Source organism: Oncorhynchus gorbuscha, linkage group LG16 (assembly GCF_021184085.1).
Source record: "Oncorhynchus gorbuscha isolate QuinsamMale2020 ecotype Even-year linkage group LG16, OgorEven_v1.0, whole genome shotgun sequence".
NCBI classification, from domain to species: Eukaryota; Metazoa; Chordata; class Actinopteri; order Salmoniformes; family Salmonidae; genus Oncorhynchus; species Oncorhynchus gorbuscha.
In genome coordinates, this window is record NC_060188.1 from 87,881,812 (window position 1) to 87,950,192 (window position 68,381).

Consider the following 68,381-nt stretch of genomic DNA (forward strand, 5'->3'; position numbering starts at 1 on the left):
AGAGGGAAATCTAAACCACCAACTGTCCTGAGACAAGGCCGAGTATAGCCCACAAAGATCTCATAACCCAAAGGGGGAAACCCAGACAGGCCGACCACAACAGTGAATCAACCCAGACGCACCCCCCCAGGGACGGCACGAGAGAGCCCCAGCAAGCCAGTGACTCAGCCCCGTAACAGGGTTAGAGGCAGAGAATCCCAGTGGAAAAAGGGGAACCGGCCAGGCAGAGACAGCAAGGGCGGTTCCCAGAGCCTTTCCGTTCACCTTCCCACTCCTGGGCCAGACTACACTCAATCATATGACCCACTGAAGAGATGAGTCTTCAGTAAAGACTTAAAGGTTGAGACCGATTTTGACATGGGTAGGCAGACCGTTCCATAAAAATGGAGCTCTATAGGAGAAAGCCCTGCCTCCAGCTGTTTGCTTAGAAATTCTAGGGACAATTAGGAGGCCTGCGTCTTGTGACCGTTTTTCAGAGAGGTAGGTAGGAGCAAGCCCATGTAATGCTTTGTAGGTTAGCAGTAAAACCTTCAGCCCTTGCTTTGACAGGAAGCCAGTGTAGAGAGGCTAGCACTGGAGTAATATGATCAAATTTTTGGTTCTAGTCAGTTCTAGCAGCCGTATTTAGCACTAACTGAAGTTTATTTAGTGCTTTATCCGGGTAGCCGGAAAATAGAGCATTGCAGTAGTCTAACCTAGAAGTGACAAAAGCATGGATTAATTTTTCTGCATCATTTTTGGACAGAAAGTTTCTGATTTTTGCAATGTTACGTAGATGGAAAAAAGCTGTCCTCGAAATGGTCTTGATATGTTCTTCAAAAGAGAGATCAGGGTCCAGAGTTCCTTCACAGTTTTATTTGAGACCTGTACAACCATTAAGATTAATTGTCAGATTCAACAGAAGATCTCTTTGTTTCTTGGGACCTAGAACAAGCATCTCTGTTTTGTCCGAGTTTAATAGTTTTGCAGCCATCCACTTTGTCTGAAACACATGCTTCTAGCGACAATTTTGGTGCTTCACCGTGTTTCATTGAAATGTACAGCTGTGTGTCATCCGCATAGCAGTGAAAGTTTACATTATGTTTTCGAATAACATCCCCAAGAGGTAAAATATATAGTGAAAACAATAGTGGTCCTAAAACAGAACCTGAGGAACACCGAAATGTACAGTTGATTTGTCAGAGGACAAACCATTCACAGAGACAAACTGATATCTTTCCGACAGATAAGACCTAAACCAGGCCAGAACATGTCCGTGTAGACCAATTTGGGTTTCCAATCTCTCCAAAAGAATGTGGTGATCGATGGTATCAAAAGCAGCACTAAGGTCTAGGAGCACGAGGACAGATGCAGAGCCTCGGTCCGATGCCATCAAAATGTCATTTACCACCTTCACAAGTGCCGTCTCAGTGCTATGATGGGGTCTAAAACCAGACTGAAGCATTTCGTATACATTGTTTGTCTTCAGGAAGGCAGTGAGTTGCTGCGCAACAGCCTTCTCTAAAATCTTTGAGAGGAATGGAAGATTTGATATAGGCCGATAGTTTTTTATATTTTCTGGGTCAAGGTTTGGCTTTTTCAAGAGAGGCTTTATTACTGCCACTTTTAGTGAGTTTGGTACACATCCAGTGGATAGAGAGCCGTTTATTATGTTCAACATAGGAGGGCCAAGCACAGGAAGCAGCTCTTTCAGTAGTTTAGTTGGAATAGGGTCCAGTATACAGCTTGAAGGTTTAGAGGCCATGATTATTTTCATCATTGTGTCAAGAGATATAGTACTAAAACACTTGAGCGTCTCTCTTGATCCTAGGTCCTGGCAGAGTTGTGCAGACTCAGGACAACTGAGGTTTGGAGGAATGCAGGTTTAAAGAGGAGTCCGTAATTTGCTTTCTAATAATCATAATCTTTTCCTCAAAGAAGTTCATGAATTTATCACTGCTAAAGTGCAAGTCATCCTCTCTTGGGGAATGCTGCTTTTTAGTTAGCTTTGCCACAGTATCAAAAAGGAATTTCGGATTGTTCTTATTTTCCTCAATTAAGTTAGAAAAATAGGACGATCGAGCAGCAGTAAGGGCTCTTCGGTACTGCAAATCCTTCCAAGCTAGTCGGAAGACTTCCAGTTTGGTGTGGCGCCATTTCCGTTCCAATTTTCTGGAAGCTTGCTTCAGAGCTCGGGTATTTTCTGTGTACCATGGAGCTAGTTTCTTATGAGACATTTTTTTAGTTTTTAGGGGTGCAACTGCATCTAGGGTATTGCGCAAGGTTAAATTGAGATCCTCAGTTAGGTGGTTAACGGATTTTTGTCCTCTGGCGTCCTTGGGTAGGCAGAGGGAGTCTGGAAGGGCATCAAGGAATCTTTGTGTTGTCTGTGAATTTATAGCACGACTTTTGATGTTCCTTGGTTGGGGTCTGAGCAGATTATTTATTATTAAATGAGATGAGTAATGTAGGGTATGTAAACATAAAAGTTGTTACGATAAATGAGTGAAGAGGTGTGGAGTCAGGCGCAGAGAGCAAAAGATGTGGGGAAAAAAAACGCTTTAATGTCCCGGAAACATAACATGAACAAAAGTGGAAAAACAAATGAACAGAAATATAAACGGACAGCGTGAAACCCAAATGCCAACAAAAATACACTCAAACAACAAAACAGACGAACAAGCCCGCACGAAACAGAAGCGGGCTGAACAGACTATATATAACCTACCCTAACAACCAAACAAGAAACATGTGCTACCAATTAGACAGAACTAAAGGAACACAGAACAACGGATCGGTGATAGCTAGTAGACCGGCGACGACGACCGCCGAGCGCCACCCGAACAAGAAGGGGAGTCACCTTCGGTAATATTCGTGACAAAAGTGGCATTGTTTAAAGTGGCAAGTGATACATGTATTACATAAAGATGGCAAGATGCAGTAGATGGTATAGGGTACAGTATACATTGCCTTGCGAAAGTATTCGGCCCCCCTTGAACTTTGCGACCTTTTGCCACATTTCAGGCTTCAAACATAAAGATATAAAACTGTATTTTTTGTGAAGAATCAACAACAAGTGGGACACAATCATGAAGTGGAACAACGTTTATTGGATATTTCAAACTTTTTTAACAAATCAAAAACTGAAAAATTGGGCGTGCAAAATTATTCAGCCCCTTTACTTTCAGTGCAGCAAACTCTCTCCAGAAGTTCAGTGAGGATCTCTGAATGATCCAATGTTGACCTAAAAGACTAATGATGATAAATACAATCCACCTGTGTGTAATCAAGTCTCCGTATAAATGCACCTGCACTGTGATAGTCTCAGAGGTCCGTTAAAAGCGCAGAGAGCATCATGAAGAACAAGGAACACACCAGGCAGGTCCGAGATACTGCTGTGAAGAAGTTTAAAGCCGGATTTGGATACAAAAAGATTTCCCAAGCTTTAAACATCCCAAGGAGCACTGTGCAAGCGATAATATTGAAATGGAAGGAGTATCAGACCACTGCAAATCTACCAAGACCTGGCCGTCCCTCTAAACTTTCAGCTCATACAAGGAGAAGACTGATCAGAGATGCAGCCAAGAGGCCCATGATCACTCTGGATGAACTGTAGAGATCTACAGCTGAGGTGGGACACTCTGTCCATAGGACAACAATCAGTCGTATATTGCACAAATCTGGCCTTTATGGAAGAGTGGCTAGAAGAAAGCCATTTCTTAAAGATATCCATAAAAAGTGTCATTTAAAGTTTGCCACAAGCCACCTGGGAGACACACCAAACATGTGGAAGAAGGTGCTCTGGTCAGATGAAACCAAAATGGAACATTTTGGCAACAATGCAAAACGTTATGTTTGGCGTAAAAGCAACACAGCTCATCACCCTGAACACACCATCCCCACTGTCAAACATGGTGGTGGCAGCATCATGGTTTGGGCCTGCTTTTCTTCAGCAGGGACAGGGAAGATGGTTAAAATTGATGGGAAGATGGATGGAGCCAAATACAGGACCATTCTGGAAGTAAACCTGATGGAGTCTGCAAAAGACCTGAGACTGGGACGGAGATTTGTCTTCCTACAAGACAATGATCCAAAACATAAAGCAAAATCTACAATGGAATGGTTCAAAAATAAACATATCCAGGTGTTAGAATGGCCAAGTCAAAGTCCAGACCTGAATCCAATCGAGAATCTGTGGAAAGAACTGAAAACACAAATGCTCTCCATCCAACCTCACTGAGCCCGAGCTGTTTTGCAAGGAGGAATGGGAAAAAAATTCAGTCTCTCGATATGCAAAACTGATAGAGACATACCCCAAGCGACTTACAGCTGTAATCGCAGCAAAAGGTGACGCTACAAAGTATTAACTTAAGGGGGCTGAATCATGTTGCACGCCCAATTTTTCAGTTTTTGATTTGTTAAAAAAGTTTGAAATATCCAATAAATGTCGTTCCACTTCATGATTATGTCCCACTTGTTGTTGATTCTTCACAAAAAAATACGGTTTTATATCTTTATGTTTGAAGCCTGAAATGTGGCAAAAGGTTGCAAAGTTCAAGGGGGCCGAATACTTTCGCAGGCACTGTATACATATGAGACGAGTAATGTAGGGTATGTAAACATTATATTATGTGGCATTGTTTAAAGTGGCTAGTGATACATTTTACATAGATTTTTCCAATATTAAAGTGGCTGGAGTTAGTCAGTATGTTGGCAGCAGCCACTCAGTGTTAGTGGTGGCTGTTTAACATTCTGATGGCCTTGAGATAGAAGCTGTTTTTCAGTCTCTCGGTCCCTGCTTTGATGCACCTGTACTGACCTCGCCTTCTGGATGATAGCGGGATGAACAGGCAGTGGCTCGGGTGGTTGTTGTCCTTGATGATCTTTATGGCCTTCCTGTGACATCGGGTGGTGTAGGTGTCCTGGAGGGCAGGTAGTTTTCCCCCGGTGATGCGTTGTGCAGACCTCACTACCCTCTGGAGAGCCTTACGGTTGTGGGTGGAGCAGTTGCCGTACCAGGCGGTGATACAGCCCGACAGGATGCTCTTGATTGTGCATCTGTAAAAGTTTGTGAGTGCTTTGTGATTAGCTGAATTTCTCCGGAGGTTGAAGAGGCGCTGCTGCGCCTTCCTCACCACGCTGTCTGTTTGGGTGGACCAATTCAGTTTGTCTGTGATGTGTACGCTGAGGAATTTAAAACTTACTACCCTCTCCACAACTGTCCCGTCGATGTGAATAGGGGGGTGCTCCCTCTGCTGTTTCCTGAAGTCCACGATCATCTCCTTTGTTTTGTTGACGTTGAGTGCGAGATTATTTTCCTGAGACCACACTCTGAGGAACCTCACCTCCTCCCTGCAGGCCGTCTCGTCGTTGTTGGTAATCAAGCCTACCGCTGTAGTGTCGTCTGCAAACTTGATGATTGAGTTGGAGGCGTGCATGGCCACACAGTCGTGGGTGAACAGGGAGTACAGGAGAGGGCTCAGAACGCACACTTATGGGGCCCCAGTGTTGACGATCAGCGGGGTGGAGATATTGCTACCTACCCTTACCACCCGGGAGCGGCCCGCCAGGAAGTCCAGTACCCAGTTGCACAGGGCGGGGTCAAGACCCAGGGTCTTGAGCTTGATGACGAGTTTGGAGGGTACTATGGTGTTAAATGCTGAGCTGTAGTCGACGAACAGCATTCTCACATAGGTATTCCTCTTGTCCAGATGGGTTAGGGCAGTGTGCAGTGTGGTTGCGATTGCGTCGTCTGTGGACCTATGACGCAAATTGGAGTAGGGTCTAGGGTGTCAGGTAGGGTGGAGGTGATATGGTCCTTGATGAGTCTCTCAAAGCACTTCACAATGACGGAGGTGAGTGCTACGGGGCGGTAGTCGTTTAGCTCAGTTACCTCAGCTTTCTTGGGAGCAGGAACAATGGTGGCCCTCTTGAAGCATGTGGGAACAGCAGACTGGGATAAAGATTGATTGAATATGTCCGTAAACACACTAGACAGTTGGTTTGCGCATGCTCTGAGGACGCGACTGGGGATGCCGTCTGGGCCTGCAGCCTTGCGAGGGTTAACACGTTTAAATGTTTTACTCACGTCGGCTGCAGTGACGGGGAGTCCGCAGGTTTTGGTAGCAGGCCATGTCAGTGGCACTGTATTGTCCTCAAAGCGAGCAAAGAAGTTGTTTAGTCTGTCTGGGAGCAAGACATCCTGGTCCGCGACGGGGCTGGTTTTCTTTTTGTAATCCGGGATTGACTGTAGACCCTGCCACATATCTCTTGTGTCTGAGCCGGAGAATTGCGACTCTACTTTGTCTCTATACTGACAATTAGCTTGTTTGATTGCCTTGCAGAGGGAATGGCTACAGTGTTTGTATTTGGTCATGCTTCCGGTCACCTTGCCCTAGTTAAAATCAGTGGTTCGTGCTTGTTTTAATTGTTGCTGTGGGTACGACATCGCCGATGCACTTACTAATAAACTCGCTCACCGAATCAGCGTATTCATCAAATGTTGTTGTTTGACGCAATGTGGAACATATCCCAATCCACGTAATCGAAGCAATCTTGAAGCGTGGAATCAGATTGGTTGGACCAGCATTGAACAGACCTGAGCGCAGGAGCTTCCTGTTTTAGTCTCTGTCTATGGGCAGGGAGCAACAAAATGTGGTTGTCGTCAGCTTTTAAGAAAGGAGGGCGGGATTGGGATATGTTCCTTATATGCGTCGCGGAAGTTAGAATAACAATGATCCAGGGTTTTACCAGCCCTGGTAGCACAATCGATATGCTGATACAATTTAGGGAGTCTTGTTTTCAGATTAGCCTTGTTAAAATCCCCATCTACAATGAATGCAGCCTCAGGATATGTGGTTTCCAGTTTACATAGTGTCAAATAAAGTTCGTTCAGGGCCATCGATGTGTCTGCTTGGGGGGGAATATATGTGGCTGTGATTATAATCAAAGAGAATTCTCTTGGTAGATAATGTGGTAGACATTTAGGCATCTAACCATCTAGCCACCTAACCTTCTAGTCATCTAACCATCTAACCATCTAGCCATCTAGCCATCTAACCATCTAGCCACCTAACCATCTAGCCATCTAACCTTCTAGCCATATAGCCATCTAACCATCTAACCATCTAGTTATCTAGTCATCTAGCCATTTTGCCATCTAGTCATCTAGCCATCTAGTCATCTAGCCATCTAACCATCTAGTGATCTAGCCATCTAACCATCTAGCCATCTAGTCATCTAGCCATCTAGTCATCTAGTCATCTAGCCATCTAGTCATCTAGCCATCTAGCCATCCAGTCATCTAACCAGGGACAGATTTGACAGTTTAGCACATATCTGTGCTGAGTGGGTTTATGTGGATTCACGTGGCTAAAACTGTCTCTATACACGTCACATAATTTTAGAAGTCCTACGGTCTTATTACCTGTTACATGTGACGTCCAACATGAACTTCCTACGATGTGACATATGAACATAACTTTTTATGTACACCTTTTTGTTTGAAAAAGGAGACCTGGCAACTGTACAGAGGATTTGGAGATCAGCATTTTCTCACTGTTTCGTGTACATTAGTGCTCGTGAGATCCAGTCAACAGCTCTTCAGGACCTCCACTCGCTGAGTCGCAGATTATATTTTCATTAAATATATTAGAGGTCAAATTTAGTCCATTTGACAAACATTTGTTTGTATTGTAAGAAACTAAATATATATTCCTGGACCACATGCAGTACCTCAGGTTGAGAACCACTGCAGTAGGCCTAACCTAACTGAACAGAACCCACAGGTTGAGAACCACTGCAGTAGGCGTAACTTAACTGAACAGAATCCACAGGATGAGAACCACTGCACTAGGCCTAACCTAACTGAACAGAACCCACAGGTTGAGAACATTTACATTTAACCACTGTACTAGGCCTAACCTAACTGAACAGAACCCACAGGATGAGAACCACTGCACTAGGCCTAACCTAACTGAACAGAACCCTCAGGCTGAGATACAGGACTAGGCCTATTTGTGACCGTAGGGTGTGTTCAGTTAGATTAAACAATTAAACATTATCATCAAGCCAATGTTTACTTTGTGGCCTGGCGTCCTACCTTTTCTCACGATGTCATGAGTCCTGGATGTGTGTGACACGAACCCTGTGTGTCTTGACACTGATATGGTGCCATCCACTGTCATTGTATTTATTTAACCCTTAATTTACCAGGTAAGTTGACTGAGAACACATTCCCATCTACAGCAACGACCTGGGGAATAGTTACAGGGGAGAGGAAGGGGGTTGAGTGAGTCAATTGTAAACTGGGGATGATTAGGTGGCCATGGTGGCCATGGTGGTATGGGCCAGATTGGGAAGTTCAAATCAAATGTTATTTGCCACATGCGCCAACAATGCGGTTTTTAGAAAAATAAGTGTTAAGTAAAAAAATAGATACATACAAAATGTAAAATACAAGTAAGAAGAAATGAAAGAGCAGCAGTAAAATAAGGATAGAGAGGCCATATACAGGGGGTACCGTTACAAAGTCAATGTGGAGGCTATATACAGGGGGTACCGGTACAAAGTCAATGTGGAGGCTATATACAGGGGGTACCGGTACAGAGTCAATGTGGAGGCTATATACAAGGGGTACCGGTACAGAGTCAATGTGGAGGCTATATACAGGGGGTACCGGTACAGAGTCAATGTGGAGGCTATATACAGGGGGTACCGGTACAGAGTCAATGTGGAGGCTATATACAGGGGGTACCGGTACAGAGTCAATGTGGAGGCTATATACAGGGGGTACCGGTACAGAGTCAATGTGGAGGCCATATACAGGGGGTACCGGTACAAAGTCAATGTGGAGGCTATATACAGGGGGTACCGGTACAGAGTCAATGTGGAGGCTATATACAGGGGGTACCGGTACAAAGTCAATGTGGAGGCTATATGCAGGGGGTACCGGTACAGAGTCAATGTGGAGGCTATATACAGGGGGTACCGGTACAAAGTCAATGTGGAGGCTATATACAGGGGGTACCGGTACAAAGTCAATGTGGAGGCTATATACAGGGGGTACCGGTACAGAGTCAATGTGGAGGCTATATACAGGGGGTACCGGTACAGAGTCAATGTGGAGGCTATATACAGGGGGTACCGGAACAGAGTCAATGTGGAGGCTATATACAGGGGGTACCGGTACAGAGTCAATGTGGAGGCTATATACAGGGGGTACCGGTACAGAGTCAATGTGGAGGCCATATACAGGGGGTACCGGTACAAAGTCAATGTGGAGGCTATATACAGGGGGTACCGGTACAGAGTCAATGTGGAGGCTATATACAGGGGGTACCGGTACAAAGTCAATGTGGAGGCTATATACAGGGGTACCGGTACAGAGTCAATGTGGAGGCTATATACAGGGGGTACCGGTACAAAGTCAATGTGGAGGCTATATGCAGGGGGTACCGGTACAGAGTCAATGTGGAGGCTATATACAGGGGGTACCGGTACAAAGTCAATGTGGAGGCTATATGCAGGGGGTACCGGTACAGAGTCAATGTGGAGGCTATATACAGGGGGTACCAGTACAAAGTCAATGTGGAGGCTATATACAGGGGGTACCGGTACAAAGTCAATGTGGAGGCTTTATGCAGGGGGTACCGGTACAGAGTCAATGTGGAGGCTATATACAGGGGGTACCAGTACAAAGTCAATGTGGAGGCTATATGCAGGGGGTACCGGTACAAAGTCAATGTGGAGGCTGTATACAGGGGGTACCGGTACAGAGTCAATGTGGAGGCTATATACAGGGGGTACCGGTACAGAGTCAATGTGGAGGCTATATACAGGGGGTACCGGTACAGAGTCAATGTGGAGGCTATATACAGGGGGTACCGGTACAGAGTCAATGTGGAGGCTATATACAGGGGGTACCGGTACAAAGTCAATGTGGAGGCTATATACAGGGGGTACCGGTACAAAGTCAATGTGGAGACTATATACAGGGGGTACCGGTACAGAGTCAATGTGGAGGCTATATACAGGGGGTACCGGTACAAAGTCAATGTGGAGGCTATATACAGGGGGTACCGGTACAGAGTCAATGTGGAGGCTATATACAGGGGGTACCGGTACAAAGTCAATGTGGAGGCTATATGCAGGGGGTACCGGTACAGAGTCAATGTGGAGGCTATATACAGGGGGTACCGGTACAAAGTCAATGTGGAGGCTATATACAGGGGGTACCGGTACAAAGTCAATGTGGAGGCTATATACAGGGGGTACCGGTACAGAGTCAATGTGGAGGCTATATACAAGGGGTACCGGTACAGAGTCAATGTGGAGGCTATATACAGGGGGTACCGGTACAGAGTCAATGTGGAGGCTATATACAGGGGGTACCGGTACAGAGTCAATGTGGAGGCTATATACAGGGGGTACCGGTACAGAGTCAATGTGGAGGCTATATACAGGGGGTACCGGTACAGAGTCAATGTGGAGGCCATATACAGGGGGTACCGGTACAAAGTCAATGTGGAGGCTATATACAGGGGGTACCGGTACAGAGTCAATATGGAGGCTATATACAGGGGGTACCGGTACAAAGTCAATGTGGAGGCTATATACAGGGGGTACCGGTACAGAGTCAATGTGGAGGCTATATACAGGGGGTACCGGTACAAAGTCAATGTGGAGGCTATATGCAGGGGGTACCGGTACAGAGTCAATGTGGAGGCTATATACAGGGGGTACCGGTACAAAGTCAATGTGGAGGCTATATGCAGGGGGTACCGGTACAGAGTCAATGTGGAGGCTATATACAGGGGGTACCAGTACAAAGTCAATGTGGAGGCTATATACAGGGGGTACCGGTACAAAGTCAATGTGGAGGCTTTATGCAGGGGGTACCGGTACAGAGTCAATGTGGAGGCTATATACAGGGGGTACCAGTACAAAGTCAATGTGGAGGCTATATGCAGGGGGTACCGGTACAAAGTCAATGTGGAGGCTATATACAGGGGGTACCGGTACAGAGTCAATGTGGAGGCTATATACAGGGGGTACCGGTACAGAGTCAATGTGGAGGCTATATACAGGGGGTACCGGTACAGAGTCAATGTGGAGGCTATATACAGGGGGTACCGGTACAGAGTCAATGTGGAGGCTATATACAGGGGGTACCGGTACAGAGTCAATGTGGAGGCTATATACAGGGGGTACCAGTACAAAGTCAATGTGGAGGCTTTATACAGGGGGTACCAGTACAGAGTCAATGTGTAGGCTATATGCAGGGGGTACCAGTACAAAGTCAATGTGGAGGCTATATGCAGGGGGGTACCGGTACAAAGTCAATGTGGAGGCTATATGCAGGGGGTACCAGTACAAAGTCAATGTGGAGGCGAAATGCAGGGGGGTACTGGTACAAAGTCAATGTGGAGGCTATATACAGGGGGTACCGGTACAAAGTCAATGTGGAGGCTATATACAGGGGGTACCGGTACAAAGTCAATGTGGAGGCTATATACAGGGGGTACCGGTACAAATCAATGTGGAGGCTATATGCAGGCGGTACCAGTACAAAGTCAATGTGGAGGCTATATACAGGGGGTACCGGTACAAAGTCAATGTGGAGGCTATATGCAGGGGGTACCGGTACAAAGTCAATGTGGAGGCTATATGCAGGGGGTACCGGTACAGAGTCAATGTGGAGGCTATATGCAGGGGGTACCGGTACAAAGTCTATGTGGAGGCTATATGCAGGGGGTACCGGTACAAAGTCAATGTGCTAGGGCACAGGTAATTGAGGTAATATGCACATGTAGGTGGAGTGACTATGCATAGATAATAAACAAATCAAAATCAAATCAAATCAAATGTATTTATATAGCCCTTCGTACATCAGCTGATATCTCAAAGTGCTGTACAGAAACCCAGCCTAAAACCCCAAACAGCAAGCAATGCAGGTGTAGAAGCACGATGGCTAGGAAAAACTCCCTAGAAAGGCCAAAACTTAGGAAGAAACCTAGAGAGGAACCAGGCTATGTGGGGTGGCCAGTCCTCTTCTGGCTGTGCCGGGTGGAGATTATAACAGAACATGGCCAAGATGTTCAAATGTTCATAAATGAGCAGCATGGTCGGATAATAATAAGGCAGAACAGTTGAAACTGGAGCAGCAGCACAGTCAGACAGTCAGACAGAGAGTAGCAGCAGCGTAAAAGAGCGGGGGGGGGTGCAATGCAAATAGTCTGGGTAGCCATTTGATTAGCTGTTCAGGAGTCTTATGGCTTCGGCTGTTAAGAAGCCTCTTGGACCTGAACTTGGCACTCCGGTACCGCTTGCCGTACGGTAGCAGAGAGAACAGTGTATTACTGGAGTGGTTTGAGTATTGGGGCCTTTTAGGGCCTTCCTCTGACATCGCCTGGTATAGAGGTCCTGGATGGCAGGAAACTTGGCCCCAGTGATGTACTGGGCTGTACGCATTGCCCTCTGTAGTGCCTTGAGGTCGGAGGCCGAAAGGTTGCAGTACCAGCCAGTGATGCATCCAGTAAGGATGCTCTCAATGGTGCTCTGTAGAACCCTTTGAGGGTCTGCAGACCCATGCCAGATCTTTTCAGTCTCCTGAGGGGGAATATGCTTTGTCGTGCCCTCTTCACGACTGCCTTGGTGTGCTTGGACCATGTTAGTTTGTTGATGATGTGGACACCAAGGGACATGAAGCTTTCCACCTGCTCCCCTGCAGCCCCGTCGCTGAGAATGGGGGCGTGATCGGCCCTCCTTTTCCTGTAGTTCACAATCATCTCCTTTGTCTTGACCACGTTGAGGGAGAGGTTGTTGTCCTGGCACCACACAGAAAGTTCTCTGACCTCCTCCCTATAGGCTGTCTTGTCGTCGAAGTGATCAGGTCTACTGTTGTGTCATCGGCAAACTTAATGATGGTGTTGGAGTTGTGCTTGGCCACGCAATCGTGGGTGAACAGGGAGTACAGGAGGGGACTGAGCACGCACTCCTGAGGAGGCCCGTTTTGACAATCAGCTGTGGCGGATGTGTTGTTACCTCCCTTACCACCTGGTGGCGGCCCGTCAGGAAGTCCAGGATCCAGTTGCAGAGGGAGGTATTTAGCCCCAGGGTCCTTGGCTTAGTGATGAGCTTTGAGGGCACTATGGTGTTGAACGCTGAGCAGTAGTTAATGAATTGCATTCTCACATAGGTGTTCCTTTTGTCCTGGTGTAAAAGGCAGTGTGGAGTGCAATAGAGATTGCATCATCTGTGGATCTGTTGGGGAGGTATGCAAATTGGAGTGGGTCTGGGGTTTCTGGGATAATGGTGTTGATGTGAGCCATGACCAGACTTTCGAAGCACTTCATGGCTGCAGACGTGAATGCTACGGGTTGGTAGTCATTTAGGCAGGTTACCTTCATGTTCTTGGGCACAGGGACTGTTGTGGTCTGCTTGAAGCATGTTGGTATTACAGACTCAGGTTGAAAATGTCTGTGAAGACACCAGTTGGTCAGCACATGATCAGAGTACACGTCCTGGAAATCCGTCTGGCCCAATGGCCTTGTGAAGGTTACTCACATAGGCTACGGAGAGCGTGATCACACAGTCGTCCGGAACAGCTGATGATCTCATACATGTTTCCCTGTTACTTGCCTCGAAGCGAGCATAGAAGTAATTTGCGCGTCTAATATGCTCGTGTCACTGGACAGCTCGCGGCTGTGCTTCCCTTTGTAGTTTGTAATAGTTTGCAAGCCCTGCCACATCCAATGAGCGCCAGAGCCGGTGTAGTACAATTCAACCATATTCCTGTATTGATGCTTTGCCTGTTTGATGGTTTCTCGAAGGGCATAGAAGGATTTCTTATAAGCTTCAGGGTTAGGGTCCCGTTCCTTGAAAGCGGCAGTTCTACCCTTTAGCTCAGTGCGGATGTTGCCAGGAATCCATGGCTTCTGGTTGGGGTATGGACGTACAGTCACTGTGGGGACGATGTCCTCGACGCACTTATTGATAAAGCCAGTGACTGATGTGGTGTACTCCTCAATGCCATCGGAAGAATCCCGGAACATATTCCAGTCTGTGCTAACAAAACAGTCCTGTAGTTTAGCATCTGCTTAATCTGACCACTTGTTTATTGACCAAGTCACTGGTGCTTCCTGCTTTAGATTTTGCTTGCCAGCAGGAATCAGGAGGATAGAATTATGGTCAGATTTGCCAAATGGAGGGCGAGGGAGAGCTTTGTAAGCGTCTCTGTGTGTGGAGTAAAGGTGATCTTTTTCCCTCTGGTTGCCCATTTAACATGCTGATAGATATGAGGTAAAACGTATTTAAGTTTCCCAGCATTAAAGTCCCCGGCCACTAGGAGCACCCTCACTGGATGAGCGTTTTCCTGCTTAGCTTCAGAGGCAAGCCAGCAGTGGGGTGCAGGGTGGTATGCTGCTAGTACTGTCATCTACTATCATCCACTGACATCTTCTGTCATCTTGACATCTGACCTACCACACTGACCACATGACCACATGACCAGGGAATCTACTGAAGAAAAGATGACAGGAGACAGAAATTAAACTATTGCTACTCCAGTGTTTAGTGAACAATTCATAGCATTTCAAATGTAATACTGTATAGACCAGGGTGCCACAGGCAGCCAGTTGCTCATCCCTGGTATAGACTATCCCTAAATCCTCCATGAGCTCTGACGCGTTGACATAGGAACAGGTGTGTGTGTGTCTGTTGATGTCAGTCACAGGAGAACTGATTACACAGGATTACACTGAGCATGTGTAGCAGAGGAACGGATTACACTGAGCAAGTGTAACAGAGGAACGGATTACACTGAGCATGTGTAGCAGAGGAACGGATTACACAGGATTACACTGAGCATGTGTAACAGAGGAACGGATTACACAGGATTACACTGAGCATGTGTAGCAGAGGAACGGATTACACTGAGCAAGTGTAACAGAGGAACGGATTACACAGGATTACACTGAGCAAGTGTAACAGAGGTACGGATTACACAGGATTACATTGAGCATGTGTAACAGAGGAACGGATTACACAGGATTACACTGAGCATGTGTAACAGAGGGAAGGATTACACTGGATTACATTGAGCATGTGTAGCAGAGGAACGGATTACACAGGATTACACTGAGCAAGTGTAGCAGAGGAACGGATTACACTGAGCATGTGTAGCAGAGGAACGGATTACACAGGATTACACTGAGCAAGTGTAACAGAGGAACGGATTACACAGGATTACACTGAGCAAGTGTAACAGAGGAACGGATTACACAGGATTACACTGAGCAAGTGTAACAGAGGAACAGATTACACAGGATTACACTGAGGAAGTGTAGCAGAGGAACGGATTACACAGGATTACACTGAGCAAGTGTAGCAGAGGAACGGATTACACTGAGCATGTGTAGCAGAGGAACGGATTACACAGGATTACACTGAGCATGTGTAGCAGAGGAACGGATTACACAGGATTACACTGAGCATGTGTAGCAGAGGAACGGATTACACAGGATTACCCTGAGCATGTGTAGCAGAGGAACGGATTACACAGAGTGTATCATTGGAAACATCCTAAATGTCCCCATGAGGGATAATTTTCCATGTTTTACTATCCTTATGGGTATTTTAGATCCCCACAAGAATATAAAATCTCTCTCTCTCTTACCCTTTTCCCTTCTCTCCCTGTCCCCCTTTTCCCCCTCTCTCCCTCTCTCTCTCCTCTCTCTCTCTCTCTCCCTCTCTCTCTCTTTACCCTTTTCCTTCTCTCCCTGTCCCCCTTTTCCCCCTCTCTCTCTCTCTCTCTCTCTCTCTCTCCCTCTCTCTCTCTCTCTCTCTCTCTCTCTCTCTCTCTCTCTCTCTCTCTCTCTCTCTCTCTCTCTTACCCTTTTCCCTTCTCTCCCTGTCCCCCTTTTCCCCCTCTCTCCCCATCTCTGCAGCTTCCACACTTTACAGCCAAACCAGGATCCCTCACTTCAAACGCACCCTAGAAACAAGTCTTTGCATGTCCATGGAGATACATCTACAATTCATACATAGTTCACATACCCTATATGAGCTAAGCCTCGCTGGGAAACATTTGTTATCAACCCTTTAGAAAAAAAAATGGCAGTCATTAAAAGTTGATTGAAGCATGGCAGGGAGGATGATGGGTAATAGAATACAACTCTACTGTAGAACGCTGCTGACGCACACATTGGATAAGTCACTAGTGGGAGGAGCCTGCTTTCTGCTGCGATGCTGTGATGAGGTATTAATACAGTGATTGAGAAAAAATTTAACAGGTTTGACAACCAATTACACAATCTGAATTCTCTGTGGTAAAATGCACTTAAAGTACATCTGTCGGCTGTGTGCTGAGAAAACACATGCATATTATGGCCTGGGAAACTGAACACAGAGCACTTGGCTGGATCGTCCCAAAAACTGTTTAAAGGAATATTTAGTTACTATTTACTTATATTTTCATGTAAAACAGAGGAGATACAAGAGAGCAGTTAGAGTGTTGAGGACAGTAACCGAAAAGTGGCTGGTTTGAATACCTGAGCCAACATGGTGACAAATCTGTCGATGTGCCCTTGAGCAAGGCACTTAGCCCTAATTTCCTCCAGGGGCGCTGTACTATGGATGACCCTGCAAAACAACACATTTCACTACATCTGTGTGACAATATATTTTCGTTGTTGTTGTTCATAATAAGTGATATGACATTGCTCTGTGCCATTTTACGTACATGTTGTCTTTGGAAATACAATCTCTGTATGTTCAACTCCAACTTCAAACCACTCCAAGCACACTCCTTGGAACTAAACATTAACCTGAACAATATCCTGAACATAATCCTGAACATTACCCTGAACATTATCCTGAAAATTACCCTGAACATTACCCTGAACATTATCCTGAACATTATCCTGAACATGATCCTAAACATTATCCTGAACATTATCCTGAACATGATCCGAAACATTATCCTGAACATTATCCCAAACATTATCCTGAACATTATCCTGAACATTATCCTGAACATTATCCTGAACATTACCCTGAACATTATCCTGAACAGTATCCTGAACATTATCCTAAACATTATCCTGAACATTTTCCTGAACAGTATCCTGAACATTATCCTGAACAGTGTCCTGAACATTATCCTGAACAGTATCCTAAACATTACCCTGAACATTATCCTGAACATTATCCCGAACATTATCCTGAACATTATCCTGAACATTATCCTGAACATTACCCTGAACATTATCCTGAACAGTATCCTGAACATTATCCTAAACATTATCCTGAACATTTTCCTGAACAGTATCCTGAACATTATCCTGAACAGTATCCTGAACATTATCCTGAACAGTATCCTAAACATTACCCTGCACATTATCCTGAACATTATCCTAAACATTATCCTGAACATTACCCTGAACATTATCCTGAACATTACCCGGGACATTACCGGGACATTACCCTGAACATTATCCTGAACATTACCCTGAACATTATCCTGGACATTATACTGAACATTATCCTGAACATTACCCTGAACATTATCCTGAACATTACCCTGAACATTATCCTGGACATTATACTGAACATTATCCTGAACATTATCCTGAACATTACCTGGGACATTACCCGGGACATTACCCTGAACATTATCCTGAACATTACCCTGAACATTATCCTGCTATGGGAACAAAGGACATACGGTGACTTGTTCCTAAAATAGCTCTGTGCTTCTCCCCCTACAGTGTTTCCCACATTGAGTAAGGTGACACGGTAAACCCTGCACTTCTAGGACAAACGCACGCACACACACACGTACACACGTACACACACACACACACACACACACACACACACACACACACACACACACACACACACACACACACACACACACACACACACACACACACACACACACACACACACACACACACATAGTCACAGAACAGTGCAGGTCTGTCTGTGGGACTGGTTCCAGGACATGTTGTCTTTGCGCAGGAAGAGCCTTGGACTCTCACATAAATAAGTCCGTCAATGTTTTAGTGTTCTTTATATAGCAGCAGGACTTGTGTCGTCACACAAACCGAGTGACATTAGCGGTTTTGTCTCCAAGACAAACTGAAGCTGTGTGTGTTTTCCTCAGTCAAACAGTGGGGTTGGTGTTGGGGCACTGTTTCAAAGTTGGCTGTCTCTCTGTGGTTCCACGGTGTAGACCACCAGAGTATCTCGCCTCACCACAACTCACCATGGTTTCCCTGGTCTACGTGGTGCCTACATCACGTCTACCATGAGAGAGAGTGTGTGTGTGTGCGTGTGTGTGTGCGTGTGTGCGTGTGTGTGTGTGTGTGTGTGTGTACCCTAGCACGTCTACCATATGAGTGTGTGTGTGTGTGTGTGTGTGTGTGTGTGTGTGTGTGTGTGTGTGTGTGTGTGTGTGTGTGTGTGTGTGTGTGTGTGTGTGTGTGTGTGTGTGTGTGTGTGTGTGTGTGTGTGTGTGTGCGTGCGTGCGTGCGTGCGTGTGTGTGCGTGCATGCGTGTGTGTGACAGAGTGTGTGTGTGTGTGTGTGTGTGTGTGTGTGTGTGTGCGTGCGTGCGTGCGTGCGTGCGTGCGTGCGTGCGTGCGCGTGTGTGCGTGCGTGCGTGCGTGCGTGCGTGCGTGCGTGCGTGCGTGCGTGTGTGCGTGTGTGTGTGTGTGTGTGTGTGTGTGTGTGTGTGTGTGTGTGTGTGTGTGTGTGTGTGTGTGTGTGTGTGTGTGACAGAGAGAGTGTATGGCTGGTATAGAGGTAGGTAGTGGAAGAAGTCAAAAGCATTGCAGGCAAAAAACTGGCGCCAGTGAGTTCATTCTGACTGCAGGTCTATAAACCCAGGCAGTATAGTGGCATGTAGATCAAACACTGAGACACACCTGTTATATGATTCACTGTCAGGACAGGTGGATTCTTAGGGGAAAACAGAAAATGTCTGTCTCCACTCTTGAGAAATGTAATAACTAGCAGGTCTATGTGTGCCACAACATCTCCATAGCCTGTTCTGTAGCTATAGTTGTGGAGGACCAGAGTAGGCTGTATGACACTGGTCTACTACACAATGAATGGTGTTCCTTTTATTCTTTAGTCCTTTCTTTAACCAGAGAAGTCACATTGAGAGGTATGTTTCTTGTTTTGCACATGCCCCATAGAAATGCATACTCCTGTACATTATCAAGAAGGGAAAGGGAAGGGGGTATGTAGTCAGTTGCACAACTGAATAATGTCTTCAACATTTTTTTACATTCAGAAGGTTGTTTTCATTTGGTAGCGATGTTTGCTAATGCTAACATTCTCATAAAGAAAGGCTGGCGATGAGAGCTATTTCTATTTTTTTTAACTAGGCAAGTCAGTTAAGAACAAATTCTTATTTTCCATGACGGCCTAGGAACAGTTGGTTAACTGCCAGTTCAGGGGCAGAACGACAGATTAGTACCTTGTCAGTTTGGGGATTTGAACCTGCAACCTTCCGGTTACTAGTCCAACACTCTAACCACTAGACTACCCTGCCGCCCCATATTAGACTGTACAGTGCCTTCGGAAAGAATTCACACCTGTTAACTTTTCCACATTTTGTTGCATTACGGCCTGAATTAAAAATGGATTCAATTGAGATTTTGTGTCACTGGCCTACACACAATAACCGATAATGATAATTATTATTTTATTAATAAAGAATGAAAAGCTGAAATGTCTTGAGGCAGTATTCAACCCCTTTCTTATGGTAAGCCCAAATAAGTTCAGAAGTAAACATTTGCTTAACTTCGTCACATAATAAGTTGCATGGACTCACTCTGTGTGCAATAATAGTGTTTAAAATGATTTTTTAATGACTACCTCATTTCTGAGCCCCCACATAATATTATCTGTAAGGTCCCTCAGTCGAGCAGGTAATTTCAAACAGATTCAAAGCTGACATTGAATATCCCTTTGTGCATGTCGAAATTATTAATTACTCTTTGAATGGTGTATCAATACACCCAGTCACTACAAAAATGTAGGCGTCCTTCCTAACTCAGTTTGCCCGGATAGGAAGGAAGCCACTCAGGGATTTCACAATGAGGCCAATGGTGTGATTAAAACAGCTACAAAGTTTAATGGATGTGAACACGCTCAATGTTTGAAATGGCAATGTTGTTAGCAGGGCCAGTTCCAGGCATAAGTGACATAAGTGGTTGCTTAGCTTCCCCCGGCCGCTATTGGAATCCACACCAGTCGGGTTCTCACCTTGTTGAGAGTTAGAAAAGTAGAATACACAAGGCAGTTCTTCTCACATCAGCAGTTTTTCTCATTTTATGTCAGTCACTGACAGTCACTCAGTTAGCCATGTCAGCTAACAGCTTTTAGATTGGTAAGTTAGTCTAGCCAGTGCCCAGGGGCCCTGACCTCTAGGGGGCCCCCCTTGATTTTGTTAGTCATGTGTTTGTGTTTGAAAATTGCTAAATGTTCTCGCTGCCCCATGGCAAAATGTGTAGAACTGCAGAAAAGACAAGAGTCGGCCCTGGTTGATAGACACACAATATCAATGACAAACGAAATGTTTAATGTAGATAACATTAGGATATTTACCATCTGTTGTGCCACAAAGCTAACAAACTACCGCTGCCAGTCATTCTCTATAAGAATGCTAATGCTAATGAAGGTCGCTAACAAGTGCTAATACTCCGTAAAAAAAAAAAGTTTACATTGTTTTCAATCATTTTCCACCACATAGAATTAACATGTCCTTTCAATTCTGTGCACCTTATTTAATAGTTTTTACTAAACGTAATTCATATTTAACAACGTTTTGGTTGTTTGTGAATGGGCCGGAAGGAGGAAAACAATGACAACAAATTGGATATGCCCTTGTTGACAGGCGTCATAAGGGCCCCGATTGCGACCCGAGTTAACCATGCTTAAATGGAAGGTTATTACCTTTTTATGCACGTTTCTTTTTATACATATTCTGACCTTCAACTTAAGGATGCTATTCATTCGGGGTGGAGATTTTGGCAAACTCCAATCCTGGTTTCAGCAGACCAGAGAATCTTGTTTCTCATGGTCTGAGAGTCCTTTAGGTGCCTTTAGGCAAACTCCAAGTGGGCTGTCATGTGCCTTTTACTAAGTAGTGATTTCCGTCTGGCCTCTCTACCATAAAGGCCTGATTGGTGGAGTGCTGCAGAGATGGTTGTCCTTCTGAAGGTTCTCCATCTCCACAGAGGAACTCTGGACATCTGTCAGAGTGACCATCAAGTTCTTGGTCACCTCCCTGACCAAGGCCGATCTCCCATGATTGCTCAGTTTGGCCGGGCGGCCAGCTCTAGGAAGAATATTGGTGATTCCAAACTTCTTCCATTTAAGAATGATGGAGGCCACTGTGTTCTTGGGGACCTTCAATGCTGCAGAAATGTTTTGGATCCCTTCCACAGATTTGTTCCTTGTCACAATCCTGTCTCGGAGCTCTACAGACAATTCCTTCACCCTAATGACGTGGTTTTTGCTCTGACATGTACTGTCAACTGTGGGACCTTATATAGACAGGTGTGTGCCTTTCCAAATCATGTCCAATCAATTGAATTTACCACAGGTGGATGCCAGTTAAGTTGTAGAAACATCAGAAAGGATGATCAACGCTTCTGAGCTGTCATGTGTTGTTGCCTTGTTGTTGTCTTAGGTCTCCCATTATGTAGTGTTGTGGTGTCTCTCTTGTCGTGATGTGTGTTTTGTCCTATATTTAGATTTTTTTTTTAATTCATTTATTTTAAATCCCAGCCCCTATCCCAACAGGAGGCCTTTTGCCTTTTGGTAGGCCGTCATTGTAAATAATAATTTATTCTTAACTGACTTGCCTAGTTAAATAAAGGTTAAATCAAATAAATAAAAAGGGAAACAGGATGCACCTGAGCTCAATTTCAAGTCTCATAGCAAAGGGTCTGAATACTTATGTAAATAAGGTGTTTCTGTTTTTGTTTATTTGCCAACATTTCTAAAAAACCTGTTTCCGCTTTGTCATTATGGGCTCTTGTGTGTAGATTGATGAGGGAGAAAAAATGATTTAATCAATTTTAGAATAAGGCTATAACATAACAAAATGTGAAACAATTCAAGAGGTCTGTACACTTTCCCGAATGCACTGAATATTAGTCACTATCAGTATGGACTGTCAGTATGTCTAATAACCACACACATTCAACCGCCAATTTACTGTTACTTACCTTTAGTTGGAATAGCCTACATTATCTCTCCATTTAATTACATTGTTTTGTTTATCATCATTTACTTCCTCTGTAAACGCTGTCATGGCCATGTGGCTGAGGATCATTAAGTCACAGTTGATAACGTTTTTAAAGACACGTAGGGTATTTAAATCGTTATGGAGCCGAGTGCATAACGAGCTGTAACAGTTTGAACCTGACGCATGGTGCAATGCTTGGCCGTGTCATCACACAGTTCCATGGTTAGTGCAGGCAATAGAGGAGGGTAATGACTACTACTGTGCACTATTATCCCAACTATTATTACAGGTACACCCATCTTCTCACATTACCATGGGTTAAAGAACTGAATCTGGTCGTTTTTAGAATTAACCAAACCACTTTATTTTTCATTCATCAATATATTTAGCCTGTAAAAGGCTCTCCAAACCATTTTTTTAATGATTCATACGTACTTTTCCCCCACCCTAAAATGTGCCTAAATATTACACAAGACTGGAGTCTTATTTTAAATCTACCAGTTGGTGTTGAAACAGCGATGAATATGCTTAGATTTAGATGGCTTTCTTTATTTGGTGGCTTAAGATACTGTACATGTACTGAAAACCCTATTGAATTCAAACTCAGTGAGAAAATCTGTTGGCCAGCAAGTGGGAGGGTTTCAGCAGATTAATTATATTTATTCAGCACGCACAAGGGGACCACGCCTGCAAAGCCTGTTACACACCTTCATAAGGTAAGTCTGAATACCAGCTACTGAGACGTGCGTAGGAAAGGCATGCATATGAAAGGCGTAATTTCCTAAGTTGGAATCGGGCCCAAGGTGAATACATTGACTGTGATATACTGTAGGCTCCTCTAGTGACCTGCGTTGTGAGACTATCCCACAGACAACAGAGAGGGTTCTCAGATGACAAGCCGGTGACCTAAATGTGTTTGGTGGTAGTTTCTCTGTGTCGCCTACAACGAGAGAGTGTGTGTTTATACAGTATGTACCATATCACATCTACCATGTGAGTGTGTGCGTGCGTGCTTGTGTGTGTGCAAGTGTTAGTGTGTGTATGAGTAATTGTGTGTGTGTGTGTGTGTGTGTGTGTGTGTGTGTGTGTGTGTGTGTGTGTGTGTGTGTGTGTGTGTGTGTGTGTGTGTGTGTGTGTGTGTGTGTGTGTGTGTGTGTGTGTGTGTGTGTGTGTGTGTGTGTGTGTGTGTGTGTGTGTGTGTGTGTGTGTGTGTGTGTGTGTGACAGAGAGAGTGTATGGCTGGTATAGAGGTAGGTAGTGGAAGAAGTCGAAAGCATTGCAGGCAAAAAACTGGCGCCAGTGAGTTCATTCTGACTGCACTTCTAACTATACTTGTGGGGACCAGAATTCCCCACAAGAATAGTGAACAAACAAAAATGTAGCACGTGCCTATTAAAGTTAAAATAAAGTGACATGGATGACCGTGGCAGGGCTGACCGTTACAGGGTTGACCGTAACAGGGCTGACCGTTACATGGTTGACTGTAACAGGGCTGACCGTGACAGGGTTGACCGTAACAGGGCTGACCGTGACAGGGTTGACCATCACAGGGTTGACCGTAACAGGATTGACATTGACAGGGTTGATCTTGATAGAGGTGAGAGTAACAGGGTTGACCGTGGCAGGGTTTACCTTGACTGGGTTGACCTTAACAGGGTGGACCGTAACAGGGCTGACCGTTACAGAGTTGACCGTGACAGGGTTGACCGTGACAGGGTTGACCATCACAGGGTTGACCATCACAGGGTTGACCATGACATGATTGACCTTAACAGGGTGGACAGTAACAGGGCTGACCGTTACAGAGTTGACCATGACAGGGTTGACCGTAACAGGGTTGACCATCACAGGGTTGACCATGACAGGATTGACCTTAACAGGGTGGACCGTAACAGGGCTGACCGTTACAGAGTTGACCTTAACAGGGTTGACCGTAACAGGGCTGACCGTGACAGGGTTGACCGTAACAGGGCTGACCGTGACAGGGTTGACCGTGACAGGGTTGACCGTAACAGGGCTGACCGTGACAGGGTTGACCATGGCATGGCTGAACGTGACAGGGTTGACCATCACAGGGTTGACCGTGACAGGATTGACATTGACAGGGTTGACCTTGATAGAGCTGAGAGTAACAGGGTTGACCGTGGAAGGTTTGACCTTGACTGGGTTGACCATAACAGGGCTGACCGTTACAGGGCTGACCATAACAGGGCTGACCGTTACAGAGTTGACCATGTCAGGGTTGACCTTGATAGAGCTGAGAGTAACAGGGTTGACTGTAACAGGGTTGACCGTGACAGTGTTGACCGTGACAGGGTTGACCGTAACAGGGTTGACCGTGACAGGGTTGACTGTGACAGGACTGACCGTGACAGGACTGACCGTGACAGGGTTGACACTAACAGGGGTGACCGTGGCAGGGTTGACTGTGACAGGACTGACCGTGACAGGACTGACCGTGACAGGGTTGACACTAACAGGGTTGACCATAACAAGGTTGACCGTAACAGGGTTGACGACTTCATCTTAAATCTGCCATAAATCCTCTTGTGACAGGGGGATGGATGCTTGTTGTGTACAACAGGGAGTGGCAATTGAATGCAAGCTTCAAAAACATTTTTGAAATTGCTAAAACATTTCTAGCCTGTCTATCTATGGGTAACAGGGTTGACTTGTTATGCCCAACTTGTTCAGTTTTCCACCACAAAATGATTAAAAAGAGTAGAACCAGTTTACCTGCTTTTACGCTAAGATTCGACTATAAGATGTTCAATAAATATATATATTTTTCAAAAGGAATAGTTTCACAATATTAAAACGAGAGTCCACAAGGGACGGATGTAAATTAATAATTCATTTAAAAATTTTAAAAAATCGGATTTATTGCATGTGGTCTATATTAATGGGCACTTCATTCAATCGCAGAGGCTATAAAAATGTAATATCGGTACACAATTTCTACTTAAAATATCAAAGGGCACTCTTTTAATGGAATGACCCAGATAGTGGAAGAAGTCAAAAGCATTGCAGGCAAAAACCTGGCGCCAGTGAGTTCATTCTGACTGCAGGTCTATAAACCCAGGCAGTATAGTGGCATGAGACACACCTGTTATATGATTCACTGTCAGGACAGGTGGATTCTTAGGGGAAAACAGAAAATGTCTGTCTCCACTCTTGAGAAATGTAATAACTAGCAGGTCTATGTGTGCCACAACATCTCCATAGCCTGTTCTGTAGCTATAGTTGTGGAGGACCAGAGTAGGCTGTATGACACTGGTCTACTACACAATGAATGGTGTTCCTTTTATTCTTTAGTCCTTTCTTTAACCAGAGAAGTCACATTGAGAGGTATGTGTCTTTTTCAAGTGCTTTGCACATTCCCCGTAGAAGTGCATACTATTTTAACCGAGAACTATCCACTGTCAAAATAACATGACATTTTGCTGACGAAAGCAGCTAAGCTGAGTAATATGTCTGCCCTAGATATCCAGTCTTCACGACGATCAACACATAGACTGGAACACTCAGGTTAGGATTTCTCCTGGTCTGCTCTCACACAGAGAGCAGCACCTTTGGACAGCAGTAAAGGGAGGGATACCTGATGCCCTTTTAAAGGTTTCCTCTTCCTATTCAATGACTGTGATACTGTATACTGTAGGTTCCTCTAGTGACATGTGTTGTGAGACTATCCCATAGACAACAGAGAGGGTTCTCAGATGACAAGCCGGTGACCTATGTACGGTGACAGTCTTTTCACATAAAGAAATACAAAACGCACAATCAATGAACGATTGGTTTCTTGATTTCACTTATTTTGTCACTGTGTAAGTCTATTGGTCTCTATTTGTTTTTATGTTAGTCACCCACTTTTCACGCATTATACATCAACCAACAACTCAGTGTTATAGTGTTATATAATGCATCAACCAACAACTCAGTGTTATAGTGTTATATAATGCATCAACCAACAACTCAGTGTTACAGTATTATACAAGCATTTCGCTACACTCGCATTAACATCTGCTAACCATGTGTATGTGACAAATAAAATTTGATTTGATTTGATTTGATTTGATTTATAATAGTACAGTGTTATATAATGCATCAACCAACAACTCAGTGTTATAGTGTTATATAATGCATCAACCAACAACTCAGTGTTACAGTATTATAATAGATCAACCAACAACTCAGTGTTACAGTGTTATATAATGCATCAACCAACAACTCAGTGTTACAGTATTATAATAGATCAACCAACAACTCAGTGTTACAGTGTTATATAATGCATCAACCAACAACTCAGTGTTACAGTATTATAATAGATCAACCAACAACTCAGTGTTACAGTGTTATATAATGCATCAACCAACAACTCAGTGTTACAGTCAACCAACAACTCAGTGTTACAGTATGTTATATAATGCATCAACCAACAACTCAGTGTTACAGTATTATAATAGATCAACCAACAACTCAGTGTTATAGTGTTATATAATGCATCAACCAACAACTCAGTGTTACAGTATTATAATAGATCAACCAACAACTCAGTGTTATAGTGTTATATAATGCATCAACCAACAACTCAGTGTTACAGTATTATAATAGATCAACCAACAACTCAGTGTTATAGTGTTATATAATGCATCAACCAACAACTCAGTGTTACAGTATTATAATAGATCAACCAACAACTCAGTGTTATAGTGTTATATAATGCATCAACCAACAACTCAGTGTTACAGTATTATAATAGATCAACCAACAACTCAGTGTTATAGTGTTATATAATGCATCAACCAACAACTCAGTGTTATAGTATTATAATAGATCAACCAACAACTCAGTGTTATAGTGTTATGATAGATCAACCAACAACTCAGTGTTATAGTTTTATATAATGCATCAACCAACAACTCAGTGTTATAGTGTTATATAATGCATCAACCAACAACTCAGTGTTATAGTGTTATGATAGATCAACCAACAACTCAGTGTTACAGTGTTATAATAGATCAACCAACAACTCAGTGCCAACAACTCAAGCCAAGTGTTTCTGTTATGATAGATCAACCAACAACTCAGTGTTACAGTGTTATAATAGATCAACCAACAACTCAGTGCCAACAACTCAAGCCAAGTGTTTCTGGATATTTGGAGGCACGCAGGCCAACTCTTACTCAGTTGTTGTAGAATGCTTATTACGCCTACCATTGCTGCATAGTCACTAACATTATAGGGTACTGTTATTTAAAGTTATTTATTGAGGATGAAAGTTGTTTTCTAGTGCCTTCAAAGCTCACCACTGATTACAGTTGGTGTGAACTGTAAAGCCTCTGTCTTCAAAAGCTCCACAAACTAATAGCGTTTTGCTGATGTGTGCAGATTTCCCATGATGGTTGAAATGGCTCTGAGACTTATGTCTTTAATAAAGGAAGAAATACACATTAACCTACTAATTAGTTTTTTTATTTTAATGGCTAGTATTTTTCACATACATTAAATCCATGTGTGTAATTCCTTGGAGTCTAAGACGTTGGGGGAGGGGGTTTCTGAGCTGACATATGGAATTGTTTTAAGAAGGTCATACTATGGATCATTTAGCTATTGGATTTAGAATTTAGGACCCCTTTAGGTATAAATATATATATATTTCCATTTGTTTTTAAAACCAGTACCGGTTTCCTTCAGATTAGTCCTGTGACACCTGTGGGGGTCGTAGAGCTAAACGGAGAACATCACCGTGTTCATGAGAGTCTCCCCTTTCCAGTTGTAGTTTTTAGGTCTAACTGTCACGCCGTGGTCATTGTATTTTGTGTTTTTGTTATATGTTTGGGTAGGCCAGGGTGTGACGTGGGTTTATATGTTGTGTATCGTATTGGGGTTTGTAGTATTTGGGATCGCGGCTGATTAGGGGTGTTGTATAGGCTTGGCTGCCTGAGGCGATTCTCAATTAGAGTCAGGTGCTTATCGTTGTCTCTGATTGGGAACCATATTTAGGCAGCATGAGTTTCTCTTTGTATTTCGTGGGTGTTTGTACCTGTCTCTGTGTTGTAGTCACCAGATAGGCTGTAATTAGTTTCACGTTCCGTTCTGTTGTTTTTGTATTTAGTATTCAGTTATTTCATGTACCGCGATTAATTTAATTAAAGTCATGAGTAACCTACACGCTGCATTTCGGTCCGACTCTCTTCTTTCAACAGACGAACGCCATTACACTAACTGTTCGGACACTAAAGACGTTTTCGTGAGAAGACACTGGCGACACTGGCGAATGCGGTGGTCATCTCTAGCTTAAACTGACGGATTTTGAAGGGGATTCTTTTGTTACGTAGACTAATGGGGGGCTAATGAACGTACTATGATATTTGAGTGTGTGAGTATGTATGTGTGTGCTTTTTTCTGCTTTTCTGACTAGTTGTCCTGCCTTCACAGTCTAACAACCTTGTGTCAAAACAGCCTTGTGGGTGCATAGCTCCACATTGCTGACAGCCACACTATTCCCCAGGAAGTCTAAACTACCCCAGGTGGATTCCGTTTCTGTGCTCAGTCCATCCAATGTTGTGTTCTGGATACCTCTAACTGCAGTGTATAATACTGTATCTGCTGTAATACCCATTTCAGACAAAATGTGCAGTATATAACCTGTAAAAAATATAAGGTACACCCTCAGACAAAAATGTGCTATTTAGAACCTAAAAGAGTTCTTCAGCTGTCCCCATAGGAAAACCCTTTGAAAAAAACTTTTTTCCCCCAGAACCTTTGGGTGTTCTACATGGAACTCTTTCCACAGAGGGTTCTACATGGAACCCAAGAGGGTGCTCCTATTGGAACCCTTTGTTCTAAGAGTTCCATGTTTATATGACCCCTTTCAAACAGCCACTTGTTTACCACTTTCTTGTAGGTTTGCATTTCAAATTAGGGAGGTGTTAAACAATGGACGTTTTAGTGAATTTACCTGCAAAAAAAGCTGAGAACCATTCACACAGACCCAATAGTCGTATTTTAGTTACAGAGCCTGTGAAAATGCAGGAATCATGGCTAGGTCTTTAGGTGGCTTTTAATTTACCATGCTTTTTACCCCCTATCCCATACATTGAGATATCAAGAAGCAGGCAATTTTTTTTTTTTTACTAGGCAAGTCAGTTAAGAACAAATTCTTATTTTCAATGACAGCCTAGGAACAGTGGTTAACTGCCTGGGGCAGAATGACAGATTTGTACCTCGTCAGCTCAGGGATTCAAACGTGCAAACTTTCGGTTACTAGTCCAATGCTCTAACCACTAGGCTACCCTGCCGCCTGGAAAAAGTAGCAGCCATTCTAAATTAGTGTAATTTTGGTCTGTGTATGAAAGGGATAACGAATGTGAACAATGGTTGATGCACCGGATGGTTTGCATAGTTATTATATTTTCTTGGAGTGGGGGAGAAGGAGGAGAAAGAAAGAGAAAGGGAGAGAGAGAGAGAGAGAGAGTCTTGTTAACTCATGAGATGATGGCCCATCTGGTTTAAGTTACTGAGTCCCCCTCTTCAATACTCCCAGTCGATATACACATCGTAAGAAGGAATTCCCCTAGACCACGCCCACAAATTGGGGAAAGCAAACATGATTTTTTTTGTCACACTGTAAGTATATTGGTCTCTCTTTCCCATTGACCCCTATTGCAAAAGGGACAATTGTTTGTTATGCAGAAATAACAAATGCCAAAAAGCTGCTGTGTTGTCCAATGTACATGTAACCAGGTCAAAAATCTCGACCTACGGTTCACAATGCTCCCACATAGGAAAATGGAGCCCGTTGGAAGAGCCTTGTGGCTTCAGGTTATTCGGTGTGGGAGAGTCAGGGAATTGTGGAGACCGGTGTCCAAGTCGACAACACGTAAATATGTGTGTAGAAAACACTTAATCACAGGTAGGACATTTAACTTGTTTAGTACAGTCTGTTTATAACTCCACTCACTACTTGTAGCTGTATAGACAGTTTGTTTGTGTTGTTGGTCTTGGCTAGCGTAATGTTCTAGTTGGTAGCTAGCTAGCATTCACTCACGTGGCTACTAGCGCAGTCATGAAAAGGGGCATGAGGGAAGCCCTACATTATCAAGTTTTTCTAAGTAGTGAGAACGATTAGGAGCAGGCAATGATGAAAAGTATTCTTTAGAGATGTTGTACTTTTCTTAAATGTAGTTTTTTTATTGACTAATACAGTACAAGCATAAGACAATGATACGTTGTAGCTGTCAGCCGATGGGGTAACCAAAGTAACCATAGGTTGTTTTCCCCGAGGACGGGTGGGCCGTGATATTTTACCTAATACTGACCTGGACTATAAGAACCGCATGATGTCAATAATATGTCCCATTCTAGAACCTTAGCATCACTTAAATTCAAACTGTCATGTATTGTTCTGGCAGAGAAGCATTCCAGACATCTTGATCAGTTTGAAATGATGTTTTGTTGATTAAGGGTTACCACAATGTGTACCACTGATTTGGCCAATGGGAATCCGGCCCAATAGATCTTGACAAACTGATGACAAACTGACATCTCTTCTTCATAACAAGAGCAGGGGCTTAATGGTGTCCGATTCCCAGTTCAGTTCATACAACTAAAAAGAACATCTTAAAATACAGAATTCGGAAAAACCTACTTATACTCTATCGATGTCTTAATTGTCGCTCTGCTTATGTTCCAGGTCTCTCCTCCTCTTAATCTCTCAGTCTTCATAATGTTCATTTCAAGGATGTTTTCCCACATTTCCCCTCCAAAGCTTCCAGATTTATAATCACCATTGAGACGCAAATGTTCAAATATTGAACTTCATACCAGAACAGAGCTAAACCAAACAAGCTTGACATTTTCTGCTCTCATTTCTTGTTAAGAAAGCAGATTTATAGTGAGTTCCTGCATAGTGGCATGAAAGTTAGGGGAGTCTCTCTTTCTCTTCCGGATGATCCACTAAAATGGCACCCTATTCCCTATATAGTGCACTACCTTTTACTTGGGCCCATAGCGATATTTTTAAAAGTAGTGCACTATATTAGGCATAGGGTGTCATTTGGGATTTAGATTTAGATTATTTTTGACATTCCCATCTCCTGGCTGAGTTCACCCAATCCAGGCAACTTTCCAGGTGTCCAAACGGGGCCTTGAATTTGACGAACCATGGAAAAGGTCACGCATTCCAGACTACTCTCTCAGGGGGGAAAAGGAGTCCACACCTTCACAGAAACGCGTATAGCATACCCCTTTCAAATCTGACAACAATTATGGCATGAGTTTCAGCAAATTATTATGCCAAAATCGATCTGGTAAAACTCTTCACTGGTTCTGCTCAGCCTGGAGTTCATCATGACAGAGATGTGTATTAGGAGCCCTGAAAATAGGAACTGGTCTAGAATGACATGAAACACATAAGCCTTCACACAAGCCTGGCATACACTACCGCCATAAATAAATAAATAAACACCAATGCAAAAGATTTAATTGATTGTTGTGAATATGTGATTTTACTAATTGTGCTGTTGAACACTGGAAACAAGAAAATCTATTAAATGGAGGATGATGCCAAGATGGAGACTGCTGCTGGAATGTTTCAAAATGTTTGGTGATTGCTGTAATTACTGAGGCCTGATTTCTGGACCCGGAGTTCCAATTGAGTGTTCAAGGGGAAATAAAATAAAACCTTTACTTTCTTCAACTGCTTCTATAGGAACCGGGTGTACATTGTAAAGCTGTGGTTGCCGACAGAGCCACAGAGCAATATTCTCCACAGTACTGTAGCTGTGATACAGTACACTATAAGCTTGGTAGTCAAACACGTTATGGTGAAATCCTGTGTGGAATGGTTAATTAGGGATTTATTTTGTCATCTGGATTTTTAATCAGTCTTGCTGTCTCCATGTAAGTTGTAACAAATAATGCAGCTATTTTCAACTTTAAGCACAGTGAAACTTCATATTGTACCAATAAAGTTTTGTCATTTTCAATGTCCATTGTTTGTTAATGTTTTCCCATAATAGCAAACAGGTGGGATTGACTCACTACTTACACAATAAGGTCATATTAACTGTATAAAGTTACACATTTTGAATAGAAAATAAAATGGGGTCATACATTTACGGTATTTTGTGACATGGTAAAAAAAAAGTCACCCATCTTAGTCACTCTGTGATGGAAAGATTATATCACTGTTAAAAAGGACAGTAATTCTTCTAGTGTATTACACAATATTCAATCATCTAAAACAAGTAGAGTAAAGGTGGTTTTGGGAAACCATACTGGACAAGTATTTGTGTTAACCACAAACTAGATTAAGGGCCGGTTTTCCCCAGCCTTTCCCAGACTTAATCCTAGTCCTGGACAAATAAGCCTCCTCCATGAAGAACGCTGATACTTTAAGAGGACCTCATGTTATATTGTGTTCTTAGGCCCCAAAACCACTCTTTTTTTCTTTGAAAATTGCTTGAATTTGCACATGATTTCATCATGCACTAGCACAGAGACATGTTGAACGGAGCCAGCCCAGGCCCCCTCCGTTGAAGTGTGACTTCATATAACTCTGTAATCACACATCAACTAAATCTATCATTGTTCATGCTTTCGGGAAAATCACCTAAATACCAAATCAATAACACATTTGAATGATCACATATTTGAAGTGTAATAAGTTTTAAAATCAATAATTGCTAATGACACAAGAAGGTTATAAATAATGATGTTTGTGATGTCTCCCTGTTTATATGGGAATATAAATATTGAGCCTTAAACCTCAAATCACCAAAATGTTGTCAACCGTCAGAAATCCCCTTTCTCCTTGGCCTGTGATTCACAGTGCCTGTAGTCTGCCTGGCCTGGCCAATGGTCTGTTGGTCCACACACTTCCTAAAGACCTATCGTAATGTTGACTGAAGAAAAAGTGAGTGGGATTCTTTCATAGCCTGTCATGGCTGGCTATGTGGCTACTATACTACATTTTATATGTAACAGTATAATTTTAAACCATCCCCTCGCCCATACCCGGGCACGAACCAGGGACCTTCTGCACACATCAACAACAGTCACCCACGAAGCATCGTTACCCATCGCTCCACAAAAGCCGCGGCCCTTGCAGAGCAAGGGGAACTACTACTTCAAGGTCTCAGAGCAAGTGACGTAACCGATTGAAACGCTATTTAGCGCACACCGCTAACTAAGCTAGCCGTTTCACATCCGTTACACTCACCCCCCTTTTGACCTTCCTCCTTTTTCCGATGATACTGTTACATATAGTTGAAGTTCAAGTTGTATTACACCCAACTAGAAGGCAATATAAACAGAGCATACAAATGGCATGGGCATATTGATACACAGACCATGTCTAGGCTAATATTATATATTTATACAGGCTGTACAAAATAAGCTTATTTTATTGTGCGAGTTCCGAGATCTTGAAATGTTACCTAAACAACAGCAGATACTTCTCCACCACACCAGACGAAGAGTTCCATGAAATGGCATATATATACATATATATATATATATATATATATATATAACAGCTTCCCCGACGTCTAACTACGTCGGCTGGGTTTAAAGAAGGAAGATGGCAAACACTTTATTTAGGGATCGTATCACCTCTATATATTTTTCTCACAACAGTGCTTGTGTTAAAGATACTGGTCCCACTTTAAATGGAATATTTACTTAATAAGGCTTTCTTCATATGTACTAAATATTAAAAACATTAATAACTTAAAGTCTTTATAAAGTCTTCATATGTACTAAATACTAAAAACATTAATAACTTAAAGTCTTTCTAAAGTCTTCATATGTACTAAATACTAAAATACATGAACAACTTACAGTCTTTCAAAAGTGAAGTACTGCATATTTAAATATGAAACCATTTATAGTAAAATGTATAATCTTCATTGATATCAAAATAAAAAAGACCAAAGTAAAATGCGATGATGAGATCAGTTGGAAGTTGGCTCAGTCCTAAATGTGTCAGTGTCTAATTAATGTGAATGTTGTGCTTTCATCATGTCATCATATCATCACCCAGGGTGTCACATCTGTGGCACTGAGCTCATGGGAAGCTCCCTCCCTGGTATTGGCTGGCCATACAGCATGTTCGCCAGTTCCCTCGGCCGGCTACGGTCTGTGTGAGGGAACCAGCGAGCCCTCCCGATTCCTTTGTAGAGGTTTCTAACCCTGGCGGGGTCTGCTGACGTCACACCGCCTCTCGTCTGCCGATGTGTCGTATGCACTCTCTCATTTCCTCCACGACTTACGAACACCAATCTCTGCTGCCCGCGCTGTTGGTCTTGTTCCTGACGTCCAATTGGCTGATTTAAACAGCCTGCCTCGTCTAGAGCCCCAGACAGCACGGCCAGTCCCTCTCTAGCTGCCTGCCAAGGAGAGAAGGGTGTTAAGTTTTGGGAGAGAGTAGAGGAGCAGCAAGGCAGCGTGCCGAGCTCCCCCCGCCCCCCCATCCTCCCCTTTCCTCCCCCCTTGTTCCCCTCTCCTCTTCTCTTCTCCCCCTTCCCCCCTGCCCTCCCCTCTCCTCCCCCCTTCCTGCTGCTCCCCTATCCTCCCCCCTCCCCTGTTGTAGCAATTTCTCCGACTGGGCAGCCTGCCCTCGCACTGTTATAGCACCATGTGACCAGGAAGTGTGGCTCCGATCCATTTCCTCTCCTGACTGAAGGGAAACATTGTAACAGAGTGGGACGGCTCTGTGCTCTACTACGTAGCGGGATAAAAATAACTAGCATATTTAAGGCTGCAGAGGAATCCCAGCGCAGGCATAGGGTGGACAGCCTGAGGCTCGGCAGGAGCTCTCCCTGCCTTTCTCTGCTTGTCTCCCACCCTCGCTCTCTCATCTCTCTCCACACTCCGCTTTCCTCCTGCTCTCCCTCCCTAGCGGGGCCCTGCCTATGGAAGCTTGGCTGGGGCCTTGTAAACACACAGTCCCTTTTGTTTATTGTCTATTCCGTTTGCTTTGGCAATGTAAACATATGTTTCCCATGCCATTGAATTGAATTGAGACAGAGGAGCGCGGCCCAATGCAATGCTATGCACACCACCACACTGACTGTCTGGTACTCTGCATGTTTTCAAACCTGCCCACTGTTGTTGGTTTTTATTTGATGAACAGAAGCTCTAGCAAACAAGTCTGGAATTGTTTTGTGGAATGAATTGGCACATCCAAGTCTGTCTACCCATCTCCTCCAGCATTATGCTACGGTAGAGCACCTCTTGTTCTATACAGCCCAGTCCTGAGCATCGGTTCTAGACAAATTTGGCTGAAATGTTAAGCTTGCCTTTGCCTTCAAAATCTTCAGTTACTATCCATAACATGTACTTCTCTCGATACTAAATGTTCATTCAAAATGTCAAAATTGCAGAACTGACAAGCAAGCATGAACTGTTTTGATTAATCATTTTTAATCTCTTAACTACCCCGACAATAACTTCTACATGAGATGACCTCTACACACCTGACTGCAATGTCTGTGCGGAAATAAATAGACAGCAATCATAAACAGGAAAACATTTATCATGTTTCTCTCATGTATTTCACTGATGCATTTTATCTTGGTACGTACCCACGCATTTCAATTATGTATTTCACTGCCATGTGGGACGAATAAAGTAAAGTAGACTTAGTTTGTGAGTCCCTCACTGAGTTAACCAGCTTGTTCTTGTAAGGACTGGGAGAGGAGAAGCAAGTACAGGGCGTGAACATTTAATAAACAATGGACATCAAACAGAACACGGACAGCGTCTGGACAGGAGAAAACAATAACGACATCAATGCTGACACAGGGGAACAAACTGAGGAACAGACAGACAGGGCAATCAACAAAGTGAAGGAGTCCAGGTGAGTCCAATGAGCGCTGATGCGCATAATGATGGTGACAGGGGTGCGTAATGATTGGCCACCTGGTGCCCTCGAGCGCCAGAGGGGAAGCGGGAGCAGGCGTGACAGTTCTTCTACTTACACACAATGTCATAATAATATAATTCACACACTTAAAAAGACAATTAAAAACCAAACAACCCTACATGATCAGATGACACAACAGCAGACAGACACAGCAAATAAAATCACGTTAGAATTTTGGGGGGGGAGTTGTTTGCTATTCTTAATAAACAGCAACAGGTATTAACAAAACTTGACTGAGTTGTCATTAAGGAAAGAATGAATGCAATTGTTTATTACTGTAAAGCATCTGGAAAGAGAGCAGTGAAAACCTCAATATCTGGAGTATGACCCTCTCGTCCTCATATTGACTTGAAGGCTTTCCAAGTGGACTGAACTAGCTGGGGATGGAATGCTGCTGGAAACCATCAAAATCAAGACAACTACTCTGATTGGAGACAACAGCTGCCAAGCGCTCAGTGAGTTGTGCAAGAAGGTTTCTAAACTTTATTTACCCATCTTTATACACTTTACACTTATGTTTGTTGAATAACATATCAATAATTTGACATTAAGTACAACTGTGATGGGTATACAATTTTTACTTTCCAGTGACCAATCCGGTCATAGCCTTTTTTAAATAGAAAATGTTCCTCTGAGATGAAATCCTGACAACCTTGAAGAATGTGGGGGTGGGGGTTCTGTTTGTCAACAACTTCGCAGTCCAATCCCAGGGGTAAGGACAAGTTATAGAAAGATAATTCCCATTTGAGGCCACAGTCAATCAGCCAATAGTGTGGGAGCCTAGCTTATAGGGCCCTAGAACCGTCATAACAATAGTTGTGATAACACAGCCAGTCTCATCATGGGAAACTCTGTACGTAGAGCCAAGAACAACACCTGAGAGACAACCCGACTTGGAAATACTTTCAAGAGACTTTTGGAGTGGCTGCTGCAGGTAAGAGACTGTTGGAGCTGCTGCAGGTAAGAGACTGTTGGAGCTGCTGCAGGTAAGAGACTGTTGGAGCTGCTGCTGCAGGTAAGAGACTGTTGGAGCTGCTGCTGCAGGTAAGAGACTGTTGGAGCTGCTGCAGGTAAGAGACTGTTGGAGTGGCTGCTGCAGGTAAGAGACTGTTGGAGTGGCTGCTGCAGGTAAGAGACTGTTGGAGCTGCTGCTGCAGGTAAGAGACTGTTGGAGCTGCTGCTGCAGGTAAGAGACTGTTGGAGCTGCTGCAGGTAAGAGACTGTTGGAGTGGCTGCTGCAGGTAAGAGACTGTTTGAGTGGCTGCTGCAGGTAAGAGACTTTTGGAGTGGCTGCAGGTAAGAGACTGTTGGAGCTGCTGCAGGTAAAGAGACTGTTGGAGTGGCTGCTGCAGGTAAGAGACTGTTGGAGCTGCTGCAGGTAAGAGACTGTTGGAGCTGCTGCAGGTAAGAGACTGTTGGAGCTGCTGCTGCAGGTAAGAGACTGTTGGAGCTGCTGCAGGTAAGAGACTGTTGGAGCTGCTGCAGGTAAGAGACTGTTGGAGTGGCTGCTGCAGGTAAGAGACTGTTGGAGTGGCTGCTGCAGGTAAGAGACTGTTGGAGCTGCTGCTGCAGGTAAGAGACTGTTGGAGCTGCTGCAGGTAAGAGACTGTTGGAGTGGCTGCTGCAGGTAAGAGACTGTTGGAGTGGCTGCTGCAGGTAAGAGACTGTTGGAGCTGCTGCAGGTAAGAGACTCTTGGAGCTGCTGCAGGTAAGAGATTGTTGGAGCTGCTGCAGGTAAGAGACTGTTGGAGCTGCTGCAGGTAAGAGACTGTTGGAGCTGCTGCAGGTAAGAGACTGTTGGAGCTGCTGCAGGTAAGAGACTGTTGGAGTGGCTGCTGCAGGTAAGAGACTGTTGGAGTGGCTGCTGCAGGTAAGAGACTGTTGGAGCTGCTGCTGCAGGTAAGAGACTGTTGGAGCTGCTGCAGGTAAGAGACTGTTGGAGCTGCTGCAGGTAAGAGACTGTTGGAGTGGCTGCTGCAGGTAAGAGACTGTTGGAGTGGCTGCTGCAGGTAAGAGACTGTTTGAGTGGCTGCTGCAGGTAAGAGACTGTTGGAGCTGCTGCAGGTAAGAGACTGTTGGAGCTGCTGCAGGTAAGAGACTGTTGGAGCTGCTGCAGGTAAGAGACTGTTGGAGCTGCTGCTGCAGGTAAGAGACTGTTGGAGCTGTTGCTGCAGGTAAGAGACTGTTGGAGCTGCAGGTGCAGGTAAAAGACTGGCAGCATACTTCATCCATTCATTGATTGGACCAATCCTAGTGGCAATTTAACATGAGAACACACGCACACATCTCACACCATCAGATGTGTCATTTAGGTCAATTATGGAAGACATGACACCTCCACAGTACTGAGTTTACATGATCAGTGTTGATGTACAAAAATATGAAGTCAGTTTTCCTCATCAGGTTCTTATGATCATTTCTGGTAGATATGAAGTTTGGACAATGATAACTACATCCTCCTAAAGATTATGTGTGTGGACAAGGTAGACTATATTTAAAGTACCACAGCATTGTATTCTGGAGCACTATAACAGACAGGAAACTGCCAAAATAACGGAAACACTTGAGGAAATGAGAGATACAAAGTATAATGAAAGCAGGTGCTTCCACACAGGTGTGGTTCCTGAGTTAATTAAGCAATTAACATCCCATCATGCTTGGGGACATGTATAAAAGTTCTGGACAGGCCATTATTTTGGCTACTATAGATATGGCCCTTATAGGATGACAATGTCCCCATCCACAGCGGTTTTGGGTCTCCATGTTTTGTTTATTCAGTCCGTCTGGTAATTTTTTTTTCTGCTTCTGCTCCTGGTCTTGCTGGGTCTCAGTTTTCCCTGCCATCGCATCTCTCCTGAGGCACAAGTGGTCACTGAATGGGCATGAAGACAATATAAACCATATGCCATGGCCGTCTCAACCCAATTGACCATTTATGGGAGATTCTGGAGCAGAGCTTTCCACCACCATTTGAAAAAACAGCAAATGATAGAATTTCTTGTGGAAAAAGGGTGTCGCATCCCCCCAATAGAGTTCCAGAATCTGTGCCAAGGTGCATTGAAGATGTTCTGGCTCGTAGTGGCCCAACTCCTTATTAAGACACTTTATGTTGGTGTTTCCTTTATTTTGGAAGTTACCTGTAGATCAGAGTTGATACTATACGCCTAACGTAAATACATAAATAAAGAAAATCAAATTAGTTTTGTTAGAACATCAATTAAGTTATTCATATATATATTTTTTTAAATTAACCATCATAAAATGGCCTCATATAAGTACTAGTATGATGACTACACTGGAATGGATAGCCAACTGTAAATAGAACCATGAATTGATAGGAGGTACACAATGCTCTTTCTCTCTCTCCCTCTCTCTCTCTGAGCCAACCACCTCAGAAAGAGTTCAAAGTGTCCTCTATACAAAGACATTGTCCTCCATCATAAAGAATATGGCCATGCTGACATAATCCCTTTGTGTTTTTAAACCTGCTGCAGGAAACAGGTATTCTCTTATTTCAAAAAGACATTGTTTTAACTTATAACAAATACTTTCTCACCAACCAAAGTCAGGAGGTTCAGTCTATAAAATAGATATGTGATGGCTTCTGACAGTTGGCCTAGGCTATATCCTTAGAAATATGTTGATAGTGGAAAAATAATACCTGCAAACTAAGTCAAACAACTGTTCTACAACTATCATATCATGTCTCTACATTGAAAGGTAGATATCATGTTCTGTAAATGTGGTAATGAAGACAACCAATGGGATACTTGTTGACATGGCCCAACCGACAAGATCCTGATGCAACAGGATTGGTGGGCCAGTAGTGTTTGCTCTCCATACAGGACTCTAAACTGATAGACGTCTAACTACGGGACAGACAAAACATTTATGTTGGCTTCCAGCTCTGATCAAACACTGACAGCGTCAGCCCTCTTCAAAAACAACATGAGAGTGGGTTCAGAGATCATGCTAGTTTATAAGTATTACTGGTGTTATATAAATAGATGTACATAGTCATCGACATTGAGTGTACAAAACATTGGGGTCACCTGCTCTTTCCATGACAAACTGAACAGGTGAATGTTTCCTGTGTGTATCAAGAATGGTCCACCACCCAAAGGACATCTATAGCCAACTTGACACAACTGTGGGAAGTATTGGAGTCATGGGCCAGCATCCCTGTGAAACGCTTCCAACACCTTGTAGAGTCCATGCCCAGATTAATTGAGGCTGTTCTGAGGTTAAAAGGGGGTGCAACTTAATATTAGAAAGGTGTTCTTAATGTTTTGTACACTCAGTGTAGCATGTTGAGTATATAGTCATAATTGGAACTCAAACTGCCTATTCTATGGAAAGTTAACTGCCTATTCTATGGAAAGGACATTCATACAAAGCATGTTGTAATCCTGATCTCACATGAGGTTCAGAAATCATTTAATAATTTACTGTCCCACTCCTTCAATGATCACAAGACATGGTGTGAGACCTATGACCCCCTGAGGGAATGAGAAGTCATGGACACTTAGTTAACGTTAATCCTGAAGTGAGCCAATGCTTTTCTCATTTTATGATTACTTCATGTATAGGTTGATCATGCATATGGCCAAAACTATGTGGACACCCCTTCAAATTAGAGGATGTGGCTATTTTAGTCACACACGTTGCTGACAGGTGTATAAAATTGAGCACGCCGCCATGCAATGTCCATAGACAAACATTGGCAGCAGAATGGCCCGTACTGAAGAGCTCAGTGACTTTCAACGTGGCACCGTCATATGATGCCACCTTTCCTATATGTCAGTTCGTCAAATGTCAGCGCTGCTACAGCTGCCCGTCAACTGTAAGTGTTGTTATTGTGAAGTGGAAACGTATCGGTGCAACAACGGTATATATATACATATGTTGTTTAATTTTTTTCTTCACTTTTGCTAAAAACGCTCGGGCCCGCATGGCGCCTGTTGCCGAACCCTGGACAAGAGCGACATACCATCGAAGACGTACAGTAGAGGGGAGTGTCCCCGTTCCAGGTGAGCATTTGTTGTGTCTTCTATAGGAGTTACAATATCTGTGTCAATGAGTGCAGCTACAAGTCATTATTCCTATACTAACAAGCCTACTTTACATGCGCGCGTAAAACCTGTCCTTTAGAATTGCGTTGATCCGGTTTCCCTACATTAGTTCTTGATAAAAGGCAAACGGCATATAGGGCCTCCCTGTTGCCATCGCTCTGTTTTGTATGGATATAAACAGAAACAGTGAGTTTTTTTCTCTCTCTTTTTCAGCCCAGCACTCTCTTTGCTGTCGTCATGAACTGCACCTTCTTTTTTTCTAGCAGCGCGCGCAGTGTTGTTCCTGTCCTGCCTGGCTGTTGCTCAGCAACACGAAGGCGTGTCCACCAGCGATGATTTAAGCGGTAGGAAACCCTTGCCCGCTGTCACTTTGTCAGTTCAGTCTGTTCTCTAGTCCATGCATGGAAGTGGAATTGCTAAGGAGACGAGGGAATCCCCCTGTAGTGTCGCCTCACTCCTGATGAATTTGCATCAACGTTATTACCAAGCTTGTTTTTTATCGGTCTCAGTCTGCCTGTTCCATTCGCTGCGTCCACAAGCATGGCTTGGAGTGAAGTATAGCGCCACATCATCTCGGACTGTCAACCCGTGAAGAATACACAACTGATGCTGTACAACAAACGGTGTATTTACCAGAAGAAATTCATCAGAGGAACCAGGTAGGCCTATATTTTCATTGATGAGGTGCGGGTTCTTTTTCAGTTTGTCTATCCAGAATGTTGGGTTGCCATAATAAAGACATTGCGCTTGGATTTGATTCACTACGTTAGCCTATTCATTTTTGGGGGGGCGAAAACGAAAAGGATTGACGTCGATTTAAAAAATATATTTTTTGTTTATGCAGGCAACCCACCAAGTGACTTCGACAATATGGCATTGAGCGGGACGCTTTTGCCATCCATATCCACATTTGCAAGCGGCCCGAATGTCAATAATAAATCCATGGGACATGCGAATTTAGTGAGTATGGTCTACTATATTAGCTAATTATATATCAACAGTCTGACTAGCCTAAATAGGACATTCTGCATGTTTAATGATAGGTCAGCTCATAATCGGTTTTAATGTAGCCTATGTATTTTCTATGTAAATTCCTTTGCTTGACCTTATGTCATTGCCGCACTCCAGAATACCGCACCTCTGTTGGGGCGTGCACCAGCAAGTATAATTTTCAGTGTGGCTACTAACTGAGTGGAAGGTAGACTACTATAAATGTTTAGATTGCAGTAGTGGCATCCTATTGCTTTATTATAAGACTATTTGATTTAGGTTGTTGACTTATCTATTGCCAAATATATCATGAGAATATAGAATAGGCTATTAAATGTGACTATTTTAAGGATCTGAGGGTTCTTGTGTTTATATAGAAGCCTAACTAAAGTTCAACTAATCAATGCAGGTCTGGGATTACACACAAGAATATCTCCTGACACAATATTTTCTCAGATAGACGATACAGTTGACAAAGAATCATAGTTTTTATATATTTCAGTTAGATAGAGAGGGGGAATCTACAGGTAGCTGTATTTAACATTTGGCAATGGCATGTTATGACCTAAGACCTTGTCTCAATGATTTAGCCAAGGATATCCTATTAGATTATTCAAATTCCTAATTCTATGGACATTCAGCGTTATGTTAATTGAATGACTATGACCACAGGTGTCTTTCAGTCCTTGTGCTGTGTAGTAATGCGTTTCTCTTCCCTTCCCTAGAGATGGAAGGAGGATATCTCCACTGGCATGACCAAGAAAGAGCCTGAAGATCTGGACCTGCTAGACTATGACTTTATCCTGTCCAACACTATGCTTCAACAGCAGGCTGAGGCCATGGCAGCAAGCGGGTCCCAGAACCTGTCCCCTTCCCCGGGCTCCTACTCGTCCTACCAGCTCCCCTCTCCCCAGGACTCTGCCCACAGTGACATGCTGTACACCATCCCTGACATCAGTGACGTGTCCCCCTCTGGGGGGTTCGTGGCCGAACTGATGAGGCCTGAATTGGACCCAGCATACCTCCACCCCACCAGCCTCCATGGCAAGTTTGTGGTGAAGACCACCATGGATATGGCAGAATACGGCCAAAGCATTAATGTGATTAGTAAGGCCGGTGTTGGTGTCAGTGCTGCCACGGACCCCTCCTCCTTGCCTTTTGTTTGTCATATGATAAAGCAGGAGAACCCCAGCATGTGCAACATCACCCAACCCATGGATCTCCACCTTGGGGGGGTGAACTCACACTCCCAGCCCAGAACTGGACAGAGGCCTCACCTCGACCCCCACGGTTTCTCCCCAGGGGGGTGTCCTATGACAGCCAGCCGGTCAGCTTCATCTCTGTCTCCAGACCACCACCCTTCCAGCCAGGTGTTATCCCACCCCCAGATCCCTCTACCTGTCCAGGGCTACCACCACAGCTCTCCGACAAGCTATTCGCCCTTCCCTCAACAGCCTGGGTCTCTACGGTACCAAGGTCAGTACAACTTCAATCTAAGTGTTTTTGACCAAGAGATTTTTTTTCCACATTCATCATTTGCTGGTGCCTGACGTTGAGGTAAACTCTGAGGGGATGATGATGATGATGATGATGATGATGATGAAGCTCATCACTCCAACCTCTTCACCCCCGTCTAGAGCTTATGACCCCGGGCGGAGACTGTCTACCGGAGGAGCCCAAACCCAAACGCGGCCGGCGTTCCTGGCCCAGGAAGAGAATCGCAACACACACGTGTGACTACGCCGGCTGTGGGAAAACGTACACCAAGAGCTCCCACCTCAAAGCACATCACCGAACGCACACAGGTTGGTACACATGTTGGTTGTCTCATTGTTAAAACACTGTTTCAAACAGTTCTATGAAGTCAGAAGAACTTTAGGAAGCACTTTTTGTGTCAGACTTTATTTAAGGCATAGTTAGCCTACACCAACCTTTCAACCAGGTGTGTCGTTTTTCATTCCCATTGTCCTTCTTAATTATGTTTGACAGTATTCATTACTGTAGTTTATGGTTTATTATGGGATGGTAGGTCTTTCTTGATTCACAGTAGGAAACTTTGTAGGAAACTTTGACATGGAATTTTACATTAGATTAATATGAACTGGAGTTTTCCTTGTTTGTACTTTTTCCTTGTATGTCTCCTTGTATGTCTCCTTGTAAGGAGACATACATTTTAATGGCTGAAATCAAATGTATTGATTTTAACAGAACACTTTGTAATAGGCAGCAATGTGACCTTGTGTTTTAACTACAGATCTACATTGAGAGGATAATATTTATATATATATATATATATATATATATATATATATATATATAGTAATTCCAGCTAATTTCCCTCTGAAGTAACACTATATGTTCACCTATAACTCTTACCTTCCCTGCTACTCCAAGATGCTTGGCTGTTGTATTGCCAGCAGTAAATGACTCCACTGCATCATTATGGTAAAAGAGAGGGAGAGAGAGAAGCCTAGTTGGCAGGTGTTATGAACAGGCAACAGCAGCAGGTTGATACTGATCCTGTTCAAATACAACCGCAGGTTAATTCCTTTACAATTTAGGTACTGCAGGACAGGACCGACCTCTTTCTGTGGTGAGGAGAGTTTGGTCTGTTTTTACTCTAAGGAGAACAAACAAAATTCTAACACACCTCTCTCTGTGTGTGTGTGTATGTATTGTCATTACTAGGAGAGAAGCCTTATTGCTGTGACTGGGAGGGCTGCGGCTGGAAGTTTGCCCGTTCAGACGAGCTCACACGGCACTACAGGAAACACACGGGGCATCGCCCCTTCCAGTGCGCCAAGTGTGACAGGGCCTTCTCAAGGTCTGACCACTTGGCTCTACACATGAAGAGACACCTATGAGACACTCACTGGACACCATGGACCAATACTAAAATACTATAAATATTATTAAACAGCGACCTGAACTTGTGACTTACAAATAAACATTGCCTTCTAGCCATCCATTGTCAAAGCACCAATACAAGCTATGTGTTTCCTGGTAGTGTTACACTCTCAAGGGTCCAACCCTATGACTAAAGACTGTTCTTTGTCCATCTATGGGCTTGTGATCTGACATTTGACAAGACCCCTCAGAACAACTTCTTTTGTGGGACAAAACTGGAATTGCTCATCTATTTATCGACAAAACCTGGAGGACTAGGTGCCAACGTATGACTGGAAATGTATTAGCAGAGAGTTACAGGGACAGCCCTAGCCACTAAGCGACCACCGTTTTTTTTTTTATTGTCTGAAGATTATGATACATTTTCCTAAAATGTAAATTGCCTTTCACATACTAATGGGGGAGGAATCAGAAAGATCACATACTAATGGGGGAGGAATCAGAAAGATCACATACTAATGGGGGAGGAATCAGAAAGATCACATACTAATGGGGGAGGAATCAGAAAGATCACTACTGGAATTATTTGCATTATAAGTCAAAACTTTCTCAGAGCAAGCTCAACTTGCCCGACTGCTATAAATGCCATACATTATCTGTCTTTCAGTAAAATAATGGGGAGGAACCAGAAAGATCAGTTTCAGGCTACTGGAAGTCTTAGCAGTTTGGTTGTTTTTACTGCAATAATGGGTCAACCTCAGAGCAGGCTCAACTTGTGCGACTGTTCAGTTCACTTGACCCTGGCCCTTAATGTCATTCCCTGTATCGGTTATCAGGGAAACAAGAACCTCGGACAGAACACAGACGGAACACATCCTAGAGGCCTTCTCCATTCAATCAGAAACAGTCCATTTTGTCTTTGTGAAGTTCATACTGTTCAACATACTGTATTAGGCATTTATATTTATAATACTCTATTCTTCCAAGCCATTGACTTCAGGTACACTTTAAATGTATATGTTACAGGATGGTGCTCCAAGACTTTACTATGTTAAAAGGTACCAAAGAATTTGAAAAAGAAAACCGCTGAGAGTATAAAAGTGGTCTTGTCTGTGAGTTTCCTGGAGATCTCTTTTCTTCCACAATTTGACTTTAATCAGGTGAATTACTTTGCTCCTCATTGATGATGGCAATTTCTCAACGCGCTGTGGTCGCAAAGTGCAATAATGTTATATGAGACATTCATATTATTTTTTTAAAGAAATGAGTAACTCTGAACAAAGTTTTTTTTGTTTATAGACAAAATATGTTATATAATCTTGAATGTTGTACATTTGTAAATAAAATGCTTTTAAATGTTTTGTATTGTCTTTTACAACATAAAGAATAAAATATATTTGAAATGAACTTTTGGTGCACTGATCACTGCTGATTTTAGAGCACTGTTCTGTGAATTCTTCCATAATAGCATTTACCTGTACAGTGTTTTCATAAATGTATCGCTTATCTCAGCCATGTTAATCAAAATCAAGCTACATGATTATCTAGTTAAAATAAACAATATATTTTTGGATTGTCTATTTATGAAAATTAGAACACATTTTAATAATTTTACTAGGCAAGTCAGTTAAGAACAAATTCTTATTTTCAATGACGCCTAGGAACAGTGGGTTAACTGCCTGTTCAGGGGCAGAATGACAGATTTGTACCTTGTCAGCTCAGGGATTCGAACTTGCAACCTTTCAGTTACTAGTCCAACGCTCTAACCACTAGGCTACCCTTAAAGTAACTGCCCAATGTTTCCAGATTTCTACGGGTTTAATGGTGTTATTTCCAAAACATGGTAATTGAATCTGTGTTGGAATGGTGTGGGCTTACCAACAACAGAATGGTGTGGGCTTACCAACAACAGAATGGTGTGGGCTTACCAACAACAGAATGGTGTGGGCTTAACAACAGAATGGTGTGGGCAACAGAATGGTGTGGGCATACCAACAACAGAATGGTGTGGGCTTACCAACAACAGAATGGTGTGGGCTTACCAACAACAGAATGGTGTGGGCTTACCAACAACAGAATGGTGTGGGCTTACCAACAACAGAATGGTGTGGGCGTACCCTAACAACAGAATGGTGTGGGCGTACCAACAATAGAATGGTGTGGGCTTACCAACAACAGAATGGTGTGGGCGTACCCTAACAACAGAATGGTGTGGGCTTACCAACAACAGAATGGTGTGGGCTTACCAACAACAGAATGGTGTGGGCTTACCAACAACAGAATGGTGTGGGCTTACCAACAACAGAATGGTGTGGGCTTACCAACAACAGAATGGTGTGGGCTTACCAACAACAGAATGGTGTGGGCTTACCAACAACAGAATGGTGTGGGCTTACCAACAACAGAATGGTGTGGGCTTACCAACAACAGAATGGTGTGGGCTTACCAACAACAGAATGGTGTGGGCTTACCAACAACAGAATGGTGTGGGCTTACCAACAACAGAATGGTGTGGGATTACCAACAACAGAATGGTGTGGGCGTATACCGGTCATTAAAAATATTCATGTGAGTAGACACTAATGGGCCAGCTTATACTCCTCTATGAGCAAATGACAAGCACTGTTTGAGATACAACTTTGAGGTGGGGTTTCTTAAGTGGTTTTTTTTCTCTCCAATTTATGTTTTGGCCACAAATAGTAGAGAATGAGTCAGCAACATTATTTGAGTTAATTAACAGAAAATACACTTTTTAAAGTGACATTTCCACTGACAGTTATTTTAAGATCTTCATTATTATGCTTAATAATGCTTGTGTGGTTTTTCAAAGCTGCAGTATATACACGTCATAATGCACGTCATACTCATTGCAAGCATCCAAGTTATAGAGTTTCTGTTTCTAGCTATTTCAACAAATGTAAATACATCTTATATAAAATAGTTATTAAACTAGTTATACATAAATATTTATGAAGATAGACCCCTGTTTACCTGTTCGAATTCATTTAATAAGAGTTCCCCAACTCTTATTTTATAGTTTTGTCAGGAATAAACAGCACTTTAAAAATGCATCAATAGGCCACAGCAGGCTCACACAATGTTACTCCCTTTCTAATAATGAGACCGCCTCGAGCCGTGGAAGACAATGACACACCGTTAAAAAGATGTTCACAAAATGCACTTCTCCATGTCCTGTTACCAAGGCGTTCTCTTTTCACCTGTCAGGAAGAATTAAGAGGTAAGCCAAGTTATTGGCTAGCATTCAGCACCGACACAAAATATACATTCAACTTTGAAACATACACTGAAGTTAGCCTAGAAGCATCAAGTACAACCAACTGAATCCAAACGTATAAGGAACTTAGGCCCGTGTCTCAGATTATAATTGTTGCATGATCTAGGATCAGTTTAGCCTTTTAGATCATGAGTACGATTACATGAACAGATGTCACCTGATCCTAGATCAGCACTCCTACTCTAAGACACTTTATGAGTACGGGCCCTAGGAGGAGATACAGTTGAAGTCGGAAGTTTACATACACTTAGGTTGAAGTCATTAAAACTTGTTTTTCCACCTCTCCACACATTTCTTGTTAACAAACTATAGTTTTGGCAAGTCGGTTAGGACATCATGACACTTCCGACTTCAACTGTATATTGAAGACAATTCTTATTGCCAAAGTTTTCTAGTTACTGTCCAGTTATCTGCAGGGTTGCTAATTACATGTACATTAAGTCATGAAGCATCATTGAACCTTTTGTTTTCCATTGACATTGTAAGGATTTTTAGAGAAGGGATCTTAACTGCCATCTTAGTTATTGAGTAAATATATGACCCTTTCTGTAGGCTATTATTGCTATTAGGCGATTGTTCAGGCTATCAGCATTCAAATGTTTTGCTTCCAGCTTGTTTTAACGGTACTTTTACTGAAAACAGACATGTGTGAACTAAAGGGGAACCCCCTGGGCGAAACCCAAGGGAGCATATCCAATAGATTTGCCTATCCTCATTAGGAAGGATGTAAATTCACTGGAAACTTGGCTAACTAGACACTGTTTGTTGTGTGTTTGTTACCACTGCAAAAGCATTGCATGAAGCCAAGTTTGGGTGGAAGTCAGTGGGAAGATCTGAGATCAAGGGAAATATTGCTACAGGCATGGGTGTAGGGGGAGGGCTATTGCCCCAACAACTGCTTTCAGTGTGTTTGCATACAAGTGATTCACAGAGCTTTAAATGTACACTGGAATGTAAATACTATCAATAGATCTGGTGAAATGACCTGTGTTTTAAATAGACATTAATTACTAGGAGTATCTCTCCCATAAACATTAACACAATAATACATTGCTTTGGGTTTGGTGTGTTTACCAATATGCAAATGATTCACAGAGATTTAAATAAATGCAGGTATGTAAAAAGTATCAGTGGCCTTAGATCCTACCTTCCTCATAAATCTATTGTGAGTGGAAATACCTGTTTTTTTGGTATCTCCTCCTTCCTCCACCAGTGTCTCTCTCCCTCCTCCCTCCACCGGTTTCTTCCTTCCTCCTCCTCCCTCCACCAGTGTCTCCCTCCTCCTCCTTCCACCGGTGTCTCCCTCCTCCTCCCTCCACCGGTGTCTCCCTCCTCCTCACTCCACCAGTGTCTCCCTCCTCCTCCCTCCACCGGTGTCTCCCTACTCCTCCCTCCACCAGTGTCTCCCTCCTCCTCCCTCCACCGGTGTCTCCCTCCTCCTCCCTCCACCAGTGTCTCCCTCCTCCTCCCTCCACCGGTGTCTCCCTCCTCCTTCCTCCACCAGTGTCTCCCTCCTCCTCCCTCCACCGGTGTCTCCCTCCTCCTCCCTCCACCAGTGTCTCCCTCCTCCTCCCTCCACCGGTGTCTCCCTCCTCCTCCCTCCACCAGTGTCTCCCTCCTCCTCCCTCCACCGGTGTCTCCCCTCCTCCTCCCTCCACCAGTGTCTCCCTCCTCCTCCCTCCACCGGTGTCTCCCTCCTCCTCCCTCCACCAGTGTCTCCCTCCTCCTCCCTCCACCGGTGTCTCCCTCCTCCTCCCTCCACCGGTGTCTCCCTCCTCCTCCCTCCACCAGTGTCTCCCTCCTAGCAATAAGACTGCTTAATAGCAATAAGACTGCTTAATAGCAATACGACTGCTAAATAGCAACAAGACTGTTTAATAGCAACAAGACTGCTTAATAGCAAAAAGACTGCTTAATAGCAACAAGACTGCTTAATAGCAACAAGACTGCTTAATAGCAACAAGACTGCTTAATAGCAATAAGACTAAATAGTAACAAGACTGCTTAATAGCAACAAGACCGCTTAGTAGCAATAAGACTGCTTAATAGCAACAAGACTGCTTAATAGCAACAAGACTGCTTAATAGCCATAAGACTGCTTAATAGCAATAAGACTGCTTAATAGCAACAAGACTGCTTAATAGCCATAAGACTGCTTAATAGCAACAAGACTGCTTAATAGCCATAAGACTGCTTAATAGCCATAAGAATGCTTAATAGCAACAAGACTGCCCACCCTTAATAGCCATAAGACTGCTTAATACCCTACTCATTCTCCAAACCCTGCTTAATACCCTACCCATCCCTTTCCATAAGACTGACTTAATAGCCATAAGACTGCTTAATAAAACCCTCCCACCCCCTTCCCCAAACCCACCCTACCCCTTCCCCAAACCAACCCACCCCAGCAATAAGACTGCTTAATAGCAACAAGACTGCTTAATAGCCATAAGACTGCTTAATAGCAACAAGACTGCTTAATAGCCATAAGACTGCTTAATAGCCATAAGACTGCTTAATAGCCATAAGACTAAATAGCAACAAGACTGCTTCCACCCCTCTACAGTGCTTCCACCAGCAGCCCAAGACATAAGACTAAATAGCAACAAGACTGCCCTTAATAGCGACAAGACTGCCCTTAATAGCAACAAGACTGCAGTTAATAGCCATAAGACTGCCCTTAATAGGGGTACAATAAGACTGCTGGATAATAGCAACAAGACTGCTTAATAGATGCCATAAGACTGACTGGCTAATAGCAACAAGACTGCTTAATAGCCATAAGACTGCTTAATAGCCATAAGACTGCCAAATAGCCATAAGACACCCAAGTTCAAATAGCAACAAGACTGCTTCCACCCCCAGCTTCCACCCCCCCAAGACATAAGACTAAATAGCAACAAGACTGCTTAATAGCGACAAGACTGCTAAATAACCATAAGACTGCTAAATAACCATAAGACTGCTAAATAACCATAAGAATAAATAGCAACAAGACTGCTTAATAGCAACAAGACGGCTAAATAGCAATAAGACTAAATAGCAACAAGACTGCTTAATAGCAACAAGACTGCTAAATAGCAATAAGACTAAATAGCAACAAGACTGCTTAATAGCAACAAGACTACTAAATAGCAACAAGACTGCTAAATAGCAACAAGACTGCTTAATAGCAACAAGACTGCTTAATAGCCATAAGACTGCTTAATAGCCATAAGACTGCTTAATAGCAACAAGACTGCTTAATAGCAACAAGACTGCTTAATAGCAACAAGACTGCTTAATAGCAATAAGACTGCTTAATAGCAACAAGACTGCTTAATAGCAACAAGACTGCTTAATAGCCATAAGACTGCTTAATAGCCATAAGACTGCTTAATAGCAATAAGACTGCTTAATAGCCATAAGACTAAATAGCAACAAGACTGCTAAATAGCAACAAGACTGCTTAATAGCAACAAGACTGCTTAATAGCCATAAGACTGCTTAATAGCAATAAGACTGCTTAATAGCAACAAGACTGCTTAATAGCCATAAGACTGCTTATTAGCCATAAGACTGCTTCATAGCCATAAGACTGCTTAATAGCAATAAGACTAAATAGCAACAAGACTGCTTAATAGCAACAAGACTGCTAAATAGCAATAAGACTAAATATCAATAAGACTGCTTAATAGCAACAAGACTGCTTAATAGCAATACGACTGCTAAATAGCAACAAGACTGCTTAATAGCAACAAGACTGCTTAATAGCAACAAGACTGCTTAATAGCAACAAGACTGCTTAATAGCAATAAGACTAAATAGCAACAAGACTGCTTAATAGCAACAAGACTGCTTAGTAACAAGACCGCTTAAGACTGCTTAATAGCAACAAGACTGCTTAATAGCAACAAGACTGCTTAATAGCCATAAGACTGCTTAATAGCAATAAGACTGCTTAATAGCAACAAGACTGCTTAATAGCAACAAGACTGCTTAATAGCCATAAGACTGCTTAATAGCAACAAGACTGCTTAATAGCCATAAGACTGCTTAATAGCCATAAGACTGCTTAATAGCCATAAGACTGCTTAATAGCCATAAGACTAAATAGCAACAAGACTGCTTCCACCCCCTGCTTCCACCCGCCCAAGACATAAGACTAAATAGCAACAAGACTGCTTAATAGCGACAAGACTGCTTAATAGCAACAAGACTGCTTAATAGCCATAAGACTGCTTAATAGCAATAAGACTGCTTAATAGCAACAAGACTGCTTAATAGCCATAAGACTGCTTAATAGCAACAAGACTGCTTAATAGCCATAAGACTGCTTAATAGCCATAAGACTGCTTAATAGCCATAAGACTAAATAGCAACAAGACTGCTTCCACCCCCTGCTTCCACCCCCCCAAGACATAAGACTAAATAGCAACAAGACTGCTTAATAGCGACAAGACTGCTAAATAACCATAAGACTGCTAAATAACCATAAGACTAAATAGCAACAAGACTGCTTAATAGCAACAAGACTGCTAAATAGCAATAAGACTAAATAGCAACAAGACTGCTTAATAGCAACAAGACTGCTAAATAGCAATAAGACTAAATAGCAACAAGACTGCTTAATAGCAACAAGACTGCTAAATAGCAATAAGACTAAATAGCAACAAGACTGCTAAATAGCAACAAGACTGCTTAATAGCAACAAGACTGCTTAATAGCAACAAGACTGCTTAATAGCAATACGACTGCTAAATAGCAACAAGACTGTTTAATAGCAACAAGACTGCTTAATAGCAACAAGACTGCTTAGTAGCAATAAGACTGCTTAATAGCAACAAGACTGCTTAATAGCAATGAGACTGCTTAATAGCCATAAGACTGCTTAATAGCCATAAGACTGCTTAATAGCAATAATACTGCTTAATAGCCATAAGACTAAATAGCAACAAGACTGCTAAATAGCAACAAGACTGCTTAATAGCAACAAGACTGCTTAATAGCCATAAGACTGCTTAATAGCCATAAGACTGCTTAATAGCCATAAGACTGCTTAATAGCAACAAGACTGCTTAATAGACATAAGACTGCTTAATAGCAATACGACTGCTAAATAGCAACAAGACTGTTTAATAGCAACAAGACTGCTTAATAGCAACAAGACTGCTTAATAGCAACGAGACTGCTTAATAGTCATAAGACTGCTTAATAGCCATAAGACTGCTTAATAGCAATAAGACTGCTTAATAGCCATAAGACTAAATTGCAACAAGACTGCTAAATAGCAACAAGACTGCTTAATAGCAACAAGACTGCTAAATAGCAATAAGACTAAATAGCAACAAGACTGCTAAATAGCAACAAGACTGCTTAATAGCAACAAGACTGCTTAATAGCAACAAGACTGCTTAATAGCAATACGACTGCTAAATAGCAACAAGACTGTTTAATAGCAACAAGACTGCTTAATAGCAACAAGACCGCTTAGTAGCAATAAGACTGCTTAATAGCAACAAGACTGCTTAATAGCAACGAGACTGCTTAATAGCCATAAGACTGCTTAATAGCCATAAGACAGCTTAATAGCAATAAGACTGCTTAATAGCAATAAGACTAAATAGCAACAAGACTGCTTAATAGCAACAAGACTGCTAAATAGCAATAAGACTAAATAGCAATAAGACTGCTTAATAGCAACAAGACTGCTTAATAGCAATACGACTGCTAAATAGCAACAAGACTGTTTAATAGCAACAAGACTGCTTAATAGCAAGAAGACTGCTTAATAGCAACAAGACTGCTTAATAGCAACAAGACTGCTTAATAGCAACAAGACTGCTTAATAGCAATAAGACTAAATAGCAACAAGACTGCTTAATAGCAACAAGACCGCTTAGTAGCAATAAGACTGCTTAATAGCAACAAGACTGCTTAATAGCAACAAGACTGCTTAATAGCCATAAGACTGCTTAATAGCAATAAGACTGCTTAATAGCAACAAGACTGCTTAATAGCCATAAGACTGCTTAATAGCAACAAGACTGCTTAATATCCATAAGACTGCTTAATAGCAATAAGACTGCTTAATAGCAACAAGACTGCTTAATAGCCATAAGACTGCTTAATAGCAACAAGACTGCTTAATAGCCATAAGACTGCTTAATAGCCATAAGAATGCTTAATAGCAATAAGACTGCTTAATAGCAACAAGACTGCTTAATAGCCATAAGACTGCTTAATAGCCATAAGACTGCTTAATAGCCATAAGACTGCTTAATAGCAATAAGTCTGCTTAATAGCAACAAGACTGCTTAATAGCCATAAGACTGCTTATTAGCCATAAGACTTCTTAATAGCCATAAGACTGCATAATAGCAATAAGACTGCTTAATAGCAATAAGACTGCTTAATAGCAATAAGACTGCTTAGTAGCCATAAGACTGCTTAATAGCAACAAGACTGCTTAATAGCCATAAGACTGCTTAATAGCAACAAGACTGCTTAATAGCCATAAGACTGCTTAATAGCCATAAGACTGCTTAATAGCAATAAGACTGCTTAATAGCAACAAGACTGCTTAATAGCCATAAGACTGCTTAATAGCAACAAGACTGCTTAATAGCCATAAGACTGCTTAATAGCAACAAGACTGCTTAATAGCCATAAGACTGCTTAATAGCCATAATACTGCTTAATAGCAACAAGACTGCTTAATAGCCATAAGACTGCTTAATAGCCATAAGACTGCTTAATAGCCATAAGACTGCTTAATAGCAATAAGACTGCTTAATAGCAACAAGACTGCTTAATAGCCATAAGACTGCTTAATAGCAACAAGACTGCTTAATAGCAACAAGACTGCTAAATAGCAATAAGACTAAATAGCAATAAGACTGCTTAATAGCAATAAGACTGCTTAATAGCAATACGACTGCTAAATAGCAACAAGACTGTTTAATAGCAACAAGACTGCTTAATAGCAAAAAGACTGCTTAATAGCAACAAGACTGCTTAATAGCAACAAGACTGCTTAATAGCAACAAGACTGCTTAATAGCAATAAGACTAAATAGTAACAAGACTGCTTAATAGCAACAAGACCGCTTAGTAGCAATAAGACTGCTTAATAGCAACAAGACTGCTTAATAGCAACAAGACTGCTTAATAGCCATAAGACTGCTTAATAGCAATAAGACTGCTTAATAGCAACAAGACTGCTTAATAGCCATAAGACTGCTTAATAGCAACAAGACTGCTTAATAGCCATAAGACTGCTTAATAGCAATAAGACTGCTTAATAGCAACAAGACTGCTTAATAGCAACAAGACTGCTTAATAGCAACAAGACTGCTTAATAGCAATAAGACTAAATAGTAACAAGACTGCTTAATAGCAACAAGACTGCTTAATAGCCATAAGACAATAAGACTGCTTAATAGCAACAAGACTGCTTAATAGCAACAAGACTGCTTAATAGCCATAAGACTGCTTAATAGCAATAAGACTGCTTAATAGCAACAAGACTGCTTAATAGCCATAAGACTGCTTAATAGCAACACGACTGCTTAATAGCCATAAGACTGCTTAATAGCAATAAGACTGCTTAATAGCAACAAGACTGCTTAATAGCCATAAGACTGCATAATAGCAATAAGACTGCTTAATAGCAATAAGACTGCTTAGTAGCCATAAGACTGCTTAATAGCAACAAGACTGCTTAATAGCCATAAGACTGCTTAATAGCAACAAGACTGCTTAATAGCCATAAGACTGCTTAATAGCCATAAGACTGCTTAATAGCAATAAGACTGCTTAATAGCAACAAGACTGCTTAATAGCCATAAGACTGCTTAATAGCCATAAGACTGCTTAATAGCAACAAGACTGCTTAATAGCCATAAGACTGCTTAATAGCAACAAGACTGCTTAATAGCCATAAGACTGCTTAATAGCCATAAGACTGCTTAATAGCAACAAGACTGCTTAATAGCCATAAGACTGCTTAATAGCCATAAGACTGCTTAATAGCCATAAGACTGCTTAATAGCAATAAGACTGCTTAATAGCAACAAGACTGCTTAATAGCCATAAGACTGCTTAATAGCAACAAGACTGCTTAATAGCAACAAGACTGCTAAATAGCAATAAGACTAAATAGCAATAAGACTGCTTAATAGCAACAAGACTGCTTAATAGCAATACAACTGCTAAATAGCAACAAGACTGTTTAATAGCAACAAGACTGCTTAATAGCAACAAGACTGCTTAATAGCAACAAGACTGCTTAATAGCAACAAGACTGCTTAATAGCAACAAGACTGCTTAATAGCAATAAGACTAAATAGTAACAAGACTGCTTAATAGCAACAAGACCGCTTATTAGCAATAAGACTGCTTAATAGCAACAAGACTGCTTAATAGCAACAAGACTGCTTAATAGCCATAAGACTGCTTAATAGCAATAAGACTGCTTAATAGCAACAAGACTGCTTAATAGCCATAAGACTGCTTAATAGCAACACGACTGCTTAATAGCCATAAGACTGCTTAATAGCAATAAGACTGCTTAATAGCAACAAGACTGCTTAATAGCCATAAGACTGCTTAATAGCAACAAGACTGCTTAATAGCCATAAGACTGCTTAATAGCCATAAGAATGCTTAATAGCAATAAGACTGCTTAATAGCAACAAGACTGCTTAATAGCCATAAGACTGCATAATAGCAATAAGACTGCTTAATAGCAATAAGACTGCTTAATAGCAATAAGACTGCTTAGTAGCCATAAGACTGCTTAATAGCAACAAGACTGCTTAATAGCCATAAGACTGCTTAATAGCAACAAGACTGCTTAATAGCCATAAGACTGCTTAATAGCCATAAGACTGCTTAATAGCAATAAGACTGCTTAATAGCAACAAGACTGCTTAATAGCCATAAGACTGCTTAATAGCAACAAGACTGCTTAATAGCCATAAGACTGCTTAATAGCAACAAGACTGCTTAATAGCCATAAGACTGCTTAATAGCCATAAGACTGCTTAATAGCAACAAGACTGCTTAATAGCCATAAGACTGCTTAATAGCCATAAGACTGCTTAATAGCCATAAGACTGCTTAATAGCAATAAGACTGCTTAATAGCAACAAGACTGCTTAATAGCCATAAGACTGCTTAATAGCAACAAGACTGCTTAATAGCAACAAGACTGCTAAATAGCAATAAGACTAAATAGCAATAAGACTGCTTAATAGCAACAAGACTGCTTAATAGCAATACGACTGCTAAATAGCAACAAGACTGTTTAATAGCAACAAGACTGCTTAATAGCAACAAGACTGCTTAATAGCAACAAGACTGCTTAATAGCAACAAGACTGCTTAATAGCAACAAGACTGCTTAATAGCAACAAGACTGCTTAATAGCAATAAGACTAAATAGCAACAAGACTGCTTAATAGCAACAAGACCGCTTAGTAGCAATAAGACTGCTTAATAGCAACAAGACTGCTTAATAGCAACAAGACTGCTTAATAGCCATAAGACTGCTTAATAGCAATAAGACTGCTTAATAGCAACAAGACTGCTTAATAGCCATAAGACTGCTTAATAGCAACAAGACTGCTTAATAGCCATAAGACTGCTTAATAGCAATAAGACTGCTTAATAGCAACAAGACTGCTTAATAGCCATAAGACTGCTTAATAGCAACAAGACTGCTTAATAGCCATAAGACTGCTTAATAGCCATAAGAATGCTTAATAGCAATAAGACTGCTTAATAGCAACAAGACTGCTTAATAGCCATAAGACTGCTTAATAGCCATAAGACTGCTTAATAGCCATAAGACTGCTTAATAGCAATAAGTCTGCTTAATAGCAACAAGACTGCTAAATAGCCATAAGACTGCTTATTAGCCATAAGACTTCTTAATAGCCATAAGACTGCATAATAGCAATAAGACTGCTTAATAGCAATAAGACTGCTTAATAGCAATAAGACTGCTTAGTAGCCATAAGACTGCTTAATAGCAACAAGACTGCTTAATAGCCATAAGACTGCTTAATAGCAACAAGACTGCTTAATAGCCATAAGACTGCTTAATAGCCATAAGACTGCTTAATAGCAATAAGACTGCTTAATAGCAACAAGACTGCTTAATAGCCATAAGACTGCTTAATAGCAACAAGACTGCTTAATAGCCATAAGACTGCTTAATAGCAACAAGACTGCTTAATAGCCATAAGACTGCTTAATAGCAATAAGACTGCTTAATAGCAACAAGACTGCTTAATAGCCATAAGACTGCTTATTAGCCATAAGACTGCTTAATAGCCATAAGACTGCATAATAGCAATAAGACTGCTTAATAGCCATAAGACTGCTTATTAGCCATAAGACTGCTTAATAGCAACAAGACTGCTTAATAGCCATAAGACTGCTTATTAGCCATAAGACTGCTTAATAGCCATAAGACTGCATAATAGCAATAAGACTGCTTAATAGCAATAAGACTGCTTAATAGCAATAAGACTGCTTAATAGCCATAAGACTAAATAGCAACAAGACTGCTAAATAGTTAATTACACGGACAATCTGAACTGACCATATCTTGCAGACTCACAACATTACATTACATTTACATTTAAGTCATTTAGCAGACGCTCTTATCCAGAGCGACTTACAAATTGGTGCATTCACCTTATGATATTAATGTCCAATCAAATCCATTTAATATTCATATTGATATATATATATATTCATATGACATCCAGGTGAATGCACAAGACTATATATACACACTATATACACACACACACACACACAATGTAATCACACACACACACACACACACACACACACACACACACACACACACACACACACACACACACACACACACACACACACACACACACACACACACACACACACACACACACACACACACACACGACACCGACACTCTCACACAAAACCCAGACACATTCACGACACACACACACACACACACACACACACATCATATGCTGCTGCAATTCTGTTCTTTATTTTACTCTTATTCTTATCTATCCTGATGCCTAGTCACTTTACCCTGTCTTCATGTACATATCTACCTCAAATGCCTTATTATTATCTATCCTGATATCTAGTCACTTTACCCTGCCTTCATGTACATATCTACCTCAACTACCTTCTTATTATCTATCCTGATGCCTAGTCACTTTACCCTGTCTTCATGTACATATCTACCTCAAATACCTTATTATTATCTATCCTGATGTCTAGTCACTTTACCCTGCCTTCATGTACATATCTACCTCAACTACCTTCTTATTATCTATCCTGATGTCTAGTTACTTTACCCTGCCTTTATGTACATATCTACTTCAAATACCTTATTATTATCTATCCTGATGTCTAGTCACTTTACCCTGCCTTCATGTACATACTTCAAATACCTTAATCTTATCTATCCTGATGCCTAGTCACTTTGCCCTGCCTTCATGTACATATCTACTTCAAATACCTTATTATTATCTATCCTGATGCCTAGTCACTTTACCCTGCCTTCATGTACATATCTACCTGAAATACCTTCTTATTATCTATCCTGATGCCTAGTCACTTTGCCCTGCCTTCGTGTACCTATCTACCTGAAATACCTTATTATTATCTATCCTGATGCCGAGTCACTATACCCTGGCTTTATGTACAGTACTTGTCTACCTCAAATACCTTATTATTATCTATACTGATTCCTAGTCTATACTATGGCTTCATGTACATACTGTATCTACCTCAAATACCTTATCATTATCTATCCTGATGCATAATCACTATCCTGATGGCTAATCACTGTACCCTGGCTTTATGTACAGTACTTGTCTACCTCAAATACTGTGTACCCCTGCACATTGATCTGGTACTAGTACTCCCTGTATATAGCTCAACATTGATCTGGTACTGGTACTCCCTATATATAGCTCCTCGTTGATCTGGTACTGGTACTCCCTGTATATAGCTCCACATTGATCTGGTACTGCCTGTATATAGCTCCACATTGATCTGGTACTCCCTGTATATAGCTCCACATTGATCTGGTACTAGTACTCCCTATATATAGCTCAACATTGATCTGGTACTGGTACTCCCTATATATAGCTCCTCGTTGATCTGGTACTGGTACTCCCTGTATATAGCTCCACATTGATCTGGTACTGGTACTCCCTGTATATAGCTCCACATTGATCTGGTACTCCCTGTATATAGCTCCACATTGATCTGGTACTAGTACTCCCTATATATAGCTACACATTGATCTGGTACTAGTACTCCCTGTATATAGCTCCACATTGATCTGGTACGAGTACTCCCTGTATATAGCTCCACATTGATCTGGTACTAGTAGTCCCTGTATATAGCTCCACATTGATCTGGTACTGGTACTCCCTGTATATAGCTCCACATTGATCTGGTACTCCCTGTATATAGCTCCACATTGATCTGGTACTGGTACTCCCTGTATATAGCTACACATTGATCTGGTACTAGTACTCCCTATATATAGCTACACATTGATCTGGTACTAGTACTCCCTGTATATAGCTCCACATTGATCTGGTACGAGTACTCCCTGTATATAGCTCCACATTGATCTGGTACTAGTACTCCCTGTATATAGCTCCACATTGATCTGGTACTGGTACTCCCTGTATATAGCTCCACATTGATCTGGTACTCCCTGTATATAGCTCCACATTGATCTGGTACTAGTACTCCCTATATATAGCTCCACATTGATCTGGTACTAGTACTCCCTGTATATAGCTCCACATTGATCTGGTACTAGTACTCCCTGTATATAGCTCCACATTGATCTGGTACTGGTTCTCCCTGTATATAGCTTCACATTGATCTGGTACTGGTACTCCCTGTATATAGCTCCACATTGATCTGGTACTGGTACTCCCTGTATATAGCTCCACATTGATCTGGTACTGGTACTCCCTGTATATAGCTCCACATTGATCTGGTACTGGTACTCCCTGTATATAGCTACACATTGATCTGGTACTGGTACTCCCTGTATATAGCTACACATTGATCTGGTACTCCCTGTATATAGCTCCACATTGATCTGGTACTGGTACTCCCTGTATATAGCTACACATTGATCTGGTACTCCCTGTATATAGCTCCAAATTGATCTGGTACTGGTTCTCCCTGTATATAGCGCCAAATTGATCTGGTACTGGTACTCCCTGTATATAGCTCCAAATTGATCTGGTACTGGTACTCCCTGTATATAGCTCCACATTGATCTGGTACTGGTACTCCCTGTATATAGCTCCACATTGATCTGGTACTGGTACTCCCTGTATATAGCTACACATTGATCTGGTACTGGTACTCCATGTATATAGCTCCACATTGATCTGGTACTCCCTGAATACAGCTCCACATTGATCTGGTACTGGTACTCCCTGTATATAGCTCCACATTGATCTGGTACTGGTACTCCATGTATATAGCTCCACATTGATCTGGTACTCCCTGAATACAGCTCCACATTGATCTGGTACTGGTACTCCATGTATATAGCTCCACATTGATCTGGTACTCCCTGAATACAGCTCCACATTGATCTGGTACTGGTACTCCCTGTATATAGCTCCACATTGATCTGGTACTGGTACTCCCTGTATATAGCTCCACATTGATCTGGTACTCCCTGAATACAGCTCCACATTGATCTGGTACTTGTACTCCCTGTATATAGCTTCATTCTTGTGTATTTCATTCCTTGTGTACATTGTTTAACTCTGCGACATTGGGAAGGGCTCGTAAGAAAGCATTTAACAGTAAAGTCTACACCCATTGTATTTGGAGCATGTGACAAACACAATTTTATAAGTATGTAGAGACGTTTTCACAGGTAATGAATGTCATTCCACATGGCAGTAAATCCAACATGACAGAATTATTCCCAGAGACTATGTTTATAGCTGAGTTTTAATTAGAGAGAGACAAGCGTAAGCCCGGGTGGAATCCGCAATAGCTAGAATGCTTTTCAGATGAAAGCAATTTTGTTCATCAAAAAAGGTCCTATAAAATGTGCCTACTGTCTTTCACTCTATATACTACATTCTGTAATGTTAATTGGAAACTTTAGTTATGTAATGTACGTTAAAAATATATAGCTGTATGGTTATAGTTCAATTGCAATGCTTGAAAATCCCACTGAAATACTAACGGTGCCTTCGGAAAGTATTCAGACCCCTTGACTCTTTCTACATTTTGTTACGTTACAGTCTTTTTTTTAATTGATAAAAAAATATTGTTTTCACTCATCAGTCTACAATCAATACACCATAATGACAAAGCAAAAACAAGTTTTTAGACATTTTTGCTAATTTATAAAATAAGAAAAAACAAAAATATACATGTACATAATTATTCAGACCCTTTACTCAGTAATTTTGTTGAAGCACTTTTGGCAGCAATAACAGCATCGAGTCTTATTTGGTGTGACGCTACAAGCTTGGTACAGCTGTATTTGGGGAGTTTCTCCCATTCTTCTCTGCAGACCCTCTCAAGTTCTGTCAGGTTGGATGGGGAGTGTCGCTGCACAGCTATTTTCAGGTCTCTCCAGAGATGTTCGATTGGCTTCAAGTCCGGGCTCTGGCTGGGCCACTCAAGGACATTCAGAGACTTGTCCCGAAGCCACTCATGCGTTGTCTTGGCTGTGTGCTTAGGGTTGTTGTCCTGTAGGAAGTCGAACCTTCACCCTAGTCTGAGGTCCTGAGCACTCTGGAGCAGGTTTTCATCATGGATCTCTCTGTACTTTGCTCCGTTCATCTTTGCCTCGATCCTGACTAGTCTCCCAGGCCCTGCCAATGAAAACATCCCCACAGCATGATGCTGCCACCACCATGCTTCACTGTAGGGATGGTGCCTGGTTTCCTCCAGACGTGACGCCTGGCATTCAGGCGAAAGAGTTCAATCTTGGTTTCATCAGACCAGAGAATCTTGTTTCTCATGATCTGAGAGTCTTTAGGTGCCTTTTGGCAAACTCCATCTGTCATGTGCCACTGAGAAGTGGCTTCCATCTGGCCACTCTACTATAAAGTTCTGATTGGTGGACTGCTGCAGAGATGGTTGTCCTTCTGGAAGGTTCTCTCATCTCCACAGAGGAACTCCAGAGCTCTGTCAAAATTACCATCGGGTTCTTGGCTCACCTCCCTGACCAAGTCCCTTCTCCCTCGATTACTCAGTTTGGCCGGGCGGCCAGCTCTAGTAAGAGCCTTGGTGATTCCACACTTCTTCCATTTAAGAACAATGGAGGACACCGTGTTCTTGAGGACCTTCATTTTTTTGGAACCTTTCCCCAGATCTGTTTCCAATTCATGTCCAATCAATTGAATGTACTACAAGGTGGACTCCAATCAAGTTGTAGAAATATCTCAAGGATCATCCATTTTGAGTCTCATAGCATAGGGTCTGAATACTTATGTAAATAAGGTATTTCTGTTTCTTATTTTTAATACATTTGTAAAAAAAAAAAATCTTAAAACTTGTTTTTGTTTTGTCATTATTGCTTTGTTATTTTTCTTTGTCATTTTTTTCTTTGTCACAGAATTATGTGTAGGCTGGGTAGCCTAGTGGTTAGAGCGTTGGACTAGTTACCGAAAGGTTGCAAGTTCAAATCCCCGAGCTGACAAGGTACAAATTTGTCATTCTGCCCCTGAACAGACAGTTAACCCGCTGTTTCTAGGCCGTCATTGAAAATAAGAATTTTTCTTAACTGACTTGCCTGGTTAAATAAAGGTAAAATAAAGGCTGCTGAGGATTTTTCTTATTTAATCCATTTTAAAATAAGTCTGTAACGTTGCAAAACGTGGAAAAGTCAAGGGGTCTGAATACTTTCCGAAGGCACTGCATGTACTGTAGACCATGTACTGTAGACCTACTACAGTACATACACAGCACTATAGGTAGGAGGGGTTGAACAGGCTGGAGATTTCGGGGTCTTTGTGCGCCCTCTAGTGAAAAAATCTCCACTGTTTAAAACACCTACTCAGGTATCCAGGCACTTTGAAATGTACCATAACCCAAAACAGTTAGACTGTAGGGCTCAATATTAGTAATATAAGGTAACGTCTTGATTGATTCCCCTTTAGCTCTTTGTAAACAAAAGGGCCTCAAGAGGACTTCTCCAACAAACCCTGTTTTGGCCCAGTTTTCTCAACATAATTCAGGTTATTCCTGCCTTCTCTAACTCTTCATTGCTTGTGTATTTTTTGTTGTACATTTACAGTGACCTTGTCCCCCAGTTACACCTCACACTATTCTCTAAATATTGTTTCCAGTCCAGCTGCGCCCACGGTTAGCTTATTATAAAGTGCACCAACCAACGCCCTAGCCATGACTAACTGTCCCCCACTCCTTAGAGCCAAGTGACCAATGATGATTCATATGGAAGTTGCCCAGCCAGATGGGATGATAGCCAGGCACAGGAGCCAACCCGTGGGGGAGGAATGTATCATAATGGGCCTGGTCTGATCATAAGGGAGTGACTGGTGACTGGAATTAATCCATTAAATAAACTTTGCAAATGTATTTTACAGGTCAACCTATTTCATTTGTTTCATCTGCAATGTTTTGGCCTAACATTGCTGAGAGTACCAGACAGTTGATGTGCAAGTACACCATGATGATATGACACTACTACATTTCAACAGGCTTAACTGAACGAACAGCAAAGATGGAATGCAATATGACATTTTACTAAATCGTTTGGAGAATGGCCTTGTCTCCGAGGAAGACCCTCGGAGCCAGATGATGTGATCGAATCAACACAATATTAGGCACTTTCAATGCAACATACCGAAACAAAACAAACTATGCATGACTTAGTATGCAAAACTAACTATGCAAGAGATTTTGATCTAGGCAGAATGCATCAGAGTAGGATTCTATTGCATTGACAGGCAATACTCAGGCCCATACTCTACACAGACCTGTGCACCATAACCAATCAGAGCTGCAGTAGGCCAATATGCAAATAGACCACTGCCATATATGGATCTGTGCCATTCACTTTGAACTGGACTGTGTTTACAGCATGAGCCGTCGTGAGTAATGAGCTTGTTTTGAGATCAAAGCGAGAGCTACATGTAGCAACGTGTGTACATTTGTTCATATCCTTTGCTAGTTAGTGAGTTACTAGCCCAGATATAGATAATGTGTAGTCAGCAATGGGAAGTGATTGCTTCATACAAGAACACAAAATGTGCATTTCTAGGCATCTTTGAAAAGCAAGTCAGGTAACTGTCACGTCCTGACCTTAGTTCCTTTTTTATGTCTCTGTTTTAGTTTGGTCAGGGCGTGAGTTGGGGTGGGAATTCTATGTTTTGATTTCTATGTTTGTATTTCTGTGTTTGGCCTGGTATGGTTCCCAATCAGAGGCAGCTGTCGATCGTTGTCTCTGATTGAGAACCATAGTTAGGTAGCCTGTTTTTCCCATTTTGAGTTGTGGGTGATTGTTTTCTGTTGTGTGTCTGCACCAGCCAGAACTGTTTCGGTCGTTCTCTTTGTTATTTTTGTTATTTCCATGTTAATTTAATAAATATGGACACATACCACGCTGCACTTTGGTCCTCTCCTTCCAACAGCCGTTACAGAACCACCCACCACAACCGGACCAAGCAGCGTGGTAACCAGGAGCAGAGGGTTCTGGACTCCTGGACATGGGGGGAGATTTTGTACGGTATGGGACCCTGGGCACAGGCTGGGGAATATCGCCGCCCCAGGGACGAGAGGCAGCCCCAAAAATGTATTGGGGGGAGGTACACGGGGAGTGTGGCTAAGTCAGGTAGGAGACCTGAGCCAACTCCCCGTGCTTACCATGGAGAGAGGTTGACCAGGCAGGCACCGTGTTATGACGTGAAGCACACGGTGTCCCCAGTGCGCAGGTATAGCCCGGTGCTCTACATCGCAGCTCCTCGTATCGTCCGGGCGAGAGTGGGCATCGAGACAGGAGTAATGAGGCCGGCTCAGCGCATCTGGTCTCCAGTGCGTCTCCTTGGCCCGGGTTATATGGCACCAGCCCTACGCACGGTGTCCCCGGTTCGCCAGCACAGCCCAGTGCGGTCTGTTCCATCCCGTCGCACTTGCCGGGCTACGGGGAGTATACAGCCAGGACAGGTTGTGCAAGCTCGGTGCTCGAGACCTCCAGTGCGCCTCCACGGTCCGGTCCATCCGGTGCCTCCTCCACACACCAGGCCTCCTGTGGCAGCCCCACGCACCAGGCTGTCTCTCCGTCTCCTCCCTCCTCCCGCCTGTCCAGCGCTTCCGGAGTCTCCCTCCTGTCCTGGCGTTTCCGGAGTCGCCTGTCAGTCTGGAGCTGCTGGAGCTGCCGTCTGTCAGGAGCTGCCGGAGCTGCCGTCTGTCAGGAGCTGCTGGAGCTGCCCGTCAGTCAGGAGCTGCTGGAGCTGCCGTCTGTCAGGAGCTGCCGGAGCTGCCGTCTGTCAGGAGCTGCCTGAGCCGCCCTTCACTCCGGCGCTGCCGGAATCTCCCATCTATTCGGGGCCCGTAGCAAGGATCCCCAGTCCGAGGTCGGCGAGGGCCGCCGCTCCAAAGGCGTCACCTAAGTGGGCCGAGACTAAGGTGGTGGTGGAGTGGGGTCCACGTCCCGCGCCAGAGCCGCCACCGCGGACAGATGCTCACCCAGACCCTCCACTATGGGTTTAGGTTTTGCGGCCGGAGTCCGCACCTTTGGGGGGGGGGGGGGGGGGTGTCACGTCCTGCCCTTAGTTCCTTTTGTATGTCTCTATTTTAGGTTGGTCAGGGCGTGAGTTGGGTGGGCATTCTATGTTTTGTTCTTGTGTTTATATTTCTATGTGTTTGGCCTGGTATGGTTCCACGATCAGAGGCAGCTGTCAATCGTTGTCTCTGATTGAGAACCATACTTAGGTAGCCTGTTTTCCCACTCTTGTTTGTGGGTGGTTATTTTCCATTTCCGTGTTTTCACCATACGGGACTGTTTCAGTTTTCCTTTATTTGCTTGTTCATTTGTTTTCTGTGTTCAGTGGAATAAATATGACGAACGCTTACCACGCTGCACCTTGGTCATCTCCTTCCAACAGCCGTTACAGTAACAAGCTTTTCTTTTGTCTTAAAGGGGCAGATTCTTTTATTTATTTTGAGACAGGTTTCAATAAGCTAAGTAGCCAATAGGCAGAGGGTAGCATAATATGTCTGATTCTCTGTAATAATCGTATGGGAATAATAATGCATTTTATTTTGTACTGTGGTTTATTGCTTCATACAACACAGCAACATTTTCAGTCACCTCATTGTCTGAAAGACAAGTGGATAAACAGGTTCATGTTTTTTTTCTAAAGTCTCATGGAATGTAGGCCAACATGAACATGACACATTGGCTGCTACTGTAGGCTGAATGATAGAACAGCTATTTCCATGTTAAAATATAATGGGATGCATTTTCTCTGTTGTTTTTGATGGTAGGCGGCTGTGGTAGGCCAATATTATGATCAAATAGCCACAGTAGCCTACCTGACCACTGTTTAAAATAACTTAAAGTAGGTACAGCCAAAGTGTTCACAGTAAATGAGCACTGGAAGTTGCACAGAATTTTCACAACTTCATGTTTGCGCTAAGCAGACCTCAAATTTGCTCAGTGACCCATAAAATTAGAGGGAACATTGACTGTGAAACCAACCATTGTTAGTTGGGTAGGATGTTTTGAAGCTTGCATAGAGAAGCATTTCCCCAAATCATTTCAGGCAAGATGTAACATGATGAGTGAATAAGATTGCCAGCAGTAAGCATTTCATTGAACTGTGAATCCTGCACCACTAGCCTGTACTTGATTTGTGCACAATAGCCACTACAATGAAGGCTACAGTATATTATAATAGCCAAGCCTATGCATTGTATGCAGAACATACTGTCTGAACATGTCCAATAAGAAACGCTTGTTTTTGTTTT

The 68,381-nt window shown here is 42.7% G+C and overlaps 1 protein-coding gene across 6 annotated transcripts; it reads left to right on the top strand.

Annotated features, from left to right (window-relative positions):
- Positions 1–40,892: 40,892 nt before the first annotated feature.
- On the top strand, positions 40,893–46,494 carry LOC124000637 (Krueppel-like factor 4). 6 transcript variants are annotated; one of them, XM_046307164.1, is made up of 7 exons: positions 40,893–41,208; positions 41,464–41,594; positions 41,760–41,909; positions 42,095–42,210; positions 42,966–43,716; positions 43,878–44,045; positions 44,929–46,494. In XM_046307164.1, the coding sequence occupies exons 4-7, from the start codon at positions 42,121–42,123 to the stop codon at positions 45,102–45,104; spliced, it is 1,185 nt and encodes a 394-aa protein (XP_046163120.1). In that variant the 5' UTR covers positions 40,893–41,208; positions 41,464–41,594; positions 41,760–41,909; positions 42,095–42,120; the 3' UTR covers positions 45,105–46,494. The 6 variants fall into 6 exon arrangements, with proteins under 6 accessions (XP_046163120.1, XP_046163122.1, XP_046163121.1 ...); XM_046307166.1 differs by having other exon boundaries at positions 41,514–41,594; XM_046307165.1 differs by having other exon boundaries at positions 41,517–41,594.
- The last annotated feature ends 21,887 nt before the right edge of the window (positions 46,495–68,381 follow it).

What these genes read in the sequence shown, in the direction of transcription:
- LOC124000637 (XM_046307164.1), top strand. Translation starts at nt 42,121, where the DNA reads ATGGCATTGAGCGGGACGCTTTTGCCATCCATATCCACATTTGCAAGC. An exon ending in CCATGGGACATGCGAATTTA is followed by an intron (nt 42,211 to 42,965) that starts GTGAGTATGGTC and finishes TCCCTTCCCTAG; the next exon opens with AGATGGAAGGAGGATATCTC. An exon ending in ACATCACCGAACGCACACAG is followed by an intron (nt 44,046 to 44,928) that starts GTTGGTACACAT and finishes TGTCATTACTAG; the next exon opens with GAGAGAAGCCTTATTGCTGT.